The 60,309-nt window shown below is 33.6% G+C and overlaps 1 protein-coding gene across 1 annotated transcript; it reads right to left on the reverse strand.

The window, feature by feature from the left end:
• Positions 1–18,773: 18,773 nt before the first annotated feature.
• On the reverse strand, positions 18,774–55,788 carry LOC143251013 (adenylate cyclase type 2-like). Its single transcript, XM_076502289.1, has 3 exons — positions 55,675–55,788; positions 53,777–53,901; positions 18,774–21,545 (listed from the first exon to the last, which is right to left on the reverse strand). Exons 1-3 carry the CDS (start codon positions 55,730–55,732, stop codon positions 21,393–21,395), a joined length of 336 nt encoding a protein of 111 aa, XP_076358404.1. The 5' UTR covers positions 55,733–55,788; the 3' UTR covers positions 18,774–21,392.
• Between the last annotated feature and the right edge of the window lie 4,521 nt (positions 55,789–60,309).

Consider the following 60,309-nt stretch of genomic DNA (forward strand, 5'->3'; position numbering starts at 1 on the left):
TAGCAAAACCACATCGGGCTATCTGCTGAGTCCAAGTAGAGAAATTGTACACCTTATTGTAGCGTTGTAAATTCGTAGACTGACCACTGTACCAGCGGGGGACATTTTTGTTAGGGCCAATTACAATTGAAATAAAGAAAGAACAAGAAAAAAAGAAGAAATGAGTTTAGATGAGACTGGTTTTATAATTTTGTCAATTCTGTATTACGTTTAACCTGTTTCAACCCGCTTAACGCTATTTATCTACTGTTTTCAGAAGTTAAGATGCCCTTAGTGGCATATCTACGGACTTACACTTCAAGAAACCGGGTGTCGGTACTTGTGATGGGCAGAGCACAGACAGCCCTATGTGTCGGTTCATACATAGTAACAAACAAACAAGTTAAGATGCACGTTCGTCAAGACCACTCGTAATGTGATTCATTGGATGAAATTGTTCACTGAAGATATAAAATTTAAATAACTAAATAATGAACCATTTAGTATTTTTATTTTTTCGTTTTTCTACTTATAATTTTACTGTTATTTTACTGTTTTGCTTTCAAAATAACCCGAACCTGTTGTTTCGAGTTATATTTTTTCGGTGTGGTTTCAGTCATTGTTCCTCTTTTTGTGTACTAGTTTTGGGAAATGCACAATTTGGAGTTTCAAATCACTTTGTGTCGTCTTATAAGCTGCTACTCTGATTTACTTTCCTTTTAATGGACAAGTTGTGGAACTATATGTTCCTCCTCCTAAATATATCAGTGTTTCATATTGTGTCTTTTATAAATATATCAGTGTTTCATATTGTGTTTTTTAATCATATCTGGCTTTTCCCGCGCTGTCGAACCGACTTATATATACTAGATATCTCCAATTATAATTGATGACTATACTGTAGACAGAATGCAGATAAAAATATAGAACGTGTATGTCAACAGCCTACTAAGAAATGCTCTAATAAGGAAAGAAGTTGATTGATTATGTATTCGTTTAGATGAATCTTACTTAATCCTCTCATGGCAATCAAAGCTATTCAACAAGAATAATATTTATAATACTAAAAGATTTAGTTGTCAATTCCAACATTGCTCAGCGAATAGGAATGGATAAACTGCTTATTCTATCGTGTTCCCGTTCATAGAATCGTTATTTTCACCGTAATGTCTGTAGGTACGCAGTTGTTTACTATGTCTTAAATCTTAGTTGAAGTCACCCAAAACAACATGAAATTCGCGTCTTTAAGAATGTTTAGATGGAAGATTTCGATGAATCGAAGATATTTTAACAAACTTGAACAGTTAAAAGTGAAATTCCCATCTATTGGAGCTCATGTTCACTAAACGTTATTTCCAAACAGTTACAAGGCAGGTTTTGTCAAAACTAGTCAAATAATTCAGGGTGAGACACAACTAACAAAAGATTCCAAAACCATCAAACAAAATCAACACAAATCACGAAAATAATAACGAACCTAAATCAAATCGCGAGAGGAACAAAAGTGGACACCATCATTCCAGACTAATCGTGAAAGCCGATTTTCCTTTAAAACTTAATACCAGTCACGATTTTCCTTTAAAACTTAATACCAGTCACGATTTTCCTTTAAAATTTAATAACAGTCATGATTTCATCGCGTAGCAATCAACTCAAAATTTCAGAGGGAGAGTTGAAAAGGAAGAAAAACGATCCTGAACACCCCAGTGGGGGAAGAAGTTCCCTTGTTTGTCTCACTTCAAAGTAGAAGAACGATCCTGAACAACTAAGTGGGGGAGAAAAGTCCCCTGGTTTGTCTCTCTTTAAACTAAACTACTGCCACGAACGTGTACTGTAGTAGTTACAAGGAAGTTATCAGTTTTGTTACTGCTGACAGCTCAAATGACCGCGTTTGATTACTTATACATTGTTCACAACATTATATGCTCGTATTAACAGTTCCATGTTGCAGGACACATATTTACACTTAACACTGCTAACAAAAGTTACAGTTATTTTAAGTATACGAAGAAAATAATGATTTTGTACGAGACTAGCATTTAGCATCAATGATGCCTACGTCAAAAGACGTGAATACCTTACTATACGTTTTATTCAGCTCAGTTCAAATTACAGTTTGTTTTAAATTTCGCGCAAAGCTATACGAGGGCTATCTGAGTCAGTTTACAGTATTCTGTAACGTTCCCCAGAGGCACAGCGGTAAATATACGGACTTATAATGCTAGAATTCTGGTTTCGACACCCGTGGTTGGCACAGAATGAATAGCCCACTGTGTGGTTTTATACGTAATCACAAATCAACCATATTCTGATAATAAATAATAACTTTAATTACAATTAATCTAGTATAGAAACAAACAATTTTAAAGTGTGTAAGGTATTGTATATCACTGTCTGATAACATCATCATAATATGTTTTTTTAATTAAGAGTAAAAACAAGTAACTATTCATAAGTTTAACAGATGGTTTTGAAACATAACTAAAATTTTCTTATTTTTTATTATATTTTTGAGTATTTCATTCCAAACCATCACCTTTGCATAATTTACAGACTACAACCGCAGTTATTTTTAAAAAGTGGTATATTTAAACCAGCATTATGTTTTTTACAAAACATTGAAAACTCGATATATTAATTTTTACCATGAATATAAAATTGTCAATCAAACGATACTTTAATGTTTAATATTTATGTTTATTAAGTAATTTATACACAGGATACTGATGCATTAATCCCAAACTTGTTCTTAAATATCTTCTTTGTGTGTTCGTCCGGCATTGCCAAGCGCGTTTAGGCGTGCGACTCGTAATCTGAGGGTCACGGGTTCGCATCCCCGTCGCGCCAAACATGCTCGCCATTTGAAAATTAAGGTCAATAATTATGAAAATTGTTTTAAAACTGTAAATAGTATATGTATTTGTAACTCAAGGAATTATTTTCCATTTTCACCGTGAGAAGTCTACATGTAGGACAGCGGTAAGTTTATGATGTTGCAATGTTAAAATCCGAGGTTCAAGTCTACGCAGTAGACAGTGCAGCTGGTTTACTGTGGCTTTGCTTTAAGATAAAGGAATAAACAAGCCAGTTCCACTTGGAGTCTTTATTAGACTCGCTTCAACCCCCGTTGCTCAGCAGGTTGTCTGCGGACTTACAACGTTAGAAATTGAATGTCGATACTTGTGATGGGCGGAGAACAAATGGTCCATTGCGTAACTCTGTGCTTAATTTGAAATACACAAGGAAACAAACAATTTATTGGATTATTTTCGAACAGTCTCCAGTGACACAGCGGTATGTCTGAGAACTTACAAAGCTAAAAAAAAACCGTGTTTCGATACCCATATGCCCCCCCGCTAGTAAAGCGGTAAGTCTTCCGATTGTCAACGCTAAAATCAGGGTTTCGATTCCTATTGATGAGCTAAGCAGATAGCCCAATGTGGCTTTGCTATAAGAAAAACACACACACTTGATACTCGCGGTTGACAGAGCACAAATAGTTCATTGTGAAGCTTTGTGCTTAATTCCAAACAAGCAAACAAAACAAATCTTTCTACAACCCAAGTCAAGTTTGAAAGAAACAAGAAGTTTACTTCTCACCGAATTGTTTCTAGAAGAACCACGTGTGAACTAGAAAAGCAGAGTTTCACATATATTTAGTTATTATTACTACCATAGGATTTTAACAAATATGCTGTGACAGTAATTTTACAAATGATCAACACCTACATTTAATTATTTTAAAATTCCTTACCTGTAATAAAAATAATAAATTACTGACTTACTGTATCTGTCCGTTTTCTATATAACATTGATCACCTGCAAGTCCACATACAACTTATAAAAGTATGAACTACGTTTCTAAACTGTTCTTAGTTTCTCATAGAAAATATTCTGTAGGACACTTACTGTTTCACAAATTCTCTATAACCAATACTTGCCCTAAAGTTAAATATAATAAATGAACGACTTACTGATTACTGATGTTCAAAATATCACAATTTTTAGACTGTCTACCACGAAACACACGTTCAAATTTATTCTATTATAAGTTCATAAAACTAATGAACTTGTATCTTACGTCAAACTACGCGTATGGACAGTTATTGTGTTTGCTTTGAATATCGCGCAAAGCTACTCAAGGGGTATCTGCGCTAGCCGTCCCTAATTTAGCAGTGTAAGACTAGAGGGAAGGCAGCTAGTCATCATCACTCACCTCCAACTGTTGGGCTATTCTTTTACCAACGAATAGTGGGGTTGACTGTCACATTTGAACGCCTCCACGGCTGAAAGGGCGAATTGTTTGATGCGACCGGGATTCGACCTCGCGACTCTCGGATTACGAGTCGAATGCCACCTATCCACATGGCTATGGCGTGCCTAGTGAAATGTATTTGAAGATTGCTGGTATGGGTATTAAAACTTTTATTAAAATAGAGAACAACGTTTCGACTTTCTTAGGTCATCTCTTGGTACGGGACATCCCGTGCAACCAGTTTTAGCCAACGTTTTAATGACACAGACTGAATCTCAAGCTATCATTTCAGCCTTACACCCACCACTGTACTGGTGCAGATATATTCACGATACAATTGCTGGATTCACATCTACATAACTCATACTTATTTGTTTTCAACCACGTTAACTCCACACACCGGAATATTAAGTTCACCTGTAAATTCGAAAAAAAAAACCCAACCAACTGGTATTTCTCAACCTTAAGATCACAAAAATCGTTTCACAGTTCAAAACTGAAATCCACAGAAAAATCACCCTTACCTTCACACGTTTTTGAACATTGTAAATCAAATAAACACAACCATAGAAAACACCCAGATTCTAAGTAGGGAAACAAACATAAACAAACCCAAAATCAATGAAGCCCTAATTATACAACAACTAAAACCAAAAGTAAACCAATATAAAGGAGCACCTGTATACCTGTACTAAAGAATAACCTAACATGTACTGCAACGCCCTAATTATACAACAACTAAAACCAAAAGTAAACCAATATAAAGGAGCACCTGTATACCTGTACTAAAGAATAACCTAACATGTACTGCAGCGCCCCCTACGATCCCGTTCTCGTTTACACTCTTGTAGCTAAGACATGTTCTCGACGAAGGTCAGTTGCAAACTCTTTTTGTTAACTTGAAGATGACCTAAGAGGGTCGAAACGTTGCTCTCTGCTTATCAATAAAAGTGTTGATACCCATACCAGCCCTTTTTGAGATACCGTGTCTGATACGATGTCAGTCAAATTAGGACAAAATGAGAAATCGATTATCCTTAAATATGTAAGATTTCATTATTATTTTAATCATCTCATGTTTTGAAAGACTTATAGATAGAACATGCTAATTGTCTGAAGTATCTTAGGGAACACCATGTTGACGTTCAAGAAACAATATGTCAAATGTCGAACTATAATTTCAAGTCTCCCATTTTATTGAGGACAGAATAACTGAGGTGAAGGAAAGTGACTCGTTTTTTATGATTGGTTTGTCCAAAAATTATTTGTATTAAATTATTTTGTTAAGTCAGTGATCCTAACTTGAACTTTAAATCGGTAAATTTTCAAAAACAGGCTTATACGGTTGTAAAAATGTAATGTACTTACGCACGATCACAGTGTTTAGTTAAAGAGAATGTACTTGTAGTAATGTCCAAGCATTCAAGGCCTTTGTAACACAGAAAGCTCCACATCAAAGTATGTGTGATCCCAAACTTGCTTTTACATGCTTTCTTTGTTTTTATTGGATATTAAGAGGCTTTCCTTGAAGCTACCCATACTGACAATGATTTATGGATGGATTTAAACAATTATACTATGTTATTTTACGAAACGGAAACCTTTGTAATATCTTCATGCATTATACAGTAGAAACACTAAGCGGTGGTTCTTTAACTTTTATTTTTGAACAATGAAATCTTCTACAAAACACAGAAGAGTTTACTGTTGCCAGTTTTGTATCATAGAACGGCTGGTATGGGTATTAACATTTTTACTAATAAAGCAGACAACAACGTTTCGACGTTCCTTTGTTAACATGAAGATGACCTAGGAAGGTTGAAACGTTATTGTCTGCTTATCTCTAAAAGTGTTAAGACCCATACCAGCTCTTTCTCAGATACACTTTTATTTCAAGTTGGTTTCTCGTCATCAAGAATTACTGTTGTCAGTTTTATTCGTAAGATAAAAGAAGGAATTGTGCTAATATCGTTTGCTGATTAACATCATTCTGCAAATCAATAATAAATGTTAACATCATTCTGCAAATCAATAATAAATGGTCTAAAAGTTTCCACTCATATTTGTTATAAGAAGGAAACACCTGCAGATGATGCACGTGGCTTCACGGATAATAATGATTCACCGATACATTTATATAACGTCTTGTGCTTGCAAGGCCTAAAATCATACGAAATAAAGGTTTCCTTTAGTCTATGAAGCAAACTAAAGTTAATAAAACAGTTGATATTTTGGTTTAGTTTGTTTTGTCGCAAGGCTACACGATTAGTAGATAAAAGAACATAATATCGTGCGTAGCAGTTAGTGAAAAAACCCAGAATAAGTGGAATAAACCGTTAGGAATCTTAATATTGGATAACCTAGTACGTATTCTTCAATCCTGCATGACCAAGAAACTTATAATTCTCTCAAGGACACAGGCGGGCAGGAAGTTTGAGAAATGTTGAAATTAGGCAAAAATATTAAGTAACTTTCGACACTTTATTCTTCATAGCTTCCATTTTGTATAATATTCTACTTTGATTTCTGATAGATCTAGTATCAAGAATATACATATAATTTATTTTTTATGTTTAGAAATTATAATCAACACTTCTTTTAGTTTCACCTATATAATGATTCTCACATAAATCACTTGGTATATAAATATAATATATTTATGCCTTATAAATATAAATATAAATGCCTTTTTTATATATTCACTTGTTGTGCTACTTGAAATTCTGTTAAATATAACGGTATGGCTAAGTAGCTAGGGCGTTTGACTCGCAATATGAGGATCGCGGGTTCGAATACATTTTATTGAACATGCTCGCTCTCCTAGTTTTCTGGCATCATAATGTAGCGGTTAATTATTCTTTCGTCTGATAAATGAATAAACCAAGAGTCAGTGGTTGGATTTGTCCACTTACTGTCTTTCCTTTAGTATATCAAAAATATAGACTTCTTGTGCAGGAAAACTCTCGTGTACATTTGCGTTAAACTCAAACCAAACCAATCATTGTTAGTGTTGTAGTTAATATAAAATGGTTTTACATGATTGTTTGTTGGTCTTTCTCTGTCTTCAAAGAACAATGTTTTTCTTGTTCCGAGATAGCAATTTGAAATAAAGTTTTGTGAAAAACAGGAGTGAAAAACTGGAGTAAAAATGGAGTTCTTTGAAAACAGAAAAGATATATTAATTTCATGTTCAATTGTTGGATAATGTATTATAAAATATCTAAGAAACAAATAAAGAAATCATAAGTATCCTAACCTATTTTTGGTTGTATGAAAAATAACAAACATAGGTTAAATATTCTGTTTTGTTATTTTTTGATGTACAGAGTGAGAACTAGTTCTGTGTTTTGTCTGGTTATCAAAGTTTTTAAGAAAAGAAATTTATATATTTTTTTCCCGCTAAACTTTAAACGCGAGAGAGATCGAGTTTGGTGAAAACGTTTTCAAGATCACTTCTCTGGCTTGGCCACAGGAAATATATAACCACGGAATTTCTAAAAGATGTGTACTTAAAGAAATAAGTAGTTCAGTCTTAAAATATTTCATGAAATTGTTGCAAGGTATCGGAGAATGTGGATTTTCTTTAGTTATCCCGTATTTCTGTGTTAGATACTGACCAAGACAAGTAAATACATTGTTATTTACATAAATTTTGATAAGAAAGATTGAAGTGTCAAAGGAAGCAGGCAAAAAGATTTGTTTTGGGTAATTTTTTGAAAAGTAAACTCTATAATCTTGTCAATTGGCACGTTGATAAATAAATAATCCACATTAAAACTGAACATTTCCCAATTTCTTTACTTACTAAGGGCTAGTTTTTTTTATTTGTTTCCTATGGATGTTTATGAAAAAATAGCACCTATCCCTTATCAAAGAAGGTGTCTGACTTTATCATAAGATTAACTCCAATACCTTATCAAAGAGAGTGTCTGACTTCAATATAAAATTATCTCCAATACCTTATCAAAGAAGGTGTCTGACGTTAACATAAAATTAGCTCCAATACCTTATCAAAGAGAGTGTTTGACTTCAATATAAAATTATCTCCAATACCTTATCAAAGAAGGTGTCTGACTTTAACATAAAATTAGCTTCAATTCCTTTTACATGTAGGATTTGCCTAAAACGCACAAATTACATTTTGTAGACTTATAATGTACAAAGGGAAGGCCATCACCTACCTATTATTTGAATGGTCAAAAGATACCTGCTCAAGTAGTTCGAAAAATCTCGCCATCGAACAGCGAAAATAGTTTTCAATTGGCGAACAAAATTGAAAACACGCCTAAGAAGAGAAAAAGTTTCAGTTGATAATTTTCGTTACGTTGCTGTCTAGGCAACATTAACAGGGTTTTATACCTTATTTTGGAAAATTTAACTCCCTGATATGAACACACCTTTATGACTTGAGTGTATACAAATTGTGAGACAGAACGAGCTGTCACATATCCTTCTTAAAAAAAGGGCTAAATTTTCTATGGAATCACTTTCCTATAAAACACGCAACTTGACAAATTGTAGTTCTGATACATTTCTTTCCACCGTGGTTGTCATACGACTTGATTATTTGCACAATAAAAGTCATTTTAATATAATGCACTAAACCATCTGTAAACATGATTGTAATCTCAATTTGTATAGATCTCAGAATAGTGAAAAAAATGGCCACGTTTACTTGTCCGTCACCTGGTACATTACATTACCATTTTGCTTTTACAAAGATGATTCTGAAGAGTGGGAAAGAAACACGGTAGCGGCAGATGTCGTGTATCTTTTGACCAGTAATGTGCTTGGAGGTAGTTCTGGCTTATCGATCAGATCATGTCCGTCTGAACCGGTAAAACCTAGAATTCCCAAGACAACGAATATATGTGCCAAACACATAACGAAAATAGCAATTATTGTAACAAAAATTCAACAATATTACAATATCTTTATCTGTAAAATGAAGAAGAATTTGTGTTGTTTGTTTGTTTTTGAATTTCGCGAAACAATACTCGAGGGCTATCTGCGCTAGACGTCCCTAATTTAGCAGTTTAAAACTAGAGGGAGGGCAGCTAGTCATCACCACTCACCGCCAACTCTTGGGCTACTCTTCTACCAACGAATAGTGGGATTGACCGTAACATTATAATGCTCCCACAGCTGAAATGGCGACCATGTTTGGTGCGACGGGAATTCAAACCCGCGACCCTCAGATTACCTATTGCACGCCTTAACCCACTTGGGTCTGAGAATTTATATGATAGGTTTTAAAACTCGCAATATAATTTTTTTTTATAACGTCACCTCGTTGACTAACGACGAGTTTTTATTTGTTTCTACTTAAGCATACAGCTACACAATGGGCTATCTGTGCTCTGTTCCCCACTGATATCGTAATCTGGTTTCTAGCGGCGTACGCCCGCAGATATACTGCTCTACCACTGGGAGGAGTGGAGAACAAACGATAAGCGTAGACACTTATAACACTAAAAATCAAGATTCGATATCCCAGTCCATGTAGCTCATTGCGTAGCTTTGCATTTAAGAAATAAACGAGATTTATAAATTGTAAAACGAAAGTTAGGTAACGAAAGAAATAACATATAAGAACAGTTATATTAATAAAACGTTGAAATTAATAATTTCAGAAAGCTTCTTTTCACTTAACCTCAATATGTCTTAAAAGAAGTCTTGTAATACGGAGCTCCAGTGGCACAGCGGTATGCCTACAGAACTACTATGCTAAAAATCGTGTTTCGATACTTCTGGTGGGCGGATCACAGTTAGATTATTGCGAAGCTTTGGACTAAAGTTCAAACCAACCAACCTGTGTTATGGTGAATCTTATCTTTATTAAATAGAATATAAGATGGTCTATTAGTAATAATTGATTTACAAATTTAAATAATTAACTTTTTCAATATTTGAAGTTTTTTTACAAAAGTGACCTGACAATTCACATGTAGATTTGACTACATCAGGATATATATATGATGAATGTTTATAATTGTGAAGAGATTTCACTGAAAATACGGTTGAATGTTTTGGGAGGGACGTCTCAGATTTGATTGATTTCTTTGTTTTTAGTTAAGCACAAAACTAAACAACGGGCTGTCTGTACTGTGGCCACCATGGATATGGAAACACGATTTCTATCGTATTAAATCCACCAAATTACTGCTGTGCCACTGGGGAATAGGTTTGATCAAAAATTATCAACATACAAGTGTCTATTTGAAACAACTAAATCCAAATTCTGGAATACAGAATCCACCATGTGGTGGTGAAAATTGTAAGGTAAAGGTATATAAGGGATCTTTCAAAATAACTTGATAATTTTAGTTTGTAGAAAAATCTCATATCGAAACCCCTGAATGGAGCTCTCTGGTACGGATGCAACATGTAGAACAGTTTATCAAGCACTCGTTGTTTCCAGCTAAGTTACACTAGTGATACTTAGCTGAAAACAACGAGTACTTGATAAAAATTACCATCCGCGAAATTACCATCCGGATTTTCGTGCTGTGAGTACGCTATAAGAATCCTATCAAATAATCCAACTATCTGGTCAGATAAGAGCTGGGTGCTGTTAACTAGCTGTCTTCCCTTTAATATGTCAATTTAATATTAAGGACGTTTGTTCTGAATTATTCGTTGTGTAGCTTTGTACAAAAGTTTTAAAAGAAACTTATCGAATAGTAGTTTGAAATAAGTACTTTATTTCTTCTATTCGTGTTTTACCCCCAGGTGGCACAGCATTAAATTTGAAAGCTTATAACGTTAACAACCGGGTTTTGATTCCAATGGATCACAAACCAGGAATTCTCGAGTTTGGAGGGTGCGCATGCTGGCTACAATACAACTAACTAAACTATTTTCGTGAGAAAGGCAAAAGACATCTCGTAAAATAAAGAATTTCAACGGTGATTAATTCAGGTGTGATCACTAGGGGGCATGACATCATTAGTAGAAATATTAAATGACATGAAGGAGTCTAACAGACAAACAGTTTGACTCTTGAATGTATATTTAATATTTAACAAAGAATTATTATTACCAGTGATTTACTGTTAAGAACGTATGTTTATAACTACGGTTATCCAGTACTTTTCTCTCACAATATGAAACGATTTTACTGAAATTATCCGTCACATTTTTGCAGCTTAGTCAGCTGTAGATGGCATCTGATTGGTAGGTAGTACGTGTTTCCTTACTCAGTACCTTTTTCCGGAAATGCATAAACGTTATGAAAGTATATTCTATCACACTTACGTACGTACCAAATGAATACGTACAGGCGACAGAAACTGAACAGAGATGTATATTTAGAAGCATACGAATATATTAATTATATTTAAATGATTTTACCATATTTTGGTCATTTTAATTATCTAGTTCTGCTGGAAGAGGAGCGTATAAAAATCGGGGTACAGGCGTTCTTGACCTATGACCCCCAATGACACAGTGGTATGTCTGCCGACTCACATCGCTAAAAACCGTGTTTCGATGCCTGTGATGGACAGAATACAGCTCATTGACCTATGCTCTATACATTTTAAGTACGCCATACCGGTGTGGTAGCTATCTGATATCAAGAAAGACTTCCTGTTTATCTGTGAACGCATATCCTTCTAAACGAAACTCTTCATGCTAACCTAGCCGTTCAAGAGCATATCATATTCCTATTAAGCTTTCTCATGAAGACCATATATTATTAAGTTTAAGGAATTAAATGTATTACGTTAAGACAGTAGAAATCTTGACCACAGCTCTACTGTGAAATGGGCTATTTGATACAAGAAGTGATGCAACAACTTTTATACCAAGTTTCTGGACCCGACAATCTGAGGTTTGCGGGTTTTGATTGGATCCCCTTTTCACGAAATATGCTTTCCCTTTCAGCCGTGGGGCGTTATAATATGACGGTAAATCCCACTATTCATTGAGAAAAGAGTAGCCCAAGAGTTGGCGGAGAGTGGTGATGACTAGCTGCTTTCCATTCAGGCCTACGCTGTTAAATTACGGACAGCTAGTAAAGATAGCTCCCGTGTGGCTTTGCGCAAAATTAAAAAAATAAACAAAAACACTTTTTGCTTATCTGAAGCGCAATGAGTTTATTATAGTTTCAGATGCAGTGATGTGGCTAATTGATTATTCAGCATAGTTTGTAGGTTACGAATTAGAAGTGCCTCCTTTTTACTTGGCGTCCATTCATCTTTTCGCAGAGTCTATTATTCTTGAGTGCTCGCTGTTTGATTTTCACCACAATCTTTGCTTAGGTGGTCGTAAATTCCAGGATTATTAAAAAAAGCTGTTGTGCGCATACTCCTTGATTCTGGTAGCTACGGTTCGAATCGTTAACTCAATACAGACTTGTCTGCATTAAGGACATAAGTATTCGTATATCACCAGCGGTTTTTGGAGGAAGGTATTTCGTCTTTAAACATTAAAAAAAATATTAGGCCCAACCTCGCCAAACGTGTTGAGGCGTGCAACTCGTAGTCTGAGGGTCGCGGGCTCGCATCCCCGTCGCACCAAACATGCTCGCCCTTTCAGCCCTGGGGACATTATAATGTGACGATCAATCCCACTATTCGTTGGTAAAAGAGTAACTCAAGAGTTGGCGGTGTGTGGTGATGACTAGTTGCCTTCCCTCTAGGCTTACACTGCTAAATTAGGGACGGCTAGCAAAAATAGCCCTCGAGTAGCTTTGTGCGAAATTCAAAACAAACAAACAATAAACAGTATATTGTATATCCATTTGTTCGGTGTTGAAGCTAGACTGACTTCGGGATAAGTTGATTGAAAGATGTTATTGATTTTATTTTTTGGTTTGATACCGTGGGAACCAGTGAAATGTAACATCGAAGTGATAAGACATTTAGAAATGTTTAGGTCAGGAATTTTGGGGTTCTAACCCCTATTGATACATTCGAAAATACTTTTGTTTATGAGTGTTACAGGGAAGTCATTTTTAATAAAATATTTTTTTAAATATTAATAAGTTCAACCAACAAATAACCATAAGAGCTGGTAAGTTATATGCTGTATGAAGTAATGTTAAATTAGTTTTGTAGCAGTCGGGTATAAAAGTACTGAAATGACAGTACAGGCCACAAAATTTTGGTTTGTCATTGTACTTCGTTTTGAACCCGTTATTACGATTGATTGTTCCCCCGCTGGTACAGCGGTAAGTCTACGGTCTTACAACGCCAAAAATCAGGGGTTCGATTCCCTTCGGTAGACTTAGCAGATAGCCCAATGTGGCTTTGCTAGAGGAAAAACACACACATTCCATTATTACGATTGGTGACCTCTTCAACCGTGAATTAGATTATGCTTTGAATTAAGTTATTTTGAAACATTTTGACATAAATAAAATAATTTCATCCACGTATCTTTTATAAACTAGAGGTTTAAAATCGTATGGACATGACTGTAACCAACTGGTTTGATGATAAGACGAGAACAAATTAGATAGTATGGGAGCTACACCTTCAGTTTATTCATGTGTTTTATTATTAAACACAAAATGAGGATACTTTTTTCCTTATTTCAAATTGTTTCATAAATGGATCTTAAGTTAAGCCGTTAACTTTAGTGTTACCGATAAATACTTAATCACTACATAATTTGATTACTTCATCATGTGGAATGCACACAGATGAATCAAATTCCAAAGATTTGATGAAGTTAGAGGATTCTTTAATAGTAAAGTTATCTTAGTAAACGGAAAAAATAATTTACTTAAAATACAGCTAGTTTATATGTTAGATGTAACGAGTTTGATCGGTACATCTGCTCTATGTATTTTAGACAAACCATACGTAATTGTTTGTTTTGAATCTCGCGCAAAGCTACACGAGGGCTATCTGCGCTAGTCGTCCGTAATTTAGTAGTGTAAGGCTAGAGGGAAGGCAGCTAGTCATCACCACTCACCGCCAACGCTTGGGCTACTCTTCTACCAACGAATAGTGGGATTGACAGTACTTTATAACGCTCCCACGGCTGAAAGGGCGGCCATGTTTGGTGTGACGGGGATTCAAACCCGGCACCCTCAGCTTTCGAATCGAACACCTTAATCCACCTGGTTATGCCGGGCCCCATACATAATACAATTACGTGATCCAACCAGCCTAATCTGGTTGTAACCTTGGTCAGAAATGGCATTCTCTTTCTTTAGTTTTAATAGGATTCTTTGAAGTTTATTTTTTCCTTGTTGGTTGGGATTTTATCTAAAACTTTAAACTTGCTGCACTGAGTTGAGATGACTTATAGTTCATCAAGATAGTTTGGTTTGTTGAGGTAATAACAACATATTCTTTATCCGCATGTCAGAATAATTATTATTTTAACGTTTAGATTATTCAAGGCAGTAGTTTGACATTTTATTTATTTTTGTTTTTGAATTTTGCGCAAAGCTACACGAGTGCTATCTGCTCTAGCCGTCCCTAATTGAGCAATGTAAGGCTAGAGGGAAGGCAGCTAGTCATCACCACCCATCGCCAACTCTTGGGCTACTCTTTTACCAACGAATAGTTGGATTGACCGTCACATTGTAACCGTCCAACGGCTGAAAGAGCAAACATGTTTGATGTGACGGGGATCGAACCCGCGACCCTTGGATTACGAGTCGCACGCCTTAACATGCTTGGCCATGCCGGGCCAACACGTTACTGTTATATCTTTTTTTTAAACTGATAGATAAAACTATTCCTGATATTACTCTGACAAAGTTATCAGAAGAGTACCTGTATTTAAACCAAATAGAAAACTGTATTTCTATTTTCAGTATGGCTGGTATGGGTATTAAACCTTTAAGTACAGAACAACGTTTTCATCTTCTTAGGTCATGATCAGGTCAACCAGCTGTCTTGAGAATACATTTTACTTCAAGTGGGTTTCTCGTCATAACGAATGATTAGCATTGCTTTCAAAATTTACAAAAACAAATCAGTATATTTGATTTTATCAGGAGTATGTGTTTGAGTTTTCTTATAGCAAAGCCACATCGGGCTGTTTGTTGAGCCCACCGAGGGGACTCGAACCCCTGATTTTAGCTGAGACATACCGCTGTACAAGCGGGGGGCTTCTTAGGAATAATAGCGAATTTTAAACCACCTGAAAAAACACGTTTCTTAGGGTCGGTTAAAACATGATCAGAGAGATTATGTGTGACGTCAGATTGGTTCTCAGCAAATGTGGTTATGGGGTATTTGATTCTTTTTTGCTTTCTAATTTCATTGTGATCAGAAATTTCTGTCCCTTCCAGCAGTAAAAATTAATATTTTCGCGTATCCTAATAAATACGCTATATTAAATAATTTTTTGAGAGAATGTAAGCTGTATAATATTCAAAACTTCATTCTTTCAACTATCTAATGGTACACGATTTTGTTTGATAACTATGGCTGGGACAACACGTGCAAGATCGTTCTACCAAAATGACAGTGCCGGTCACGTGGAATAATTTCACTAGGGTTAGACTGACACGCGTATCAACCAGCATCACAATGAGATGATTGCATAGGTTTTAAGATTTTAACATATTTTAATATTTTGAAAACGAAGATGGATAGAATACTAAATATTTAAATTAATGTAAATTAATTCTAATTAATGTTTAAATGTTATAAAACTAACGAAAACCAATAAAAGTTATTACACTTTTCTCAATACGTTTCCCACTTTTGATATTTTTCCTAAGCTTTGAATTTCAATCTGTTTATGGTGAGAAATAATTAAAGCGTTTATAACGCCCCCACGGGTGGGAGGGTGAGCATGTTTGATGCGACCGGGATTCAAACCCGCGCTCCTCGGATTACGAGTCGAATGCCTCAACACGCTTGGCCATGTTGGACCTATAAATAAAGATTTGGGTTTAATTTTATTCGTGTCAACTTAGCCTAAAGCATGTATCAACTTCCCCCCTGTTCGGGAGAGAATGACACATAGAAATGTTTTATTTTTTATATCTAATAGTGTTTTATAATATATAAACTGTCTAGTTTATGTTGGTTTCGGAATTTATCTCCAAGTTTTCAACTGACCTTTATCTAAAAATTATCCAAAAAGGTGAGTCAACTAGCCACGGTCTCTAAATGTCATTAAAAATTTTATTTAGACTAGAAACAAGACACTTACGACGTAAGCATTCAAAGCAAATATGATTTTATTTATATGGATTTAGAACAACAAGTAGAACTTTGGCGTGATGTTAGTGATGTCTTCTCTTTACACATTATTATAAAGGGGTTAACTGTTTTTTTATATACGACGAAAATGACAACTATTTTAATACACGTTATTACAACTGGGTTAACTGTTTTTTTATACACGACGATAATGACATCGATTTTTACACAAGTTATTACAACTGGCTTAACATTTTTCAATTCATGACGATAATGACAACTGTTTTTATACACGTTATTACAACTGGGTTAACCTTTTTTAATTCATGACGATAATGACAACTATTTTTATACACGTTATTACAACCTGGTTTACCTTTTTCAATACATGACGATAATGACAATTGTTTTTATAGACGTTATTACAACTGTGTTAACCTTTTTTAATTCATGACGATAATGACAACTATTTTTATAGACGTTATTACACTGGGTTAACCTTTTTTAATACATGACGATAATGACAACTATTTTTATACACGTTATTACAACTGGGTTAACCTTTTTCAATTTATGACGATAATGACAATTGTTTTTATACACGTTATTACAACTGGCTTAACCTTTTTTAATTCATGACGATAATGACAACTATTTTTATACACGTTATTACAACCTGGTTTACCTTTTTCAATACATGACGATAATGACAATTGTTTTTATAGACGTTATTACAACTGTGTTAACCTTTTTTAATTCATGACGATAATGACAACTATTTTTATAGACGTTATTACACTGGGTTAACCTTTTTTAATACATGACGATAATGACAACTATTTTTATACACGTTATTACAACTGGGTTAACCTTTTTCAATTTATGACGATAATGACAACTATTTTTATACACATTATTAGAACTGGGTTAACCTTTTTTAATTTATGACGATAATAACATCTCTTTTTATACACATTGTTACAACTGGGTTAACCTTTTTTAATACATGACGATAATGACAACTGTTTTTATACACGTTATTACAACTGGGTTAACCTTTTTTAATACATGACGATAATGACAACTGTTTTTATACACGTTATTACAACTGGGTTAACCTTTTTTAATACATGACGATAATGATAACTGTTTTTATATACGTTATTACAACTGGCTTAACCTTTTTTAATTCATGACGATAATGACAACTATTTTTATACACGCTATTACAAAGAGGCTCAAAATTCTTACATACGACGTTAATGACACTTATTTTTACACACATTGTTACAAAAAGATTAATGTTTTTTCGTGTATAATATGTTCTGGTTTTGACTTTCTTGTGTATATACATTCCGTTCAATATAGTATGTTGTTCTTCTATACATAACGTTTTGGTAGTAAGTTTTTTGATTTTGAGGATATTGTGATATTGATTATTAAACACAAACTCATTCGATAATTATATCCTTAAAGCAGAAGAAGGTTTTTTTTTACCAATGAGTTTTTATAACTTATAGCAGTTGATATTCTGAATATTCTGAATTTAACAAAAATTTGTGTTAAGAACCCATTTTTTAAAACTAATCAAAAGTTTTACAAACAGAAGGAGGGTATAGATATGTGCCTTCAGTTTTGTTATATGACATTTATGGCCATGTGGTCCCTCCTTTCAGTTTTTTTTATGTGACCTTTACGACTATGTGGTGTCCCTTTCATTTTTTTATGTGACCTCTACAACTATGTGGTGTCGCTTTCACCTTTGTTTTGTGGTGTTTACAACTATGTGGTGTCCCTTTCACCTTTGTTTTGTGGTGTTTACAAATATGTGGTGTACCTTTCACCTTTGTTTTGTGGTGTTTACAACTATGTGGTGTCCCTTTCCCTTAGTTTTGTGGTGTTTACAACTATGTGGTGTACCTTTCACCTTTGTTTTGTGGTGTTTACAACTATGTGGTGTACCTTTTACTTTTTTATGTGACTTTTACACTGTGTAATCCCATTTTTATCTTTTTTATGTGACTTTAACAACTGTGTAGTACCCTTTTTATTTTTGTCCCGTGATCTTTAAATTTGGTACTAGTTTTCATAGTTACAACCTGAATTGAATTTATATTTGTAACTAGTAAAATAATGGTTTATTAATTCTTGACGTATCCGTTTGAGAAAAAGAGGAATGTGATAATAGAAAAACATCAGTTTATCAAAACGAATTTGTCATGCTAGGTTTGATACATATATTTACAGATACGTATACATTTAACAAGAAAATTTTAGTAATCACGAGTTACTAATTAGACTTGTCCTATGTTAACGTATGTTATGATAAAACTAGAAAAAGTAGTCTTAATCTTACCTTATATTACCAGGTCAATTATTTGATATTCTTGAGAAACAAAAATTTCATCTTATTTTTAAATCTATAAACATGATTATATAAAGTTTGAAACACATGAAAGATTTATTTAACTAAAAAATAAGGGATTTACAACAGGGAATATAATTGTATTATTCGAACTAAGAGAAAATTGAAATAGAGGTTACAACAACAAGATTACCTAAGAAAAAAATAAAATTGAGAATTCAACCATATGCAGAACATGTACAAGCAACATTACACAATTCTAGTGAATGAAACTATTAACCTCACAGTATGAGTGCTAAAATATTTGAGAATGAAACTATTAACCTCACAGTATGAGTGCTAAAATATTTGGGAATGAAACTATTAACCTCACAGTATGAGCGCTAAAATATTTGGGAATGAAACTATTAACCTCACAGTATGGGTGCTAAAATATTTGGGAATGAAACTATTAACCTCACAGTATGAGCGCTAAAATATTTGGGAATGAAACTATTAACCTCACAGAATGAGTGCTAAAATATTTGGGAATGAAACTATTAACCTCACAGTATGGTGCTAAAATATTTGGGAATGAAACTATTAACCTCACAGTATGAGCGCTAAAATATTTGGGAATCGTTAGAAACAATACAATTTAGAAAAGCAAGTTTGATATCAACAGATAAAAAGTCAATAAATTATTGTTTTTGTGTATGGCATGTCTTCTCGTAAAGATTGACTAGCAAGTTATAAAATAACGTGATAAAACGTGATACTTCGTGACTTGTAACAAATGTATAAATATTCAACTTCTTGGTTTTGTATGTTCTTTCTGTAGATGATATAGTAGCATTGTGCCATAGGTGTTGTTGGTGTTTTTTTTGTCTTTTAAAGAGATCATTGCCGGTTTTAAAAATGTTTTAACTACATCGGGTAAAGATTGTATTTTAATTATTTGTTTGCTAGTCATTCATGTTAAAAGTATTTTATCAGCTTCATTATTACCGTTAAAAATACGCATATTTTATTAAATACATACTGTTAATTTAACTTACACTTCTTAAGAATAGCTAGTGTACCACCAGAGGGTGATCGCTATCCGTGTGATTAATTAGTTTGAAATTTAAATAGTTTGATGGTTTTACATGTTAAATAATTAATTGTTATTTAGAATTACGTATGATGAATAAGCACAAATCACCATACTGTAATGTTCTTGACCGAAACCACATCAGACTATGCTATATATTAACTATCTTTACCTCGGTAAATCAAACTGTTAAGTGTCATGTTATATGACACTTATTTATATGATCAACTCAGTACACCACAATGTGGATCTGGAATTTTGTATAACTTGTTTGGTGTATCCCAATAACCTTCTGGTAGCTGAGCACTAAGTCCGAGGGCTAAAAACCACGTTTTGGTGGATGTTCATGTTCAACAACAAGCAATCAAAAGTGTTTCAATAAACAGATACATTATCTGGTTGTTTGATGTAGCTTAGTCAAAACTATTGTAAGAAATGTTAATTAAACTTTTCTTATCGCTTCATACATGCTTTGCTTTAAAGATGGGTATCCTCATTCATTCAGGTTTATTGATAGTCACATAATAGGTTTTTGTAAGATATGTTGTTATAAATAACAAATGTATTTCTGGTACAGATCAACCACATATACACACAAATATACTTATGATTCAATCTCTCAATTTTAGTTAGCATAAAGAAAGATTTCTTAGCAGTTACGTCTATATACATATATATATATATATATCGTGAATAAGTAAAGTATATATGTATACATACTGTGGAATAGTAAAACCAGACAAAGATTGATTGACTTGCAGAACACTTACAGATAATAAGACGATACCAAAACTTACATTAATAATTACTACTATTAATCGCGTAAAATCTTAGATAAGGAACTATTACAATGACTTATTAGACTTACGACATTAAGCATGTGTCATTCTCCCTACGTACAAGTGCCGAAAAGTTTAAACCAACAGATGACTAAAGCTATTACAGACAGCAATGCGTCAAAGTTATTATTTAAGTTAACCAGACACGATATTTTACCTCAATTTCAATTTAAAAGCTGTCATCGAAAACGTGTTGGAAAAGAAAAAAAAAATCTAATATTTTTATAACTGTCTTCGTTTGGGGGGGAATATATTTATTTTTAAGACTTACGCTCTATCGAGTCAAAGTTGAAGTTAATTTCCGAGAATTTTCACAACATCTGCCACGTCAAAAGTGCCTAAATCAAAGCGTTTAAGCCCTCTGGTGAGATGATGGTAACCTAGAGCTCATCACGTGTAATTTGTTTTGACAGAATTCTATTACAAACGCGTTCTGTTTTCTTCTTACCGCCTCTTGTCAGACGAAATAACGATTTTCAGTCTCGGACCTTCTGCTGTACAGTTTGAAAGGTATCTTATTAAGTTTTTACACAGCGGAATATTAATACTTTTTTTTCTTACTATCGGAACTCTTGAAAGAGAAATCAATCCATTACACAACTTTGTATTGCTTCCCCTACACTATGCCTTGTGAACTCCATCTGCAAATCCCCCAAAATGGCATTTAATTTTCTAGTAAATTGTTGAAATTCCATGTTTAGTTAGCCTGTCCTTTATCTGCTTCCTTTCGCACAGTAAAATTCGGTTTTATTTCTAAAATTTATCAGAGCCGAGAAGGAATGTCTTCGTCAAACTTATCAAACTGGGTTTTCACGAGGTACGTGGTGAGGTTTCCTTTTCCTTTCACTTTGACCAGACCTCGACACTCGCATTCATAGCCACAATCCAAGAGAATTCGAGCCGTTTCTTCAGTAACCTGAAACGGCAAATAAAAATAACATTTCTTAATGTCGAACACTTGATGATTGTTGTAATATTCGTTCATTCTTATTTAGTATCATTTTGTAGAACTGATGTGTTTGGAAAGCTTGTTAAAATAAATGTGAATATAAATATTAATTAATATTGAAGTGTTTCAATTCTGTCTCAGGTAAAAGGAAATATGTTACTTTCATTTTTTTACATTTCATATTAGTAAAATACAAGTTAAAGGAAAGGAGAATAATTTGTAGTTATAAAATATCGAAACGACTTTTCTTCTGTGTCGTGGTAACCATAGAAATATGATCACTGAACAATCCTTCTAAAGTATTATAGTATCAGTAGAAACACGATAAGTCAGATTTTCAAGAAAGCAAGATAATTACTAATATTTGGTCATAGACTAAAGGGGTTAAAAAAAACACCAAAACCCAATAACATTAAACTCAGGCCGTAAATTAAGTTCATAATAATTATAATATAATATATAATTATAATAATTACTTCAAGATTGATTTTCAAAATTAAAAATGATCGTCATAGTATAGGACACATTTATTAAATACAAAGTAGAAAAAATTATATTTAGAAAATCGCTGACTCTCAAGTGAACTAGAACTAGTTTACAAAACACTGACTCTCAAGTAAAGTAGAACTAGTTTACAAAACACTGACTCTCAAGTAAAGTGGAACTAGTTTACAAAACACTGACTCTCAAGTAAAGTAGAACTAGTTTACAAAACACTGACTCTCAAGTAAAGTAGAACTAGTTTACAAAACACTGACTCTCAAGTAAAGTAGAACTAGTTTACAAAACACTGATTCTCAAGTAAAGTAGAACTAGTTTACAAAACACTGATTCTCAAGTAAAGTAGAACTAGTTTACAAAACACTGACTCTCAAGTAAAGTAGAACTAGTTTACAAAACACTGATTCTCAAGTAAAGTGGAACTAGTTTACAAAACACTGACTCTCAAGTAAAGTAGAACTAGTTTACAAAACACTGATTCTCAAGTAAAGTAGAACTAGTTTACAAAACACTGACTCTCAAGTAAAGTAGAACTAGTTTACAAAACACTGATTCTCAAGTAAAGTGGAACTAGTTTACAAAACACTGACTCTCAAGTAAAGTAGAACTAGTTTACAAAACACTGACTCTCAAGTAAAGTAGAACTAGTTTACAAAACACTGACTCTCAAGTAAAGTAGAACTAGTTTACAAAACACTAACTCTCAAGTAAAGTAGAACTAGTTTACAAAACACTGATTCTCAAGTAAAGTAGAACTAGTTTACAAAACACTGACTCTCAAGTAAAGTAGAACTAGTTTACAAAACACTGACTCTCAAGTAAAGTAGAACTAGTTTACAAAACACTGACTCTCAAGTAAAGTAGAACTAGTTTACAAAACACTGACTCTCAAGTAAAGTAGAACTAGTTTACAAAACACTGACTCTCAAGTAAAGTAGAACTAGTTTACAAAACACTGACTCTCAAGTAAAGTAGAACTAGTTTACAAAACACTGACTCTCAAGTAAAGTAGAACTAGTTTACAAAACACTGACTCTCAAGTAAAGTAGAACTAGTTTACAAAACACTGACTCTCAAGTAAAGTAGAACTAGTTTACAAAACACTGACTCTCAAGTAAAGTAGAACTAGTTTACAAAACACTGACTCTCAAGTAAAGTAGAACTAGTTTACAAAACACTGACTCTCAAGTAAAGTAGAACTAGTTTACAAAACACTGACTCTCAAGTAAAGTAGAACTAGTTTACAAAACACTGACTCTCAAGTAAAGTAGAACTAGTTTACAAAACACTGACTCTCAAGTAAAGTAGAACTAGTTTACAAAACACTGACTCTCAAGTAAAGTAGAACTAGTTTACAAAACACTGACTCTCAAGTAAAGTAGAACTAGTTTACAAAACACTGACTCTCAAGTAAAGTAGAACTAGTTTACAAAACACTGACTCTCAAGTAAAGTAGAACTAGTTTACAAAACACTGACTCTCAAGTAAAGTAGAACTAGTTTACAAAACACTGACTCTCAAGTAAAGTAGAACTAGTTTACAAAACACTGACTCTCAAGTAAAGTAGAACTAGTTTACAAAACACTGACTCTCAAGTAAAGTAGAACTAGTTTACAAAACACTGACTCTCAAGTAAAGTAGAACTAGTTTACAAAACACTGACTCTCAAGTAAAGTAGAACTAGTTTACAAAACACTGACTCTCAAGTAAAGTAGAACTAGTTTACAAAACACTGACTCTCAAGTAAAGTAGAACTAGTTTACAAAACACTGACTCTCAAGTAAAGTAGAACTAGTTTACAAAACACTGACTCTCAAGTAAAGTAGAACTAGTTTACAAAACACTGATTCTCAAGTAAAGTAGAACTAGTTTACAAAACACTGATTCTCAAGTAAAGTAGAACTAGTTTACAAAACACTGACTCTCAAGTAAAGTAGAACTAGTTTACAAAACACTGACTCTCAAGTAAAGTAGAACTAGTTTACAAAACACTGACTCTCAAGTAAAGTAGAACTAGTTTACAAAACACTGACTCTCTCAAGTAAAGTAGAACTAGTTTACAAAACACTGACTCTCAAGTAAAGTAGAACTAGTTTACAAAACACTGATTCTCAAGTAAAGTAGAACTAGTTTACAAAACACTGACTCTCAAGTAAAGTAGAACTAGTTTACAAAACACTGACTCTCAAGTAAAGTAGAACTAGTTTACAAAACACTGACTCTCAAGTAAAGTAGAACTAGTTTACAAAACACTGACTCTCAAGTAAAGTAGAACTAGTTTACAAAACACTGACTCTCAAGTAAAGTAGAACTAGTTTACAAAACACTGACTCTCAAGTAAAGTAGAACTAGTTTACAAAACACTGACTCTCAAGTAAAGTAGAACTAGTTTACAAAACACTGATTCTCAAGTAAAGTAGAACTAGTTTACAAAACACTGACTCTCAAGTAAAGTAGAACTAGTTTACAAAACACTGACTCTCAAGTAAAGTAGAACTAGTTTACAAAACACTGACTCTCAAGTAAAGTAGAACTAGTTTACAAAACACTGACTCTCAAGTAAAGTAGAACTAGTTTACAAAACACTGATTCTCAAGTAAAGTAGAACTAGTTTACAAAACACTGACTCTCAAGTAAAGTAGAACTAGTTTACAAAACACTGACTCTCAAGTAAAGTAGAACTAGTTTACAAAACACTGACTCTCAAGTAAAGTAGAACTAGTTTACAAAACACTGACTCTCAAGTAAAGTAGAACTAGTTTACAAAACACTGACTCTCAAGTAAAGTAGAACTAGTTTACAAAACACTGACTCTCAAGTAAAGTAGAACTAGTTTACAAAACACTGACTCTCAAGTAAAGTAGAACTAGTTTACAAAACACTGACTCTCAAGTAAAGTAGAACTAGTTTACAAAACACTGACTCTCAAGTAAAGTAGAACTAGTTTACAAAACACTGACTCTCAAGTAAAGTAGAACTAGTTTACAAAACACTGACTCTCAAGTAAAGTAGAACTAGTTTACAAAACACTGACTCTCAAGTAAAGTAGAACTAGTTTACAAAACACTGACTCTCAAGTAAAGTAGAACTAGTTTACAAAACACTGACTCTCAAGTAAAGTAGAACTAGTTTACAAAACACTGACTCTCAAGTAAAGTAGAACTAGTTTACAAAACACTGACTCTCAAGTAAAGTAGAACTAGTTTACAAAACACTGACTCTCAAGTAAAGTAGAACTAGTTTACAAAACACTGACTCTCAAGTAAAGTAGAACTAGTTTACAAAACACTGACTCTCAAGTAAAGTAGAACTAGTTTACAAAACACTGACTCTCAAGTAAAGTAGAACTAGTTTACAAAACACTGACTCTCAAGTAAAGTAGAACTAGTTTACAAAACACTGACTCTCAAGTAAAGTAGAACTAGTTTACAAAACACTGACTCTCAAGTAAAGTAGAACTAGTTTACAAAACACTGACTCTCAAGTAAAGTAGAACTAGTTTACAAAACACTGACTCTCAAGTAAAGTAGAACTAGTTTACAAAACACTGACTCTCAAGTAAAGTAGAACTAGTTTACAAAACACTGACTCTCAAGTAAAGTAGAACTAGTTTACAAAACACTGACTCTCAAGTAAAGTAGAACTAGTTTACAAAACACTGACTCTCAAGTAAAGTAGAACTAGTTTACAAAACACTGACTCTCAAGTAAAGTAGAACTAGTTTACAAAACACTGACTCTCAAGTAAAGTAGAACTAGTTTACAAAACACTGACTCTCAAGTAAAGTAGAACTAGTTTACAAAACACTGACTCTCAAGTAAAGTAGAACTAGTTTACAAAACACTGACTCTCAAGTAAAGTAGAACTAGTTTACAAAACACTGACTCTCAAGTAAAGTAGAACTAGTTTACAAAACACTGACTCTCAAGTAAAGTAGAACTAGTTTACAAAACACTGACTCTCAAGTAAAGTAGAACTAGTTTACAAAACACTGACTCTCAAGTAAAGTAGAACTAGTTTACAAAACACTGACTCTCAAGTAAAGTAGAACTAGTTTACAAAACACTGACTCTCAAGTAAAGTAGAACTAGTTTACAAAACACTGACTCTCAAGTAAAGTAGAACTAGTTTACAAAACACTGACTCTCAAGTAAAGTAGAACTAGTTTACAAAACACTGACTCTCAAGTAAAGTAGAACTAGTTTACAAAACACTGACTCTCAAGTAAAGTAGAACTAGTTTACAAAACACTGACTCTCAAGTAAAGTAGAACTAGTTTACAAAACACTGACTCTCAAGTAAAGTAGAACTAGTTTCCAAAACACTGACTCTCAAGTAAAGTAGAACTAGTTTCCAAAACACTGACTCTCAAGTAAAGTAGAACTAGTTTCCAAAACACTGACTCTCAAGTAAAGTAGAATTAGTTTCCAAAACACTGACTCTCAAGTAAAGTAGAACTAGTTTACAAAACACTGACTCTCAAGTAAAGTAGAACTAGTTTCCAAAACACTGACTCTCAAGTAAAGTAGAACTAGTTTCCAAAACACTGACTCTCAAGTAAAGTAGAACTAGTTTACAAAACACTGACTCTCAAGTAAAGTAGAACTAGTTTACAAAACACTGACTCTCAAGTAAAGTAGAACTAGTTTACAAAACACTGACTCTCAAGTAAAGTAGAACTAGTTTACAAAACACTGACTCTCAAGTAAAGTAGAACTAGTTTACAAAACACTGACTCTCAAGTAAAGTAGAACTAGTTTACAAAACACTGACTATTAAGTAAAGTAGAACTAGTTTACAAAACACTGACTCTCAAGTAAAGTAGAACTAGTTTACAAAACACTGACTCTCAAGTAAAGTAGAACTAGTTTACAAAACACTGACTCTCAAGTAAAGTAGAACTAGTTTACAAAACACTGACTCTCAAGTAAAGTAGAACTAGTTTACAAAACACTGACTCTCAAGTAAAGTAGAACTAGTTTCCAAAACACTGACTCTCAAGTAAAGTAGAACTAGTTTACAAAACACTGACTTCAAGTAAAGTAGAACTAGTTTAAAAACACTGACTCTCAAGTAAAGTAGAACTAGTTTACAAAACACTGACTCTCAAGTAAAGTAGAACTAGTTTACAAAACACTGACTCTCAAGTAAAGTAGAACTAGTTTACAAAACACTGACTCTCAAGTAAAGTAGAACTAGTTTACAAAACACTGACTCTCAAGTAAAGTAGAACTAGTTTACAAAACACTGACTCTCAAGTAAAGTAGAACTAGTTTACAAAACACTGACTCTCAAGTAAAGTAGAACTAGTTTACAAAACACTGACTCTCAAGTAAAGTAGAACTAGTTTACAAAACACTGACTCTCAAGTAAAGTAGAACTAGTTTACAAAACACTGACTCTCAAGTAAAGTAGAACTAGTTTACAAAACACTGACTCTCAAGTAAAGTAGAACTAGTTTACAAAACACTGACTCTCAAGTAAAGTAGAACTAGTTTCCAAAACACTGACTCTCAAGTAAAGTAGAACTAGTTTCCAAAACACTGACTCTCAAGTAAAGTTTAGAACTAGTTTAGTTTAAAACACTGACTCTCAAGTAAAGTAGAACTAGTTTACAAAACACTGACTCTCAAGTAAAGTAGAACTAGTTTACAAAACACTGACTCTCAAGTAAAGTAGAACTAGTTTCCAAAACACTGACTCTCAAGTAAAGTAGAACTAGTTTCCAAAACACTGACTCTCAAGTAAAGTAGAACTAGTTTACAAAACACTGACTCTCAAGTAAAGTAGAACTAGTTTACAAAACACTGACTCTCAAGTAAAGTAGAACTAGTTTACAAAACACTGACTCTCAAGTAAAGTAGAACTAGTTTACAAAACACTGACTCTCAAGTAAAGTAGAACTAGTTTACAAAACACTGACTCTCAAGTAAAGTAGAACTAGTTTACAAAACACTGACTCTCAAGTAAAGTAGAACTAGTTTACAAAACACTGACTCTCAAGTAAAGTAGAACTAGTTTACAAAACACTGACTCTCAAGTAAAGTAGAACTAGTTTACAAAACACTGACTCTCAAGTAAAGTAGAACTAGTTTACAAAACACTGACTCTCAAGTAAAGTAGAACTAGTTTACAAAACACTGACTCTCAAGTAAAGTAGAACAAAACACTGACTCTCAAGTAAAGTAGAACTAGTTTACAAAACACTGACTCTCAAGTAAAGTAGAACTAGTTTCCAAAACACTGACTCTCAAGTAAAGTAGAACTAGTTTCCAAAACACTGACTCTCAAGTAAAGTAGAACTAGTTTACAAAACACTGACTCTCAAGTAAAGTAGAACTAGTTTACAAAACACTGACTCTCAAGTAAAGTAGAACTAGTTTCCAAAACACTGACTCTCAAGTAAAGTAGAACTAGTTTACAAAACACTGACTCTCAAGTAAAGTAGAACTAGTTTACAAAACACTGACTCTCAAGTAAAGTAGAACTAGTTTACAAAACACTGACTCTCAAGTAAAGTAGAACTAGTTTACAAAACACTGACTCTCAAGTAAAGTAGAACTAGTTTACAAAACACTGACTCTCAAGTAAAGTAGAACTAGTTTACAAAACACTGACTCTCAAGTAAAGTAGAACTAGTTTACAAAACACTGACTCTCAAGTAAAGTAGAACTAGTTTACAAAACACTGACTCTCAAGTAAAGTAGAACTAGTTTACAAAACACTGACTCTCAAGTAAAGTAGAACTAGTTTACAAAACACTGAGTAAAGTAGAACTAGTTTACAAAACACTGACTCTCAAGTAAAGTAGAACTAGTTTACAAAACACTGACTCTCAAGTAAAGTAGAACTAGTTTACAAAACACTGACTCTCAAGTAAAGTAGAACTAGTTTACAAAACACTGACTCTCAAGTAAAGTAGAACTAGTTTACAAAACACTGACTCTCAAGTAAAGTAGAACTAGTTTACAAAACACTGACTCTCAAGTAAAGTAGAACTAGTTTACAAAACACTGACTCTCAAGTAAAGTAGAACTAGTTTACAAAACACTGACTCTCAAGTAAAGTAGAACTAGTTTACAAAACACTGATTCTCAAGTAAAGTAGAACTAGTTTACAAAACACTGACTCTCAAGTAAAGTAGAACTAGTTTACAAAACACTGACTCTCAAGTAAAGTAGAACTAGTTTACAAAACACTGACTCTCAAGTAAAGTAGAACTAGTTTACAAAACACTGACTCTCAAGTAAAGTAGAACTAGTTTACAAAACACTGACTCTCAAGTAAAGTAGAACTAGTTTACAAAACACTGACTCTCAAGTAAAGTAGAACTAGTTTACAAAACACTGACTCTCAAGTAAAGTAGAACTAGTTTACAAAACACTGACTCTCAAGTAAAGTAGAACTAGTTTACAAAACACTGACTCTCAAGTAAAGTAGAACTAGTTTACAAAACACTGACTCTCAAGTAAAGTAGAACTAGTTTACAAAACACTGACTCTCAAGTAAAGTAGAACTAGTTTACAAAACACTGACTCTCAAGTAAAGTAGAACTAGTTTACAAAACACTGACTCTCAAGTAAAGTAGAACTAGTTTACAAAACACTGACTCTCAAGTAAAGTAGAACTAGTTTACAAAACACTGACTCTCAAGTAAAGTAGAACTAGTTTACAAAACACTGTCTCTCAAGTAAAGTAGAACTAGTTTACAAAACACTGACTCTCAAGTAAAGTAGAACTAGTTTACAAAACACTGACTCTCAAGTAAAGTAGAACTAGTTTACAAAACACTGACTCTCAAGTAAAGTAGAACTAGTTTACAAAACACTGACTCTCAAGTAAAGTAGAACTAGTTTACAAAACACTGACTCTCAAGTAAAGTAGAACTAGTTTACAAAACACTGACTCTCAAGTAAAGTAGAACTAGTTTACAAAACACTGACTCTCAAGTAAAGTAGAACTAGTTTACAAAACACTGACTCTCAAGTAAAGTAGAACTAGTTTACAAAACACTGACTCTCAAGTAAAGTAGAACTAGTTTACAAAACACTGACTCTCAAGTAAAGTAGAACTAGTTTACAAAACACTGACTCTCAAGTAAAGTAGAACTAGTTTACAAAACACTGACTCTCAAGTAAAGTAGAACTAGTTTACAAAACACTGACTCTCAAGTAAAGTAGAACTAGTTTACAAAACACTGACTCTCAAGTAAAGTAGAACTAGTTTACAAAACACTGACTCTCAAGTAAAGTAGAACTAGTTTACAAAACACTGACTCTCAAGTAAAGTAGAACTAGTTTACAAAACACTGACTCTCAAGTAAAGTAGAACTAGTTTACAAAACACTGACTCTCAAGTAAAGTAGAACTAGTTTACAAAACACTGACTCTCAAGTAAAGTAGAACTAGTTTACAAAACACTGACTCTCAAGTAAAGTAGAACTAGTTTACAAAACACTGACTCTCAAGTAAAGTAGAACTAGTTTACAAAACACTGACTCTCAAGTAAAGTAGAACTAGTTTACAAAACACTGACTCTCAAGTAAAGTAGAACTAGTTTACAAAACACTGACTCTCAAGTAAAGTAGAACTAGTTTACAAAACACTGACTCTCAAGTAAAGTAGAACTAGTTTACAAAACACTGACTCTCAAGTAAAGTAGAACTAGTTTACAAAACACTGACTCTCAAGTAAAGTAGAACTAGTTTACAAAACACTGACTCTCAAGTAAAGTAGAACTAGTTTACAAAACACTGACTCTCAAGTAAAGTAGAACTAGTTTACAAAACACTGACTCTCAAGTAAAGTAGAACTAGTTTACAAAACACTGACTCTCAAGTAAAGTAGAACTAGTTTACAAAACACTGACTCTCAAGTAAAGTAGAACTAGTTTACAAAACACTGACTCTCAAGTAAAGTAGAACTAGTTTACAAAACACTGACTCTCAAGTAAAGTAGAACTAGTTTACAAAACACTGAGTAAAGTTAGTTTACAAAACACTGACTCTCAAGTAAAGTAGAACTAGTTTACAAAACACTGACTCTCAAGTAAAGTAGAACTAGTTTACAAAACACTGACTCTCAAGTAAAGTAGAACTAGTTTACAAAACACTGACTCTCAAGTAAAGTAGAACTAGTTTACAAAACACTGACTCTCAAGTAAAGTAGAACTAGTTTACAAAACACTGACTCTCAAGTAAAGTAGAACTAGTTTACAAAACACTGACTCTCAAAAAGTAGAACTAGTTTACAAAACACTGACTCTCAAGTAAAGTAGAACTAGTTTACAAAACACTAGTTTAGAACTAGTTTACAAAACACTGACTCTCAAGTAAAGTAGAACTAGTTTACAAAACACTGACTCTCAAGTAAAGTAGAACTAGTTTACAAAACACTGACTCTCAAGTAAAGTAGAACTAGTTTACAAAACACTGACTCTCAAGTAAAGTAGAACTAGTTTACAAAACACTGACTCTCAAGTAAAGTAGAACTAGTTTACAAAACACTGACTCTCAAGTAAAGTAGAACTAGTTTACAAAACACTGACTCTCAAGTAAAGAAGAACTAGTTTACAAAACACTGACTCTCAAGTAAAGTAGAACTAGTTTACAAAACACTGACTCTCAAGTAAAGTAGAACTAGTTTACAAAACACTGACTCTCAAGTAAAGTAGAACTAGTTTACAAAACACTGACTCTCAAGTAAAGTAGAACTAGTTTACAAAACACTGACTCTCAAGTAAAGTAGAACTAGTTTACAAAACACTGACTCTCAAGTAAAGTAGAACTAGTTTACAAAACACTGACTCTCAAGTAAAGTAGAACTAGTTTACAAAACACTGACTCTCAAGTAAAGTAGAACTAGTTTACAAAACACTGACTCTCAAGTAAAGTAGAACTAGTTTACAAAACACTGACTCTCAAGTAAAGTAGAACTAGTTTACAAAACACTGACTCTCAAGTAAAGTAGAACTAGTTTACAAAACACTGACTCTCAAGTAAAGTAGAACTAGTTTACAAAACACTGACTCTCAAGTAAAGTAGAACTAGTTTACAAAACACTGACTCTCAAGTAAAGTAGAACTAGTTTACAAAACACTGACTCTCAAGTAAAGTAGAACTAGTTTACAAAACACTGACTCTCAAGTAAAGTAGAACTAGTTTACAAAACACTGACTCTCAAGTAAAGTAGAACTAGTTTACAAAACACTGACTCTCAAGTAAAGTAGAACTAGTTTACAAAACACTGACTCTCAAGTAAAGTAGAACTAGTTTACAAAACACTGACTCTCAAGTAAAGTAGAATTAGTTTACAAAACACTGACTCTCAAGTAAAGTTAGAACTAGTTTCCAAAACACTGACTCTCAAGTAAAGAAGAACTAGTTTCCAAAACACTGACTCTCAAGTAAAGTAGAACTAGTTTCCAAAACACTGACTCTCAAGTAAAGTAGAACTAGTTTCCAAAACACTGACTCTCAAGTAAAGTAGAACTAGTTTCCAAAACACTGACTCTCAAGTAAAGTAGAACTAGTTTACAAAACACTGACTCTCAAGTAAAGAAGAACTAGTTTACAAAACACTGACTCTCAAGTAAAGTAGAACTAGTTTACAAAACACTGACTCTCAAGTAAAGTAGAACTAGTTTACAAAACACTGACTCTCAAGTAAAGTAGAACTAGTTTACAAAACACTGACTCTCAAGTAAAGTAGAACTAGTTTACAAAACACTGACTCTCAAGTAAAGTAGAACTAGTTTACAAAACACTGACTCTCAAGTAAAGTAGAACTAGTTTACAAAACACTGACTCTCAAGTAAAGTAGAGTTTAAAAACACTGACTCTCAAGTTAGAACTAGTTTACAAAACACTGACTCTCAAGTAAAGTAGAACTAGTTTACAAAACACTGACTCTCAAGTAAAGTAGAACTAGTTTACAAAACACTGACTCTCAAGTAAAGTAGAACTAGTTTACAAAACACTGACTCTCAAGTAAAGTAGAACTAGTTTACAAAACACTGACTCTCAAGTAAAGTAGAACTAGTTTACAAAACACTTGACTCTCAAGTAAGTAGAACTAGTTTCAAAACACTGACTCTCAAGTAAGTAGAACTAGTTTACAAAACACTGACTCTCAAGTAAAGTAGAACTAGTTTACAAAACACTGACTCTCAAGTAAAGTAGAACTAGTTTACAAAACACTGACTCTCAAGTAAAGTAGAACTAGTTTACAAAACACTGACTCAAGTAAAGTAGAACTAGTTTACAAACACTGACTCTCAAGTAAAGTAGAACTAGTTTACAAAACACTGACTCTCAAGTAAAGTAGAACTAGTTTACAAAACACTGACTCTCAAGTAAAGAAGAACTAGTTTACAAAACACTGACTCTCAAGTAAAGTAGAACTAGTTTACAAAACACTGACTCTCAAGTAAAGTAGAACTAGTTTACAAAACACTGACTCTCAAGTAAAGTAGAACTAGTTTACAAAACACTGACTCTCAAGTAAAGTAGAACTAGTTTACAAAACACTGACTCTCAAGTAAAGTAGAACTAGTTTACAAAACACTGACTCTCAAGTAAAGAAGAACTAGTTTCCAAAACACTGACTCTCAAGTAAAGTAGAACTAGTTTCCAAAACACTGACTCTCAAGTAAAGAAGAACTAGTCTCCAAAACACTGACTCTCAAGTAAAGTAGAACTAGTTTCCAAAACACTGACTCTCAAGTAAAGTAGAACTAGTTTCCAAAACACTGACTCTCAAGTAAAGTAGAACTAGTTTCAAAACACTGACTCTCAAGTAAAGTAGAACTAGTTTACAAAACACTGACTCTCAAGTAAAGTAGAACTAGTTTAAAAACACTGACTCTCAAGTAAAGTAGAACTAGTTTACAAAACACTGACTCTCAAGTAAAGTAGAACTAGTTTACAAAACACTGACTCTCAAGTAAAGTAGAACTAGTTTACAAAACACTGACTCTCAAGTAAAGTAGAACTAGTTTACAAAACACTGACTCTCAAGTAAAGTAGAACTAGTTTACAAAACACTGACTCTCAAGTAAAGTAGAACTAGTTTACAAAACACTGACTCTCAAGTAAAGAAGAGCTAGTTTCCAAAACACTGACTCTCAAGTAAAGTAGAACTAGTTTCCAAAACACTGACTCTCAAGTAAAGTAGAACTAGTTTACAAAACACTGACTCTCAAGTAAAGAAGAACTAGTTTCCAAAACACTGACTCTCAAGTAAAGTAGAACTAGTTTCCAAAACACTGACTCTCAAGTAAGTAGAACTAGTTTACAAAACACTGACTCTCAAGTAAAGTAGAACTAGTTTCAAAAACACTGACTCTCAAGTAAAGTAGAACTAGTTTCCAAAACACTGACTCTCAAGTAAAGTAGAACTAGTTTACAAAACACTGACTCTCAAGTAAAGTAGAACTAGTTTACAAAACACTGACTCTCAAGTAAAGTAGAATTAGTTTCCAAAACACTGACTCTCAAGTAAAGTAGAATTAGTTTACAAAACACTGACTCTCAAGTAAAGTAGAACTAGTTTACAAAACACTGACTCTCAAGTAAAGTAGAATTAGTTTACAAAACACTGACTCTCAAGTAAAGAAGGACTAGTTTACAAAACACTGACTCTCAAGTAAAGTAGAACTAGTTTACAAAACACTGACTCTCAAGTAAAGAGCTAGTTTCCAAAACACTGACTCTCAAGTTAGAACTAGTTTCCAAAACACTGACTCTCAAGTAAAGTAGAACTAGTTTCCAAAACACTGACTCTCAAGTAAAGAAGAACTAGTTTCCAAAACACTGACTCTCAAGTAAAGTAGAACTAGTTTACAAAACACTGATTCTCAAGTAAAGTAGTACTAGTTTCCAAAACACTGACTCTCAAGTAAAGTAGAACTAGTTTCCAAAACACTGACTCTCAAGTAAAGTAGAACTAGTTTACAAAACACTGACTCTCAAGTAAAGTAGAACTAGTTTCCAAAACACTGACTCTCAAGTAAGTAGAACTAGTTTCCAAAACACTGACTCTCAAGTAAAGAAGAACTAGTTTACAAAACACTGACTCTCAAGTAAAGAAGAACTAGTCTCCAAAACACTGACTCTCAAGTAAAGTAGAATTAGTTTACAAAACACTGACTCTCAAGTAAAGTAGAACTAGTTTACAAAACACTGACTCTCAAGTAAAGTAGAACTAGTTTACAAAACACTGACTCTCAAGTAAAGTAGAACTAGTTTACAAAACACTGACTCTCAAGTAAAGTAGAACTAGTTTACAAAACACTGACTCTCAAGTAAAGAGAACTAGTTTACAAAACACTGACTCTCAAGAAAGTAGAACTAGTTTACAAAACACTGATTCTCAAGTAAAGTAGAACTAGTTTACAAAACACTGACTCTCAAGTAAAGAAGAACTAGTTTCCAAAACACTGACTCTCAAGTAAAGAAGAACTAGTTTCCAAAACACTGACTCTCAAGTAAAGTAGAACTAGTTTACAAAACACTGACTCTCAAGTAAAGTAGAACTAGTTTCCAAAACACTGACTCTCAAGTAAAGTAGAACTAGTTTACAAAACACTGACTCTCAAGTAAAGTAGAACTAGTTTACAAAACACTGACTCTCAAGTAAAGTAGAACTAGTTTACAAAACACTGACTCTCAAGTAAAGTAGAACTAGTTTACAAAACACTGACTCTCAAGTAAAGTAGAACTAGTTTACAAAACACTGACTCTCAAGTAAAGAGTAGAGACTAGTTTACAAAACACTGACTCTCAGAAAGTAGAACTAGTTTACAAAACACTAAAGTAGAACTAGTTTACAAAACACTGACTCTCAAGTAAAGTAGAACTAGTTTACAAAACACTGACTCTCAAGTAAAGTAAAGAACTAGTTTACAAAACACTGACTCTCAAGTAAAGTAGAACTAGTTTACAAAACACTGACTCTCAAGTAAAGTAGAACTAGTTTACCAAAACACTGACTCTCAAGTAAAGTAGAACTAGTTTACAAAACACTGAACTAGTTTACAAAACACTGACTCTCAAGTAAAGTAGAACTAGTTTACAAAACACTGACTCTCAAGTAAAGTAGAACTAGTTTACAAAACACTGACTCTCAAGTAAAGTAGAACTAGTCTACAAAACACTGACTCTCAAGTAAAGAAGAACTAGTCTCCAAACGCACTGACTCTCAAGTAAAGAGTGAGAACTAGTTTCCAAAACACTGACTCTCAAGTAAAGAAGAACTAGTCTCCAAAACACTGACTCTCAAGTAAAGTAGAACTAGTTTACAAAACACTGACTCTCAAGTAAAGTAGAACTAGTTTCCAAAACACTGACTCTCAAGTAAAGTAGAACTAGTTTACAAAACACAAAAAAGTAGAACTAGTTTACAAAACACTGACTCTCAAGTAAAGTAGAACTAGTTTACAAAACACTGACTCTCAAGTAAAGTAGAACTAGTTTACAAAACACTGACTCTCAAGTAAAGTAGAACTAGTTTCCAAAACACTGACTCTCAAGTAAAGTAGAACTAGTTTACAAAACACTGACTCTCAAGTAAAGTAAGAACTAGTCTCCAAAACACTGACTCTCAAGTAAAGTAGAACTAGTTTACAAAACACTGACTCTCAAGTAAAGTAGAACTAGTTTACAAAACACTGACTCTCAAGTAAAGAAGAACTAGTTTCCAAAACACTGACTCTCAAGTAAAGTAGAACTAGTTTCCAAAACACTGACTCTCAAGTAAGAACTAGTTTCCAAAACACTGACTCTCAAGTACTAGTTTCCAAAACACTGACTCTCAAGTAAAGAAGAGCTAGTTTCCAAAACACTGACTCTCAAGTAAAGTAGAACTAGTTTACAAAACATTGACTCTCAAGTAAAGTAGAACTAGTTTACAAAACATTGATTCTCAAGTAAAGTAGAATTAGTTTACAAAACACTGACTCTCAAGTAAAGTAGAACTAGTTTACAAAACACTGTCTCTCAAGTAAGGAAGAACTAGACAAAACATTCTCAAGTAAAGTAGAACTAGTTTACAAAACACTGACTCTCAAGTAAAGTAGAACTAGTTTACAAAACACTGACTCTCAAGTAAAGTAGAACTAGTTTAGTCAAGTTCCAAAACACTGACTCTCAAGTAAAGTAGAATTAGTTTACAAAACACTGACTCTCAAGTAAAGTAGAACTAGTTTACAAAACACTGACTCTCAAGTAAAGTAGAACTAGTTTACAAAACACTGACTCTCAAGTAAAGAAGAACTAGTTTACAAAACACTGACTCTCAAGTAAAGTAGAACTAGTTTACAAAACACTGACTCTCAAGTAAAGAAGAGCTAGTTTCCAAAACACTGACTCTCAAGTAAAGTAGAATTAGTTTCCAAAACACTGACTCTCAAGTAAAGTAGAACTAGTTTCCAAAACACTGACTCTCAAGTAAAGAAGAGCTAGTTTCCAAAACACTGACTCTCAAGTAAAGTAGAACTAGTTTCCAAAACACTGACTCTCAAGTAAAGTAGAACTAGTTTCCAAAACACTGACTCTCAAGTAAAGTAGAACTAGTTTCCAAAACACTGACTCTCAAGTAAAGAAGAACTAGTTTCCAAAACACTGACTCTCAAGTAAAGTAGAACTAGTTTACAAAACACTGATTCTCAAGTAAAGTAGAACTAGTTTACAAAACACTGACTCTCAAGTAAAGTAGAACTAGTTTACAAAACACTGACTCTCAAGTAAAGTAGAACTAGTTTACAAAACACTGACTCTCAAGTAAAGTAGAACTAGTTTACAAAACACTGACTCTCAAGTAAAGTAGAACTAGTTTACAAAACACTGACTCTCAAGTAAAGTAGAATTAGTTTACAAAACACTGACTCTCAAGTAAAGTAGAACTAGTTTACAAAACACTGACTCTCAAGTAAAGTAGAACTAGTTTACAAAACACTGACTCTCAAGTAAAGTAGAACTAGTTTCCAAAACACTGACTCTCAAGTAAAGTAGAACTAGTTTACAAAACACTGACTCTCAAGTAAAGTAGAACTAGTTTACAAAACACTGACTCTCAAGTAAAGTAGAACTAGTTTACAAAACACTGACTCTCAAGTAAAGTAGAACTAGTTTACAAAACACTGACTCTCAAGTAAAGTAGAACTAGTTTACAAAACACTGACTCTCAAGTAAAGAAGAACTAGTCTCCAAAACACTGACTCTCAAGTAAAGTAGAACTAGTTTACAAAACACTGACTCTCAAGTAAAGTAGAACTAGTTTACAAAACACTGACTCTCAAGTAAAGTAGAACTAGTTTACAAAACACTGACTCTCAAGTAAAGTAGGACTAGTTTACAAAACACTGACTCTCAAGTAAAGTAGAACTAGTTTACAAAACACTGACTCTCAAGGAAAGAAGAGCTAGTTTCCAAAACACTGACTCTCAAGTAAAGTAGAATTAGTTTCCAAAACACTGACTCTCAAGTAAATTAGAACTAGTTTCCAAAACACTGACTCTCAAGTAAAGAAGAGCTAGTTTCCAAAACACTGACTCTCAAGTAAAGTAGAACTAGTTTCCAAAACACTGATTCTCAAGTAAAGTAGTACTAGTTTCCAAAACACTGACTCTCAAGTAAAGTAGAACTAGTTTCCAAAACACTGACTCTCAAGTAAAGTAGAACTAGTTTACAAAACACTGATTCTCAAGTAAAGTAGAACTAGTTTCCAAAACACTGACTCTCAAGTAAAGTAGAACTAGTTTACAAAACACTGACTCTCAAGTAAAGAAGAACTAGTCTCCAAAACACTGTCTCTCAAGTAAAGTAGAATTAGTTTCCAAAACATTGATTCTCAAGTAAAGTAGAACTAGTTTACAAAACACTGACTCTCAAGTAAAGTAGAACTAGTTTACAAAACACTGACTATTAAGTAAAGTAGAACTAGTTTACAAAACACTGACTCTCAAGTAAAGTAGAACTAGTTTACAAAACACTGACTCTCAAGTAAAGTAGAACTAGTTTACAAAACACTGACTCTCAAGTAAAGTAGAACTAGTTTACAAAACACTGATTCTCAAGTAAAGTAGAACTAGTTTACAAAACACTGACTCTCAAGTAAAGAAGAACTAGTCTCCAAAACACTGACTCTCAAGTAAAGAAGAACTAGTCTCCAAAACACTGACTCTCAAGTAAAGTAGAACTAGTTTACAAAACACTGACTCTCAAGTAAAGAAGAACTAGTCTCCAAAACACTGACTCTCAAGTAAAGTAGAACTAGTTTCCAAAATACTGACTCTCAATTAAAGTAGAACTAGTTTACAAAACACTGACTCTCAAGTAAAGTAGAACTAGTTTACAAAACACTGACTCTCAAGTAAAGTAGAACTAGTTTACAAAACACTGATTCTCAAGTAAAGTAGAACTAGTTTACAAAACACTGACTCTCAAGTAAAGAAGAACTAGTCTCCAAAACACTGACTCAGAAGTAAAGAAGAACTAGTCTCCAAAACACTGACTCTCAAGTAAAGTAGAACTAGTTTACAAAACACTGACTCTCAAGTAAAGAAGAACTAGTCTCCAAAACACTGACTCTCAAGTAAAGTAGAACTAGTTTCCAAAATACTGATGCTCAATTAAAGTAGAACTAGTTTACAAAACACTGACTCTCAAGTAAAGTAGAACTAGTTTAAAAAACACTGACTCTCAAGTAAAGTGGAATTAGTTTCCAAAACACTGACTCTCAAGTAAAGTAGAATTAGTTTCCAAAACACTGACTCTCAAGTAAAGTAGAACTAGTTTACAAAACACTGACTCTCAAGTAAAGAAGAACTAGTCTCCAAAACACTGACTCTCAAGTAAAGTAGAACTAGTTTACAAAACACTGACTCTCAAGTAAAGAAGAACTAGTCTCCAAAACACTGACTCTCAAGTAAAGAAGAGCTAGTTTCCAAAACACTGACTCTCAAGTAAAGTAGAATTAGTTTCCAAAACACTGACTCTCAAGTAAATTAGAACTAGTTTCCAAAACACTGACTCTCAAGTAAAGAAGAGCTAGTTTCCAAAACACTGACTCTCAAGTAAAGTAGAACTAGTCTCCAAAACACTGACTCTCAAGTAAAGTAGAACTAGTTTACAAAACACTGACTCTCAAGTAAGGAAGAACTAGTCTCCAAAACACTGACTCTCAAGTAAAGTAGAACTAGTTTCCAAAATACTGACTCTCAATTAAAGTAGAACTAGTTTACAAAACACTGACTCTCAAGTAAAGTAGAACTAGTTTAAAAAACACTGACTCTCAAGTAAAGTGGAATTAGTTTCCAAAACACTGACTCTCAAGTAAAGTAGAATTAGTTTACAAAACACTGACTCTCAAGTAAAGTAGAACTAGTTTACAAAACACTGACTCTCAAGTAAAGTAGAATTAGTTTACAAAACACTGACTCTCAAGTAAAGAAGGACTAGTTTACAAAACACTGACTCTCAAGTAAAGTAGAACTAGTTTACAAAACACTGACTCTCAAGTAAAGAAGAGCTAGTTTCCAAAACACTGACTCTCAAGTAAAGTAGAATTAGTTTCCAAAACACTGACTCTCAAGTAAATTAGAACTAGTTTCCAAAACACTGACTCTCAAGTAAAGAAGAGCTAGTTTCCAAAACACTGACTCTCAAGTAAAGTAGAACTAGTTTCCAAAACACTGATTCTCAAGTAAAGTAGTACTAGTTTCCAAAACACTGACTCTCAACTAAAGTAGAACTAGTTTCCAAAACACTGACTCTCAAGTAAAGTAGAACTAGTTTACAAAACACTGATTCTCAAGTAAAGTAGAACTAGTTTCCAAAACACTGACTCTCAAGTAAAGTAGAACTAGTTTACAAAACACTGACTCTCAAGTAAAAAACACTGAAGAACTAGTTTCCAAAACACTGACTCTCAAGTAAAGTAGAATTAGTTTACAAAACACTGATTCTCAAAGTAAAGTAGAACTAGTTTACAAAACACTGACTCTCAAGTAAAGTAGAACTAGTTTACAAAACACTGACTCTCAAGTAAAGTAGAACTAGTTTACAAAACACTGACTCTCAAGTAAAGTAGAACTAGTTTACAAAACACTGACTCTCAAGTAAAGTAGAACTAGTTTACAAAACACTGACTCTCAAGTAAAGTAGAACTAGTTTACAAAACACTGACTCTCAAGTAAAGTAGAACTAGTTTACAAAACACTGACTCTCAAGTAAAGTAGAACTAGTTTACAAAACACTGACTCTCAAGTAAAGAAGAACTAGTTTCCAAAACACTGACTCTCAAGTAAAGTAGAACTAGTTTCCAAAACACTGACTCTCAAGTAAAGTAGAACTAGTTTCCAAAACACTGACTCTCAAGTAAAGTAGAACTAGTTTCCAAAACACTGACTCTCAAGTAAAGTAGAACTAGTTTACAAAACACTGACTCTCAAGTAAAGTAGAACTAGTTTACAAAAACACTGACTCTCAAGTAAAGTGGAACTAGTTTACAAAACACTGACTCTCAAGTAAAGTAGAACTAGTTTCCAAAACACTGACTCTCAAGTAAAGTAGAACTAGTTTACAAAACACTGACTCTCAAGTAAAGTAGAACTAGTTTACAAAACACTGACTCTCAAGTAAGTAGAACTAGTTTACAAAACACTGACTCTCAAGTAAAGTAGAACTAGTTTACAAAACACTGACTCTCAAGTAAAGTAGAACTAGTTTACAAAACACTGACTCTCAAGTAAAGTAGAACTAGTTTACAAAACACTGACTCTCAAGTAAAGTAGAACTAGTTTACAAAACACTGACTCTCAAGTAAAGTAGAACTAGTTTACAAAACACTGACTCTCAAGTAAAGTAGAACTAGTTTACAAAACACTGACTCTCAAGTAAAGTAGAACTAGTTTACAAAACACTGACTCTCAAGTAAAGTAGAACTAGTTTACAAAACACTGACTCTCAAGTAAAGTAGAACTAGTCTACAAAACACTGACTCTCAAGTAAAGTAGAACTAGTTTACAAAACACTGACTCTCAAGTAAAGTAGAACTAGTTTACAAAACACTGACTCTCAAGTAAAGTAGAACTAGTTTACAAAACACTGACTCTCAAGTAAAGTAGAACTAGTTTCCAAAACACTGACTCTCAAGTAAAGTAGAACTAGTTTACAAAACACTGACTCTCAAGTAAAGAAGAACTAGTCTCCAAAACACTGACTCTCAAGTAAAGTAGAACTAGTTTCCAAAACACTGACTCTCAAGTAAAGTAGAACTAGTTTACAAAACACTGACTCTCAAGTAAAGTAGAACTAGTTTACAAAACACTGACTCTCAAGTAAAGTTTACAAAACACTGACTCTCAAGTAAAGTAGAACTAGTTTACAAAACACTGACTCTCAAGTAAAGTAGAAAACACTAGTTTAGTCTCCAAAACACTGACTCTCAAGTAAAGTAGAACTAGTTTCCAAAACACTGACTCTCAAGTAAAGTAGAACTAGTTTCCAAAACACTGACTCTCAAGTAAAAGTAGAACTAGTTTCAAGTAAAGTAGTACTAGTTTCCAAAAAAGTAGAACTAGTTTCCAAAACACTGACTCTCAAGTAAAGTAGAACTAGTTTACAAAACACTGACTCTCAAGTAAAGAAGAACTAGTTTCCAAAACACTGACTCTCAAGTAAAGTAGAACTAGTTTACAAAACACTGACTCTCAAGTAAAGTAGAACTAGTTTCCAAAACACTGACTCTCAAGTAAAGTAGAACTAGTTTACAAAACACTGACTCTCAAGTAAAGAAGAACTAGTTTACAAAACACTGACTCTCAAGTAAAGTAGAACTAGTTTACAAAACACTGACTCTCAAGTAAAGTAGAACTAGTTTCCAAAACACTGACTCTCAAGTAAAGTAGAACTAGTTTACAAAACACTGACTCTCAAGTAAAGTAGAACTAGTTTACAAAACACTGACTCTCAAGTAAAGTAGAACTAGTTTCCAAAACACTGACTCTCAAGTAAAGTAGAACTAGTTTACAAAACACTGACTCTCAAGTAAAGTAGAACTAGTTTACAAAACACTGACTCTCAAGTAAAGTAGAACTAGTTTACAAAACACTGACTCTCAAGTAAAGTAGAACTAGTTTCCCAAAACACTGACTCTCAAGTAAAGTAGAACTAGTTTACAAAACACTGACTCTCAAGTAAAGTAGAACTAGTTTACAAAACACTGACTCTCAAGTAAAGTAGAAAACTAGTTTAGTTTCCAAAACACTGACTCTCAAGTAAAGTAGAACTAGTTTACAAAACACTGACTCTCAAGTAAAGTAGAACTAGTTTACAAAACACTGACTCTCAAGTAAAGTAGAACTAGTTTACAAAACACTGACTCTCAAGTAAAGTAGAACTAGTTTACAAAACAAAAGTAAAGAAGAACACTGACTCTCAAGTAAAGTAGAACTAGTTTACAAAACACTGACTCTCAAGTAAAGTAGAACTAGTTTACAAAACACTGACTCTCAAGTAAAGAAGAACTAGTTTACAAAACACTGACTCTCAAGTAAAGTAGAACTAGTTTACAAAACACTGACTCTCAAGTAAAGTAGAACTAGTTTACAAAACACTGACTCTCAAGTAAAGTAGAACTAGTTTCCAAAACACTGACTCTCAAGTAAAGTAGAACTAGTTTCCAAAACACTGACTCTCAAGTAAAGTAGAACTAGTTTACAAAACACTGACTCTCAAGTAAAGTAGAACTAGTTTAGACTCTCAAGTAAAGTAGAACTAGTTTACAAAACACTGACTCTCAAGTAAAGTAGAACTAGTTTACAAAACACTGACTCTCAAGTAAAGTAGAACTAGTTTACAAAACACTGACTCTCAAGTAAAGTAGAACTAGTTTACAAAACACTGACTCTCAAGTAAAGTAGAACTAGTTTACAAAACACTGACTCTCAAGTAAAGTAGAACTAGTTTACAAAACACTGACTCTCAAGTAAAGTAGAACTAGTTTACAAAACACTGACTCTCAAGTAAAGTAGAACTAGTTTACAAAACACTGACTCTCAAGTAAAGTAGAACTAGTTTACAAAACACTGACTCTCAAGTAAAGTAGAACTAGTTTACAAAACACTGACTCTCAAGTAAAGTAGAACTAGTTTACAAAACACTGACTCTCAAGTAAAGAAGAACTAGTTTCAAAACACTGACTCTCAAGTAAAGTAGAACTAGTTTCCAAAACACTGACTCTCAAGTAAAGTAGAACTAGTTTACAAAACACTGACTCTCAAGTAAAGTAGAACTAGTTTCCAAAACACTGACTCTCAAGTAAAGTAGAATTAGTTTCCAAAACACTGATTCTCAAGTAAAGTAGAACTAGTTTACAAAACACTGACTCTCAAGTAAAGTAGAACTAGTTTCCAAAACACTGACTCTCAAGTAAAGTAGAACTAGTTTACAAACACTGATTCTCAAGTAAAGTAGAAATAGTTTACAAAACACTGACTCTCAAGTAAAGAAGAACTAGTCTCCAAAACACTGACTCTCAAGTAAAGTAGAACTAGTTTCCAAAACACTGACTCTCAAGTAAAGTAGAACTAGTTTACAAAACACTGACTCTCAAGTAAAGTAGAACTAGTTTCCAAAACACTGACTCTCAAGTAAAGTAGAACTAGTTTACAAAACACTGACTCTCAAGTAAAGTAGAACTAGTTTACAAAACACTGACTCTCAAGTAAAGTAGAACTAGTTTAAAAACACTGACTCTCAAGTAAAGTAGAACTAGTTTACAAAACACTGACTCTCAAGTAAAGTAGAACTAGTTTACAAAACACTGACTCTCAAGTAAAGAAGAACTAGTTTACAAAACACTGACTCTCAAGTAAAGTAGAACTAGTTTACAAAACACTGACTCTCAAGTAAAGTAGAACTAGTTTACAAAACACTGACTCTCAAGTAAAGTAGAACTAGTTTACAAAACACTGACTAACACTGACTCTCAAGTAAAGTAGAGCTAGTTTCCAAAACACTGACTCTCAAGTAAAGAAGAACTAGTTTCCAAAACACTGACTCTCAAGTAAAGAAGAACTAGTTTCCAAAATACTGACTCTCAATTAAAGTAGAACTAGTTTACAAAACACTGACTCTCAAGTAAAGTAGAGCTAGTTTCCAAAACACTGACTCTCAAGTAAAGTAGAACTAGTTTCCAAAACACTGACTCTCAAGTAAAGTAGAACTAGTTTCCAAAACACTGACTCTCAAGTAAAGTAGAACTAGTTTCCAAAACACTGACTCTCAAGTAAAGTAGAACTAGTTTAAAACACTGATTCTCAAGTAAAGTAGAACTAGTTTCCAAAACACTGACTCTCAAGTAAAGTAGAACTAGTTTACAAAACACTGACTCTCAAGTAAAGAAGAACTAGTTTCCAAAACACTGACTCTCAAGTAAAGTAGAACTAGTTTACAAAACACTGACTCTCAAGTAAAGTAGAACTAGTTTACAAAACACTGACTCTCAAGTAAAGTAGAACTAGTTTACAAAACACTGACTCTCAAGTAAAGTAGAACTAGTTTACAAAACACTGACTCTCAAGTAAAGTAGAGACTAGTTTACAAAACACTGACTCTCAAGTAAAGTAGAACTAGTTTACAAAACACTGACTCTCAAGTAAAGTAGAACTAGTTTACAAAACACTGACTCTCAAGTAAAGTAGAACTAGTTTACAAAACACTGACTCTCAAGTAAAGAAGAACTAGTTTCCAAAACACTGACTCTCAAGTAAAGTAGAACTAGTTTAGAACAAAACACTGACTCTCAAGTAAAGTAGAACTAGTTTACAAAACACTGACTCTCAAGTAAAGTAGAACTAGTTTACAAAACACTGACTTCTCAAGTAAAGTAGAACTAGTTTCCAAAACACTGACTCTCAAGTAAAGTAGAACTAGTTTACAAAACACTGACTCTCAAGTAAAGTAGAACTAGTTTACAAAACACTGACTCTCAAGTAAAGTAGAACTAGTTTACAAAACACTGACTCTCAAGTAAAGTAGAACTAGTTTACAAAACACTGACTCTCAAGTAAAGTAGAACTAGTTTACAAAACACTGACTCTCAAGTAAAGTAGAACTAGTTTACAAAACACTGACTCTCAAGTAAAGTAGAACTAGTTTACAAAACACTGACTCTCAAGTAAAGTAGAACTAGTTTACAAAACACTGACTCTCAAGTAAAGTAGAACTAGTTTACAAAACACTGACTCTCAAGTAAAGTAGAACTAGTTTACAAAACACTGACTCTCAAGTAAAGTAGAACTAGTTTACAAAACACTGACTCTCAAGTAAAGTAGAACTAGTTTACAAAACACTGACTCTCAAGTAAAGTAGAACTAGTTTCCAAAACACTGACTCTCAAGTAAAGTAGAACTAGTTTACAAAACACTGACTCTCAAGTAAAGTAGAACTAGTTTACAAAACACTGACTCTCAAGTAAAGTAGAACTAGTTTACAAAACACTGACTCTCAAGTAAAGTAGAACTAGTTTCCAAAACACTGACTCTCAAGTAAAGTAGAACTAGTTTCCAAAACACTGACTCTCAAGTAAAGTAGAACTAGTTTACAAAACACTGACTCTCAAGTAAAGTAGAACTAGTTTCCAAAACACTGACTCTCAAGTAAAGTAGAACTAGTTTACAAAACACTGACTCTCAAGTAAAGTAGAACTAGTTTACAAAACACTGACTCTCAAGTAAAGTAGAACTAGTTTACAAAACACTGACTCTCAAGTAAAGTAGAACTAGTTTACAAAACACTGACTCTCAAGTAAAGTAGAACTAGTTTACAAAACACTGACTCTAAAGTAAGTTTACACAAAAAGTAGAACTAGTCTACAAAACACTGACTCTCTTCAAAACACTGACTCTCAAGTAAAGTAGAACTAGTTTACAAAACACTGACTCTCAAGTAAAGTAGAACTAGTTTACAAAACACTGACTCTCAAGTAAAGTAGAACTAGTTTACAAAACACTGACTCTCAAGTAAAGTAGAACTAGTTTACAAAACACTGACTCTCAAGTAAAGTAGAACTAGTTTACAAAACACTGACTCTCAAGTAAAGTAGAACTAGTTTACAAAACACTGACTCTCAAGTAAAGTAGAACTAGTTTACAAAACACTGACTCTCAAGTAAAGTAGAACTAGTTTACAAAACACTGACTCTCAAGTAAAGTAGAACTAGTTTACAAAACACTGACTCTCAAGTAAAGTAGAACTAGTTTACAAAACACTGACTCTCAAGTAAAGTAGAACTAGTTTACAAAACACTGACTCTCAAGTAAAGTAGAACTAGTTTCCAAAACACTGACTCTCAAGTAAAGTAGAACTAGTTTACAAAACACTGACTCTCAAGTAAAGTAGAACTAGTTTACAAAACACTGACTCTCAAGTAAAGTAGAACTAGTTTACAAAACACTGACTCTCAAGTAAAGTAGAACTAGTTTACAAAACACTGACTCTCAAGTAAAGTAGAACTAGTTTACAAAACACTGACTCTCAAGTAAAGTAGAACTAGTTTACAAAACACTGACTCTCAAGTAAAGTAGAACTAGTTTACAAAACACTGACTCTCAAGTAAAGTAGAACTAGTTTACAAAACACTGACTCTCAAGTAAAGTAGAACTAGTTTACAAAACACTGACTCTCAAGTAAAGTAGAACTAGTTTACAAAACACTGACTCTCAAGTAAAGTAGAAACTAGTTTCCAAAACATTGACTCTCAAGTAAAGTAGAACTAGTTTACAAAACACTGACTCTCAAGTAAAGTAGAACTAGTTTACAAAACACTGACTCTCAAGTAAAGTAGAACTAGTTTACAAAACACTGACTCTCAAGTAAAGTAGAACTAGTTTCCAAAACACTGACTCTCAAGTAAAGTAGAACTAGTTTACAAAACACTGACTCTCAAGTAAAGTAGAACTAGTTTACAAAACACTGACTCTCAAGTAAAGTAGAACTAGTTTACAAAACACTGACTCTCAAGTAAAGTAGAACTAGTTTACAAAACACTGACTCTCAAGTAAAGAAGAACTAGTTTCCAAAACACTGACTCTCAAGTAAAGTAGAACTAGTTTACAAAACACTGACTCTCAAGTAAAGAAGAACTAGTCTCCAAAACACTGACTCTCAAGTAAAGTAGAACTAGTTTCCAAAATACTGACTCTCAATTAAAAGTAGAACTAGTTTACAAAACACTGACTCTCAAGTAAAGTAGAACTAGTTTAAAACACTGACTCTCAAGTAAAGAAGAGCTAGTTTCCAAAACACTGACTCTCAAGTAAAGTAGAACTAGTTCCAAAACACTGACTCTCAAGTAAAAGTAGAACTAGTTTCCAAAACACTGACTCTCAAGTAAAGTAGAACTAGTTTACAAAACACTGACTCTCAAGTAAAGTAGAACTAGTTTACAAAACACTGACTCTCAAGTAAAGTAGAACTAGTTTCCAAAACACTGACTCTCAAGTAAAGTAGAATTAGTTTACAAAACACTGACTCTCAAGTAAAGTAGAACTAGTTTACAAAACACTGACTCTCAAGTAAAGTAGAACTAGTTTACAAAACACTGACTCTCAAGTAAAGTAGAACTAGTTTACAAAACACTGACTCTCAAGTAAAGTAGAACTAGTTTACAAAACACTGACTCTCAAGTAAAGTAGAACTAGTTTACAAAACACTGACTCTCAAGTAAAGTAGAACTAGTTTACAAAACACTGACTCTCAAGTAAAGTAGAACTAGTTTACAAAACACTGACTCTCAAGTAAAGTAGAACTAGTTTACAAAACACTGACTCTCAAGTAAAGTAGAACTAGTTTCCAAAACACTGACTCTCAAGTAAAGTAGAACTAGTTTACAAAACACTGACTCTCAAGTAAAGTAGAACTAGTTTACAAAACACTGACTCTCAAGTAAAGTAGAACTAGTTTACAAAACACTGACTCTCAAGTAAAGTAGAACTAGTTTACAAAACACTGACTCTCAAGTAAAGTAGAACTAGTTTACAAAACACTGACTCTCAAGTAAAGTAGAACTAGTTTACAAAACACTGACTCTCAAGTAAAGAAGAACTAGTTTACAAAACACTGACTCTCAAGTAAAGTAGAACTAGTTTCCAAAACACTGACTCTCAAGTAAAGTAGAACTAGTTTACAAAACACTGACTCTCAAGTAAAGTAGAACTAGTTTAAAAACACTGACTCTCAAGTAAAGTAGAACTAGTTTACAAAACACTGACTCTCAAGTAAAGTAGAACTAGTTTACAAAACACTGACTCTCAAGTAAAGGAACTAGTTTCCACAATACTGACTCTCAATTAAAGTAGAACTAGTTTCCAAAACACTGACTCTCAAGTAAAGTAGAACTAGTTTACAAAACACTGACTCTCAAGTAAAGTAGAACTAGTTTACAAAACACTGACTCTCAAGTAAAGTAGAACTAGTTTACAAAACACTAACTCTCAAGTAAAGTAGAACTAGTTTACAAAACACTGACTCTCAAGTAAAGTAGAACTAGTTTACAAAACACTGACTCTCAAGTAAAGTAGAACTAGTTTACAAAACACTGACTCTCAAGTAAAGTAGAACTAGTTTACAAAACACTGACTCTCAAGTAAAGTAGAACTAGTTTACAAAACACTGACTCTCAAGTAAAGTAGAACTAGTTTACAAAACACTGACTCTCAAGTAAAGTAGAACTAGTTTACAAAACACTGACTCTCAAGTAAAGTAGAACTAGTTTACAAAACACTGACTCTCAAGTAAAGTAGAACTAGTTTACAAAACACTGACTCTCAAGTAAAGTAGAACTAGTTTACAAAACACTGACTCTCAAGTAAAGTAGAACTAGTTTACAAAACACTGACTCTCAAGTAAAGTAGAACTAGTTTACAAAACACTGACTCTCAAGTAAAGTAGAACTAGTTTACAAAACACTGACTCTCAAGTAAAGTAGAACTAGTTTACAAAACACTGACTCTCAAGTAAAGTAGAACTAGTTTACAAAACACTGACTCTCAAGTAAAGTAGAACTAGTTTACAAAACACTGACTCTCAAGTAAAGTAGAACTAGTTTACAAAACACTGACTCTCAAGTAAAGTAGAACTAGTTTACAAAACACTGACTCTCAAGTAAAGTAGAACTAGTTTACAAAACACTGTCTCTCAAGTAAAGTAGAACTAGTTTACAAAACACTGATTCTCAAGTAAAGTAGAACTAGTTTACAAAACACTGACTCTCAAGTAAAGTAGAACTAGTTTCCAAAACACTGACTCTCAAGTAAAGTAGAACTAGTTTACAAAACACTGACTCTCAAGTAAAGTAGAACTAGTTTACAAAACACTGTCTCTCAAGTAAAGTAGAACTAGTTTACAAAACACTGATTCTCAAGTAAAGTAGAACTAGTTTACAAAACACTGACTCTCAAGTAAAGAGTAGAACTAGTTTACAAAACACTGACTCTCAAGTAAAGTAGAACTAGTTTACAAAACACTGACTCTCAAGTAAAGTAGAACTAGTTTACAAAACACTGATTCTCAAGTAAAGTAGAACTAGTTTACAAAACACTGACTCTCTCAGTTTAGTAAGTAAAGAAGAACTAGTTTACAAAACACTGACTCTCAAGTAAAGTAGAACTAGTTTACAAAACACTGACTCTCAAGTAAAGTAGAACTAGTTTACAAAACACTGACTCTCAAGTAAAGAAGAACTAGTTTACAAAACACTGACTCTCAAGTAAAGTAGAACTAGTTTACAAAACACTGACTCTCAAGTAAAGTAAACTAGTTTACAAAACACTGTTCTCAAGTAAGAACTAGTTTCAAAACACTGACTCTCAAGTAAAGTAGTTTACAAAACACTAGTTTAGTCTCCAAAACACTGATTCTTAAGTAAAGTAAAACTATTGTTTGGTAGGTTATTCAGGAGGGTATTCATGATGAGTAAACTGGACGGACGGCAACTGTTTATGTTAAAAACACACCCATGTAGCAGAAGACCAGAAGACTTAAGACGGAAGACTTTTGAAACATTGTCTTCTACCCTTGTGTGTTTTACAAAAAGCAGTTGCTGTCCATTCGTGTTTACTTCTCATAAAGGAGAACTAGTTTCAGACACGCTAACTCATGTAAAGTGGAAGTTCAAACACATTGACCCTCAAGTAAAGAACTAGAGGCGAAGAATAAAGTAATTTTAAAACCATAATTTTAAAGTAATAGGTAAAACTCTGAATTTTAGATAGTGCACTGAAAAGAAATAGTCTGTAGTTTTGAAGACCAGTAACACATGCATACAACCAGTGAATAATATAATTCAGGACGACGCATTTGTTGGTAAAAGTTCCATTTACTACTTTTGACGATATTATCAAAGTCTGGCCTGGCATAGACAGGTGGTTTAAGGCGTTCGACTTGTAATCTAAGGGTCGCGGGTTCGAATCCCCGTTGCACCAAACATGCTTGCTCTTTCAGCCGTGGGGACGTTATAATGTGATGGTTAATTCCACTGTCATTAGCGAAAGAGTAGCCCAAGAGTTGGCGGTGGGTGGTGATGACTAGCTGCCTTCCCTCTAGTCTTACACTGCGAAATTAGGGACGGCTAGCGCAGATAGCCCTCGTGTAGCTTTGCGCGAAATTCCAAAACAAACAATACATGGAAGTCTAATTAGCCTTTCCACTTTCATGCACAGATTGGACATGTAAGTATGTTGTGGCAGTTCGTTACATTATGTATAAACCAAACAACAACTATACGTGTGTCTATATATTGACAACATTTCTTGTTTTCAGTTTTAACTCGATTCGGGTATATACTGTAAAGCTCTTAAAAATCCAAAGACTGATCCATGATTCGATTCATTTGGGAATGAATTAGACTGGTTGTGGTAACTCCACCCCCTTATGACTAATCATGGACAAGGACGAATCACAGATAATACTAGGTTCGTTATATGGTAATTTGGACATTAAACGTGTGGCGTTTTGATTGGTTTTTACTCCTCACAATGAACCTTTATTTACAAATCCGGTTTGGGGTGTAAAAACAACCAAAATTTTATACTATGTGAATCAATGTTTTCTAATTTAAGTAGAAGTAATGTACACCGTCCTGTTAGAAGATGCACCTATCACTGTTAAACCTCACATACCAGTAAAGAGCACATTTCCGACTGTACAATACAGGGTGATATTGTTTCAAGACAGGTAATATGTTAGCTGTTAAGAGCTGTACTATATGGCTCATTACATGAAAGGTCGTTTGTTTTCCATCACTGGAACGAGGTTGCTAAGACAACGTATGCTTTGATAAGATAAGATTAGTCTCAACTGATACGAGGATTACACATTGAAAATATGACGTCAATTCCTAAGGATTGAGAAGCTGCCAACTTTGAATAGGAGATACAGTAGAATTAATCACATTTATGGTCGTAGAAGAAACCTCAAAGATTAAATGTTTATCCAAAATATTAACTCCGACAAACTAGCTCTCCGATAAGTTATACTAGATTTTGGTGGATTAATTAAAGCAACAAACGAAACTTTTAGTTGTAAATATATATATGAAAATAAATTTGTTTTGGTTTGAACTTCTCCAGGGCTAACTGCGCTAGCTTTTCCTAACTTAGCAGTTCTAGACGAGAGAGAAAATAGCCAATGAACACCATTCACTTTGAACATTTGGACTACTCATTGTAGTGTAATGTATTTAAACCGAAAATTGTAAATCTTACACTATTTTAGTATTCCCAACACAATAATGCAATATATACGTAATAGCAACGTTTCCCAAGCTTCCTTTCATCCAAGCCGCCTTTAATAAATATGGTTTCTTACGTGGTCCCTGGCACCTCTGTTACTCTTTAATTAACTAGAAGAGCGAATTAAGTGCAAAGATATAATAAAAGGGTGTGCAGTGAAATACTCTATATGTGTGGTAATTACTTATTATTTCAGCCAGATGGTTAGGACGCTCGACTCGTAACCTGAGGGTCGAAGGTTCGAATCCCAGCCACATTAAACATTATCACCTTTACGGTCGTGGGGGTATTATAGCGTGATAATTGATCCCATTATTCATTAGTAGCTTAAGAGTTGGTGATGACTAGTTGCCTTCCCTCTAGTCTTACACTACTAAATTGGAACGGCTAGCGAAGATTGCACTCTTAAACTTTGCATGAAATTAAAAAACAAACAAACCAAACTTATAATTTTCATTAATAATAAAGTATATTAGAATGTTTAATTTTGTGTTACTGGACTCTTCCATAATCATCTCCTTCCCTGAAGAGATGGCTTGCATCCAAACACTAGGTTGTGCAATAGGTTACATTCAAAGGTAACAGTAAAGCTAGCTCGGAATGTTTTACTGGATAACGTACTTGGTCTGTGAACCCTAACATTCAATGTTCGAGGCTTGTTGCCGTTCCAAGGTTGTCCACAGTTTGAGCTATGGGTGATGGCCAAATCTCTCTCTTGAATCCAACTAAAAACTTGACTGCGTGTGCGATTTATGAGCTGTGTTCACTTTAATCTATCTGTTCATAATTATAAAAGCTGTGGAATTTTATACGTAGTTCTAAAACGAGTCGGGATTGTAAAACTATCGTTTATTTTAAAAAGTATTCCAAAATAAAATGGCGGAAAGTACAAATAAAACGCTAACCTGTATTCGGCCAGTTACACCGCAGCTGTCCATTCTACTGGCCACGTTAACTGTGTTACTCCAGATATCGTACTGTGGTTTCTGGGCCCCAACAACGCCAGCTATGACTGGACCGTGGTTAATACCTGTAACACAAAAATAAATATCCATAAGGTACTAAGTGTGATTTCCAGAGTATCTTTGTTGACTGTAACAAAAGTTAAAGTGTTTATTATAGAGTCTGCTTCGAAGTAAGCTAAAACTAAAAAGGAATTTCATAACTAGTAATGAGAATATTTTATAACAATTTGTTTAGAAATACTTGACAAATGTACATGAAAAGTAGTTTGGTTTGAATCTCGCACAAAACTGTTTGTTTGTTTGTTTGTTTGGAAATTTCCCAAAAGCTGAGGGCTATCTGTGCTAGCCGTCCCTAATTTAGCAGTGTAAGACTAGAGGGAAGGCAGCTAGTCATCACCACCACCGCCAACTCTTGGGCTACTCTTTACCAACGAATAGTGGGATTGACCGTCACATTATACACCCCACGGCTGGAGGAGAGAATGTTTAGCGCGACGCGGGCGCGAACCCGCGACCTCGGATTACGAGTCGCACGCCTTACGCGCTAGGCCATGCCGGGCCACGCACAAAACTGTTCTGTGCTAGCCATCCCTAGCTTGTCAGTGAAACACTAGAGGAAAGGCAACTAGTAAACATCACCCACCGCCAACTCTTGGGGTATTTCTTCACCAATGAACAACGAGACTGAAAGTCACTTATAAAAGCTCTACCCCTAAAAAGCAAGCATGTTTTGTGAGAGGAATTCGAACCCACAATTCACGGATTGTGACTCGAGTGCTTTAATTACTACGCCATGGCAGGACCAAAATTACATCATAAAATGGAGTACAATGAATCAATAATTAAATTACATCATATAATGGAGTACAATGAATCAATAATTAAATTACATCATAAAAATGGAGTACAATGAATCAATAATTAAATACTCTTGCTATTGAAAAAGAGTTTTCCAATAAACCCAGCAACGTTTCGATCAATATAGAGGATTACTAATAGTGCAAAACAAAACAGAACGTAGTGAGTTTGAAAATCAATAATAACAACAGTATTAGATGTCTTAAGGTGGGGCAGCGGTACGTTTGCGGGCTTAGAATGTCAAAATAAAGGGTTCGATTCCACGGCGGACAAATAGGCCACCGTGTAGCTTTACATTAACACATTATAATTCAGTATTATTTATGATAACTTTACTGTGTGTTTTATAAAACTTTATTAAAGATAACTACGTTGCAATATATTTGTTTGATTTTAACACAAGCGTAAGAGTTATAGAATTATAATATTGCTGTGTAATTACAACACATTGTGTTTTGTAGCTTTGTACAAAAGTTATTGGATATCAAGTAAAAATAAAACAAAAATAAAATAACTGAGAATATTTTGATATTATAACATTAGTTAACGTTTCAGTTACTACAGGAGTAACTGAAAATTAATCTCCTTTTATGATACAAATCACGTTAATGATAAATCAACATACAATGAAACACAGTTAACGTTACAAAAATATCACTAACTTAATTTTTACCACTAATTCGTGTCTCCTGTAACTAATAAATTAGTATGTATCATGCAAATAGTGTCTTTTTAAATGTATACAACCAAGTTCATTGTGTTTTGTGTTTGTTTTATGTGTTTGTTTCCTCTGCATTAAATATTTCTTTGGGTGACAGAATTATTATGAAAACTAAAGTTGAAATAAAAATATGGAATTTCCTGTTTAACCGACCTGAATAAGAATGTGCAAAGGAAGTTATTTACGATGTTTCTGAAGAAATTATTTCATTTTTGATTGCACATAATGTTCTATAGGAGTATAAAAAGGCCCCACTTACCGACACGCAGTCTAAAGCGTTGAAACGACTCCCTGTTGATTTGATCTAACAGTGACATAAGTGCTATAGCAAATTCCAGTAGCGACACCAGGTTGTGCTGCGCTCGAGTTCGGTCCTGTTTTCAGAGAAAAAAAAAATATATATATTAAATTTGGTATCTGAGTTTCTAACATTTCTTTCAGTGAAATCTAGTAGTAATTATGTTATATCTGTGTAACAATCTTATAAGGTAAGTAACTAAAGGAGTAATATAAAAAAAATAAAAAAGCAGAATAATCTGTTGGATTTATAGAATGTATTTCATTTTAGAACTGTGAGGACAAAATAACGAATTTTATGTTAGAAGTTCTGCATAAACCAGCCAACCAACCAAGTTTCTAGTTTTGTTGTATTTTGGAAAGAACATTTTAGATGCGACTGAAACAAAAGTTCTCCTGATAAAGCGATCGTATTAAACAGTGAAATGATGACTAATTACAGAAAGAGACAACTCATTGTGTTAGGAAGTGAAATGAAAATACTTATAGTGTGAGACAAATCATTGTGTTTCTTTGACAAAAGAAGTATTTATTTAATGACACAAATCATTGTTTTAGCAAATGATATTAGAAACATTTAAGGCATAAGACATATAACTGTAACAAAAAAGTACTTAGTAAACATTTAGCTACTCACCCCATCACTGAAAGTACTTAGTAAACATTTAGCTACTCACCCCATCACTGTCCTAATAAATGTTAGAATGTAAAGAAAGAAAAGAGTTTTCAGACATTAGAGTTTATTAGTATATATACATAGAAATATTATACATTTCAGAGGGTTAACATTTTCACATATTGGGCTGATTTTCGTCATACCCTGGCGTCCATTACTACTTTTCCTTATGTTGATCATTTACCATGTAATTAATTTAGTATTATTTTAATATTTATGCTTGTTTCAGTTTAATATATATTTAAAAATGCGTGTAACTTATATTGTTAAATGTTATTGCGCTATTGCGCAAGTCCCTTGTTTTCTAATTTTGTAGAAGATTCTTGAGCGTCAGAATCAACAATGTACTAGGTGTGTATGTAATACTAGTGATTAACAGTATTGTTGTTCAGTGAACTTCCGAGAACGTCTCCTTAAAGTCTATAAATCAACACGTGGAAATACAACAATATATTGTTCAGTCACTACAGTTAGTATACTATCAACCTCGGAAGCTATAATTGTGACAAACGTTTATTAATCGGAAGACTACAGATATTTGACCAGGCAAGTTTATATATTTCGAACATTACAAATCATTTAACTTCAATGAATTAACTTTGGACGCTAATATGCTACGAAGACATTAAATATTTTCCTCGGTAAAATGTCAGTTTGTAAGCAGCGTGAGGCCAGCCAAGAATAGACAGCTATCTAGCTTAAGCGAAGTGTAACGACATCAACTCGGAATTAATTCGCCCGTTGTGGACCTGGACCGTCGATGAAATATTCACTTTCAGACCAGACAAAAAAGTGAACTATTGTTTGAGAGTTTGTGAAATGAGATTATATAAATCATTATTTGTAATAACCGTTATTATAAATTGTATTTTTGTTTTTATATTAAAAGATATTAATGTTAAGACAGAAAGTTGTGTGTATCGGTCTTGTTGGTATATGTAATAAATTGATACATATCAGCATTCAATAAACTTCTAAATTAAACTTAAAATTTACGGTTATTTGAACGTTACATAATAAATTGGAGACTCGTTCGGAATAAACTATAATACGTAACGACCATAACTGTGTTTTTCTACTTGCAACTAAATGAAACAACATTGTTATCTTATCACAGTTTGTATACATTTTATATTAATAACAATTTTCCATGCCATTAAAGAGTGCCAGTTTTGTCACTCAGATACAGTGACATCACAATAGGTGACATCATTCTGAAAGAAGAAAGAACAGATTATAAATCCAGCAATAATCGATTTACTGCAAGTTAATTTCTTGATACCCATTAGGCCTCGCTCGCTGGGAAATAAGATTGGTAATAATAGGATAAAACTAAATCGTTGTTAATTTTTCTCTGGTAATGATTGTTACTGCCGTTTAGAGTCGCTGGGGTGATTATCAGTCAGAAAATGCAGCACGTGTTCCGTGGAGAGAACTTAACAGATAAGATCGTATGTGAAGCATTAATCCCGGTCATAGGAACAGTTTTATTACTACGTGTCTTCTGCTCAACGTGTTCGTAAAATAACTGAGTGTAGAGGAATGATAATTGTATTCCATGTCTTTACAGACTTCAGAATATTACATTTTATTTTAAACTCTATGGAATTTTCTACCAATTACATTTATTGCCGTTGACAGTGCATTCTGCAGAAAATAAAAGAGTTGTGAAGTGGAAAGGCCGTCTTGTTTCATTACCAGTTCTTATAAAATTTGATTTTTTTTTTTTAAATTATAAAGGGCTAAGTATGCTGATTTAGAAAACGCAGGCTAATAAATCGTCAAACGAAGTCAAATCTGTAGCTATAGCTATCCGTGAGGTAATATTTCTTAAAGCTCGTAATTTTTATTCCAGTCTAATACTAAACTCGCTTAGTCTTAACAGAGATGTACCTTAAAAGTTCTACGGTGCGTTATGAATATAAATTTTAGAATTCCCAGAATAGCAATGGTTGGCAAGAACTTAGCACTCTTGTTACAGGTTTGCATATATAGATGTCGCTTTTAAAACATTATAAAACAGACAAATAAAAACAAAGAACTAAAACTGCACGATAACAAGTTAAGTTTATGAAACATGTCGTACACACTACAACTACTATCGGTTTTTGCTAGTACAGCGGTAAGTCTCCGGATTTACAACGCTAAAATCAGGCGTTCGATTCCCCTCGGTGTGCTCAGCAGAGAGCCCATGTGGCTTTGTTATAAGAAAACACACACAGAACTAATATTTAAGAGTGTTATATATGTGTATAAAAGAACAACACAATGAAATTCAGTTAAGCAATACAAGAACATGCTATACATGTTTCATTAATTGTAGGGATTAGATTCTAAGCACTTGTTCAGACGTTATGCGATTTTATTTTTACAGCACCTGGCAACTATGGTTTGTGAACATTAATTAGTATTTCAATAAATAATTTCTTATTTGCATAAATCTAAGGTCGTATATTAGACATGGTATTTATGTCAACGAAACAAATCATTCAGATAAACATTATCAGGTCATGTTTGCCCTAAGAATCATAAAACAGAAAACAGTTGTACAGTCTTGACCAAAATGTTGGCGTATCTTGTAACAAATAAGTTTATTATTATTAAGATGGAATACTGATATATTTAGTGCGATCAAACTGAGAGATATGTATCACAGTAAACATCTACATATGTATTTTATAACGAAACAAGTTCTGTGGACCAATGAATGATTTATTAGAACAGCATGCACTTTTATCAGACATCTGCAAAAGATGTGTATTATTATTTGACCAATCCCAGTAAAAGGTTTACCAAACATATCCAATGAAAAAATAACGTCAAATTACTATAAACAGCTCCTGTAATCTTGTATCCGTTTATATTAAATATTCAGTACATAGTTGGTCCTACCCATACTCTAATAACCTCAGAAGGACGTGGCATGCTGTCCATAAGGTTACTTATGTAATCCGCCGTCGTTTCAACCAGTTTGTCAATAGAAGTGACTACAACTCTGCTGCAGTGGTTAGCAATTTTACGACTCAGTTCTGCCCACAACTAAATGCGATTACAATCTGAAGAACCCGGCAAGGCCAGGTGGGTTAAGGCGTGCGACTCTTAATCCGAGGGTCGCGGGTTTGAATCCTCGTCGCACCAAACATGCCCCCCTTTACCCGTGGGGGCGTTATAATGTTGCGGTCAATCCAACTATTTGTTGGTAAAAGAGTAGCCTTAGAGTTGGCGGTGAGTGGTGATGAATAGCTGCCTTCCCTCTCGTCTTACACTGCCAACTTAGGGATGGCTAGGACAGATAGTTCTCAAGTAGCTTTGCGCGAAATTCAAAACAAACCAAAATAAACAATCTGAAGAATTTGCTAGCCATGACAATCTTGTAACGTCCTCCTGAGTTTAGGTAATTTCTACCATATGCGAACTGTTGGCAACGGCATTGTCATCTTGAAATCAAAGTTATTGACAAATCTTGTCCTGGCATATGGCAGAAATATCGTCTCTATGTGATGGTTGTAAGAGATGTCATTGACATTTTCCGTGGAGGTTATGAAAAACAGCTTTCCTACCATGTGCTGCACCACCTCCTGTGTGTTTCCTGGAATAAACGTGTCCATGTTTCTTCTGTCGTAATTTGTTACATGACTTCCTTCGACCATGATGTGTTAATCTGATCAAAACTTGGTCATCTCGGACAGTAGTTTTTTGGTGTCCACCAGTAGGCTTTCCTGGAACGAAGTTTCCTGCAGTTCAATGACGTTTCAGGATTCTGGTTACAGTAAACCTGGTGTACCCTACTCTTCTGGCAATGTCAGTTTGCTTTATATAATTTTTAAGATAGTCAAACAAAGTGACACACTATAGCATGTGATGAGGCGCGACCCTACGTCAAGCACATAGAAGTCTGACCAAAGCGTTGATTTGTTTCGA

Source organism: Tachypleus tridentatus, chromosome 5 (assembly GCF_004210375.1).
Source record: "Tachypleus tridentatus isolate NWPU-2018 chromosome 5, ASM421037v1, whole genome shotgun sequence".
NCBI lineage: Eukaryota > Metazoa > Arthropoda > Merostomata > Xiphosura > Limulidae > Tachypleus > Tachypleus tridentatus.

Excerpts from the sequence above, each read along its gene's own strand:
- LOC143251013 (XM_076502289.1), bottom strand. The coding sequence starts at position 55,732 with ATGTCACTGTTAGATCAAATCAACAGGGAGTCGTTTCAACGCTTTAGA. Across the intron at positions 53,902-55,674 it reads ACGCTTTAGACTGCGTGTCG|GTATTAACCACGGTCCAGTC; the intron begins GTAAGTGGGGCC and ends TTTGTGTTACAG. Across the intron at positions 21,546-53,776 it reads GTGTAACTGGCCGAATACAG|GTTACTGAAGAAACGGCTCG; the intron begins GTTAGCGTTTTA and ends TTGCCGTTTCAG.